Source organism: Podarcis pityusensis (assembly GCF_964106645.2).
Source record: "Podarcis pityusensis genome assembly, chromosome: 5".
Taxonomy (NCBI): domain Eukaryota; kingdom Metazoa; phylum Chordata; class Lepidosauria; order Squamata; family Lacertidae; genus Podarcis; species Podarcis pityusensis.
Genome location: NC_138032.1, coordinates 39584107 through 39656195, shown reverse-complemented (window position 1 = coordinate 39656195; position 72089 = coordinate 39584107). Strand labels below are relative to the sequence as shown.

The following is a 72089-nucleotide window of genomic DNA, read 5'->3' as shown; positions in this document are numbered from 1 at the left end:
GCAAGAAAGCAAAGATAGGGCTATGTCACTCAGCATTCTGAAAAATACTGTTATTTGACGAGGATGTATTTCCATTTTACAGTATGAAAAGAATTATTAAATAGCAACTTGTACTAAACATCTAAATAGGTGATTCAGTTCTTCCCAAATGCATGCTTTAGTTCAAAAACCATTTCTTACATTATTTTTAAAAGTGTGATTAGTTAGTAGAATTAACTTCCCATACACATTTGCATAGTTTAAAGCTAACAGATGAATCCTTAGCAGCTTTACCAAGAAATGAACATCTACATAGTTCAATGAAGTATTTCCATAAGTATGCTTAGGACTGCAGCGAATTACTGATAAGTTTTCAATGAATATCAGAGAATTTTCAAACCCTGCTATGTTTTATTGAAAATAATTTTAAATGAGTTAATAAATAACACTGTTCTATATTACTGAAAGAAAATTTGCTATATAATAAATGAAGCTTATAACAAAATAAACCTACTAAGAGATTACTTAGCAGATGATTAGCCTGAAATGCTATATCATAAAGCAGAGACTGTGGTCTTATTTTGTCAAAAGCATATGTCATTTCAAGTTCACAAAGATGGTGGCAAATATTTTAATGAACACCTGATTTAAAAAATATTTACTATAAAAAGTATTTTTGTGGTTTAGGAAATTAATGTGATGGACCTGAATAATGTGGGAACCATAATTAAAAATGTGATATACTTATGCTAATAATAAATGCTGTGATCCTAATACAGTGCAACTTGCTTTAATTGTGTTTGCTTTCAATATACTATAAAGGGAATCAGGAAACTATAATTATACGCACAATCTATATGTAAATTCTCTTTTTATTTAGGTGCATTTGTAGCAAAAATTGCCCGTCCAAAGAATCGAGCTCTCTCCATCCGGTTCACTTATTCCGCTGTAGTGACACACAAAGAAGGAAAGCCATATCTAATGTTCCAAGTGGCCAATACTCGCCCAAGCCCACTCACCAGTGTTCGGATTTCTGCAGTTCTTTATGAAGAACAAGAAAATGGTCAGTTGCATCAAACCAGTGTGGATTTCCATCTAGACAGCATCACTTCAGAAGAGTGCCCTTTCTTTATCTTTCCTTTAACCTATTATCATCCCATAACTCCATCTAGCCCTCTAGCCATTCTCCTGCAAAGGGAGGCTCATCAACATTTTGAGCTAGTAGTCTTCCTTTCTGCCACACAAGAGGGCACTGGAGAAACATGCCAGAGGAGGACATCCTATCTTCCATCAGAGATCATATTACACCACCATTTTGCCTCCATGTTGGTTCGAGGTGCTAAAGGGGAATATCAGATCAAGATGGAGAACTTTGACAAGACAATCCCAGAACTTCCAGCTGCAGACTCTAAAAGTTCAAAGAGGACTGACATGGAGATCCGCATCAATGGGCAGCACATTGACAGCTTCCAGATCTGTGAGACTCATCTGACTGAATAGACTTTGAATGTGATGCCAGCTTGTTTTCGTTTTCAGCAATTGGATTAGACTACCACGCCAATGTTTTCACTTTCCTCTCTATTTTATTGTGCTCTTTTTATTCTCTCAATATCTTTGACTTCAGAACAGTTCACAGAATAAAGAGCATAGCATCCATGTAACTGGATGAGCCACTGGAGTAACTGCACAAAAACAGAGTCAGGGACAAGAAACACTGCACAAATTATGGGAAAACAGAACTGCTACCTGCTGAATTCACTAGACTATGATTAAAACTGCACTGACCCTGAAACAAGAGACTTCCAGACTCAAGACAGCTTGTCAAAATTCTAATTAAATGACATTAAGGTAAACACTGTGGCATTGTAGTAGAACTAAGAAAAAATTCACCTGAAAAGGCCAAGATCCCTCAGATTTGTTGAATCAGTCCTCTCGTGCTATACAGTTACAACAGAATATGCTGATGTCTAAACATGCTATGAAGAATGTTGCTAGTATTTTCTGTGGCAATGAAGTTGCAATCCTGCTGTGCTTGTTTATTAAGGAAAATCACAAGCATTTGCTGAAGCTTTGTTCCAGCAGCTAAGAACAAGTTCAACACCCGTAGGCACTTTCGTGATGAAAGTGAATGGCAAGAATTTTTACATGTATTAGACTTAAATATTCTATATTGGAACTATTTTCATACGGAGAAACATGCAATAAATTTAGCAGACAACAGGAATTCATCGATCACTATTTGCAATTCTCCTCTCAAGGATAATCAACACCTCATGTCTCTGCCTTGTTGCAAGTCAAAATCTAATTACTCCTGTCATCAGAAAGATCCACTGCTTCCCACATTTATTGCAGTTTCTTTCCAAAATAACCATTCAGTTAATAAAAACAGAGATAAAATGCATGACTGTGTAAAATAATTGTACAAACATGAATATAATTATGAGACATTGAACATAAGGCTCTATGCCAAGTTGAATCATGATTATTACCAGAACCAATTACAAGAACTAATGGTTGTTGTTGTTTTTAAAAAAATTAAAATGAACCAAGTTTTTAAATGGTCCAGAGGACCACGTTTATGGCTTCTTCACATTTGTTTAGCTAAGGGCACTAGCTACTCTGCACTCGAAACCAAGGAAGAGCATCATCAAAATCACTAAATACTTGTATGTTCAAGGATCATTAAAAGGCTCTTCTCAGAAAACATTGCATAGGTATCAATACTTTACTTTAATACTGACTTGTGGTTATGAAGAGCCTGGCGTTTTTTAGCTCTTGAACGTGGATAAACATATTTATATGTATATACTAGTGTGGATGTTAAGATTTGTTACCAAATCATAGAGTATTTTCTAAGAAACTCTCTCTTACTTCTCCCAAATCTAAAAAATGGTTTTGTGCCTGATTATAAAGATTTGGATGTTGTGGTCAACTGAGACATGGTGGGGCTATGGAACAATCAGCTGGTCCCAATGGTGCTAGCTGCCAATTCACAGCTGCTAAAAGGCAACTCAAAGAACCAGCATTTTACTAACATTACTAATGTTGATGTTCTATGTAAGCAATGATAGAGTAGTCAGCCTATACACAGATGGGAATAAGTGTATTTTTGTAACTGAATGTAAGAAAGCAGGGGGTCATGCAATCTCTGTGTTAGAAATAGTTCGTTTTTGGAACATAATCACATCATAGCACTAGACCCTTGTGATCTCTTACACTGTAAGACATACAGGGTTGTTGAAGTATTTCTTCCCTTGTCTGTGCCGAGGCTTTAATCTTTTCATTCACAGTGTACTGTAATATTGGATTAGCCCAATGCAGAGACCGGATAGTAACAGCAATCACTACCTTGGATTAATATCTATTAAATTGTACTTGTACTCACTTTATTCTTTGTCCAGCATAGTCACTTAAAAAAATTATCTCCCTTTTACAGCATTATTAACCTCACATAGTGAAGCTTAGTCCCCCCCCCATTCTCTAATATTTAAATTTTTGTGGGAGGTCCTACAGCTTAACGTATTCCATGTGCACAATAAAACTAATGCAAAACTTCACTCAAAAACTGAACAATCCAGTCAGGTTGTAATGTATTTGCAAACATTTCTACATAAAAAAGGGTATGTGCAGTGCCATTATGTTTTTTTCCTGCCACGTTAGTCCAATTTCTGACTTATATATCAATTTAGAGGGGCAAATTATCCTTGTAAGCCAATAGCTTTGTCTGTAAGGTACTGTAGGACTAATATTATACTACTGCTTCAAAAATTCAGGAAAGACAAGTTGCATATATTTAAGTACAATATACAGCACAAGGTATGCAGTTCAGTTAGACCACTTCAGCACTGAGTACCATGCTAGAAATAAGCTGCCAATAGACAGAACCTGCAGCTAACCATCCATATTAAAAGCAAGCATCTTAACTTCCAACAACCATCTGCATCCTACCTCCACTGCACTCTCTGTTGGGACACTGCAAATTGCAACAGGTATCTTACCCATAACTTACTGAAAAAACATGAGCATAGATTGGCAATGTTCACATGTATCACTCAACCATGGCTAAACCATGGTTTAGCATTACAAACCACAGCAAGCTTCAGACTCACCTCTCATCCTCAGGTGCAGCCATGAGGAAGAGTTCAGAAACTTTCATTTCACATTTAGACTTCAGCTTGTTGTGGTCCAAACCTGGACAAACTGTGGTTAGTCTTAGCCATGGTTAGTGGAAACAAGCCAACTTCAAACCATGAGTTATGAAGTTGGATTGTTGTCACTAGCTTCAATTAAGACTGATCACAGTTTGTGGTTCAGACAAAATGCTAAACTGTGGTTAATAAAAACATATATGGAAGCTTCCTCCTAATGGTCATGGAAGAGGAGAAAACACAAGCCCTAGGCTTTGCCATGACTTGAACTCATACCACTAAACCAAGGTTAGCTTTACAAGCCATCTCTTGACAAGTTAGATGCCTATACAAAACCCCACAAAGTCCTACGGCTTCAGTGGGATGGACTTTGGGTATCATAATTTTGAAGATTAACCTATCTTATAGAAATGTGGAAGAAAAATTAGAAAAGGAATTGTAAATCATCTTTTGCCCTGAAATGCCTTATAAAAACGATATAAATTACTTTTAGGAGCCTAAATATTAACTCATAGCTATAGAGAGAAAAATGTTACTAAGTTCAGACAGTGTCCAAGAAACAAAATGATTTAAATCTATGTATGACTGAAAGCCAGAGGAATTGGAAATATGCCTTCTAATTCTGTGTTACCAACGTCGTAAGAACTAAAATAGAACAGCACAACAACATAACTTAGATGCTTTAAAGGGGATTCAAAGGGCATTAAAACAGATGGCGATTCATACAATTTTCAAGTTTTGATCACCATAGAAATCTGGCACTGTTACAAAATTCAGAGTATATATATTAAAAGAATCTCCTAACAAAGAACAGCAAGCTGCAGTTAAGCACTCAAATCCTATTGACTTTCAGAAAGAGTGCTTGGTGGCTATTAGCACCTTTAAAATTCCTCAGAAAAGCCAAGTTCTTTTCTTCAACTTGAGAAACCAGTTCACCAAAAACGTTAGGAAAACAACAGGCCCCTATTTCACAATACAAATGACCTAGTTCACACATAATGATAAACCATAGTTTAGCATGATGAGGATGAGCTGCAGCAAGTCTTGGGCTTGCACATTTTTATCTTCCCCAGCATGGCCACAAAGAAATGCTATGAGTAATCTATGATTAATGAAAGTAAGCTAGTTTCATAGCCCATGGTTTGAAGTTGTCTTGTATAGTTAACACTAACTTGTAGTGTGTTCAGGTTTGAATGTCACCATAAGCTATAATTAGTTTAAAACAAAAGTAAAAGCCTGAGGCTCACTCTCATAGCACTATGTAGAAAGGGTGAGGTTCCTTTCTCTTTTTTCCAGAGAACTAGGAAACAGGGGGAGGGGCAGAAAGAAGCACAGGCTATCTGCACTGTAGGTTGCCTGTATATAATAAACCAACTCCTATAGACAGCATCATTTTCTGGACTACCTGATCCAAGCCAACAAGTTGTAACTTTTATGCAATTGTGTTGGGGGAATTATGGACTAACTGGGAAGGGGTATTAGAGAATTGGTTTTTTTCAAATGTTATCTTGCGTTACACTGCAAAAATGCTTAGAAAGCAAACTACTTGAGACATAACATGGCATGATCCAAAACTTTACTTTGGTCTTATCACCACTGAATGCATCCAATGGCTTGCCAGAGCAAATTTCAGCACACAATTTAGCAAGTAATTTTTAATCCCATTGACCTCATTACAGCCCAAAAATTGGCTGTGTGGCAGAGCAATCTTGTAGCATGACCAGCTCTAATGGGCATATGATTCACTATGTACCCCAGCCAACTTGAGGTCATGTGAAATGACCCTTAAAATAGCCTGCTGCTTTCAACAAGATGTGTATTACGAAAAAAAACAACAAAAAAAGTTTTTTGGTCACTAAAAAATAAGAAAAGTTCAGTATTGTGCTTTAAAATAATTATAATGTAACTCTAAATGAAGTAGTACACAATTTATAACTCCCCCCCCCCAAAAAAAACCACCTCACTCTCTCCAATTCATACAGGCCAGGCTCTAATCCAATTCCTAAAAATGTTGGCCTATTTTGTAAAAGCACATATCTAATCCCATTTCCTAAAGATGCTGGCCTATGTGTGCATATGATTTTGATAATTTCAGATTTAGACATTGAATCTCAATTTTTTACTAATAAAACAAAATATAGATATCCATACCATTTAAAAAACAACAAAAAACAACCCACATACCTGGTTCTTTTCGGCCTGGTTTTTCAAACCGCCTGTCCCCCCTAAAAAGGCAAAATAGCAAATTACCAAAGCATTTGGAAACACTTAAGACAGGGAATGGATCACAATTATTTCTGTGATGTACGAATAACAAGTTGAAATAATGTTTATTAATAGCATACTCTGGACAGAATATATATACAGATATAGGTATCAGAACAGGTAACAAAAGTCATTCTGAAGACAAACCTGTAAAAACGTGTGTTACTGGTGTATTTCTACTATCCATTTGCCCTAACGATCAATGTTTTGTTATATTATTGAACTTCTTAATAATATTTGTTACTGTCAATGCATGCATCCTATTTTAGTGCATACTAATGTTCCATGAATATCAATCTATATTAGCCTGATGACACTAATTTACTTGTCTCATTTTTAAAAATCTAATCTTGATCTGTCTAGGGTAAGTTTATAAAAATATAACACATATGAGGGGAAATCCCCACTGGTTAACTAATATTTGCTTGTTGGAAAATATAGCTGATGTTTTCTCTCTTGGCATTTCAGGAAGACATCAGGAAGAATTAATTTGACCTTTTTGAGTCACAATTTGTGTTTTTCCTTATGTGGATCAATTTATTTCAACCCATGTTTTAGGTTCGAATCCACTGTGCTGCTTAAGATCATTCAAGTGGTGTTTGCTAGCCCAATACATTTTGACTTGCCCCCACTCTTTGAACAGTTAAATCAAGTGCCATTAACACAAACTGCTTTTGAAATTCTCCCTGGTTTCAAAAGCATTGCCTTGAAGCAGAGGCATTTGCTGTTGAGAGAAATAAGTCTAAAGTCCTCTTCTGATTACAGATCTAATTCCTTAGTTCTTTGGATACTGACCATAATCTCTTCTCTCCTAAGCAGGTTCAATTCTTCCTTGTTCTCTTAGTAATTCCAGATAAGTACTAAGCTATGATGTCATGAAGGCTACCAATTTCAGATCTTTCTTAAATTCTACAAGGGGTAATTATGTTTTGTAACTTGATTTCCTGAATCATCAATATCATCCAATAGTGCCCTGGTTCAGTTAGCTTGTTTAAGCATTTTTATCCAGCTGTTCTTATAGAAGGCTCTGTCACTCATTTTAGATCTTATAACTTCAAAATTTATCGAAATAGCTGGACCTCTATAGCCGTTCCATACATTGCAAGGCAAAACTAGTTTGCTATTAAACATACTCTCAAAGGGGAGTCGCCGCCAACCCTGGCTCCCTGGCAGGTATAGTATACTCATGGTCGTGGCGAAATAGGTCAGTGCATTTGGTTGTTAACCAGAAGGTTGGTGGTTTGAGCCCACCCAGGGACAACTGTAGGCAGCATTCCTGCATTGCCAGGGGTTGGACTTGATGATCCTCAGGATCCCTTCGAACTCTACGATTCTATGAAATCTATGCTCACAAACATGGTGGCCACATCTGTGACAAGACACCTAGAAGGACAAATTTTAGAGCAGCCAGGATTCTACCAACATAACAAGTTATCTGAGCTTCAGATGCAGTCCATGCCAATGTATATGTTTATTGAATTACCTTTCCTCCCAGCTCTGGGATCTGTGCATTTCTCTGCCCCCTCCTCGTCCAAATCCACCTTCTACATCATCAAAACTTCTTTGGTAGAAACCACTTTCTCCTCTACCTCTGCCTGAAAGACAAAATATGGTTGAGATCTTATGAATTTTACCATTTTCCTTTGGAACCAACAAGACCAAAGCTGATTCTTGCACTTTGCCAAAGTGCCAATCTTCCTTCAAAGCGAGCTCTTAGGGAGACCAATTAGAAAATGCACATTGTTTGATTTTTCATAAATCATAGGTTTGTAGCAAAGCAGGTGCTGTCTTACATGACAGGTAACTACTGGGCCATGCGTGGAATCCGAACCACAGAGAACCATCAGTTGGTCCAGAGAAAGTGTTGAGTGCTCCTGGCACTTGTCCTATTATGACTAGCAAGTCTATAAAACAGAATCAATAAATGATGTTTCCTCTTCCTCAGTCACCAGTAAATATTAAGAAAACAAAACTAATAAAGTGAGCAAACACTGAAACAAAACACTGAAACTACCTCTTTTACATCTTACTTGTACACCATTTATTATCACTCCACTTTAGCGGAAGGACTGCAACTTTCCAGTCATATTTGTGAGCTCAGTAAGAATTTAAATTAAAAAAAGGAAAGGAATAATCATGTGTGCATTGCTAGGCAACCACACAAGCATTCCTTCTAATTTCTGAGTTACTCCCATTTTCTGCTCCCCCACCAGCATGAACCCTGCTGGAAAGTTATGCAGTTGTCACTTCTCTTAAAAGTAGTGGCAGAAACAGCACAGGAATTACTAGCACAGGCGTATGGCCCAATGACAACACTAGCAGTACTAGATTGCCAAATACTATTGCTACAGTAAAAGGTTTTAAGTGAGGAGCAATTTAATACAAAATACACTTTTCCCCAGCACACAGTTAGGACACTCTACTTTAGGAACATTAGCAGAAAATACTACAAAACCAAATATGCACTGGGGAACATCATCAAAGTATGCTTGCAAGATTGAAAATTTAAGCATAATCACTGCTAGATTATTTCTTTTTCATATCTAAAGATCTCCTACAAAACGGTCACAGTAAAAATGAGTGAAGAACAGCACAAGCATGGTTCTATAGGAAGCCTACAAAACTGTCATTTGCCATCATCCTTTAAATAAATGCCTGTTGAATTTTTTTTTATGCTACCCAGTTTATGTAGACAATTAAGAAAACATATTTCTGCAACAGCTAGTTGATGGTCTATTATTTAAATGCTTACATGGTTACTTTTTTTATGATATAGCAGATTATATTTTTTTTATAAATAAAGAAATAAAAACAATATTATTTAAAGCAGGGATGGTTAACTTATGGGTGACATACAGCCTAGAAGAGAGATACATAACTAGTAAAATGGCCTTCCAACAAGACCCACCAAAATGTTATTTTAAAAACCTGACTGCTCCTATGCATCCCTCGCTGTGATGCCATGTGGCAAAAGGCTTTTTGTGGCCTCAAGGCACTCCAAAATTTTATTTTAAAAGAAATTCCTAATTTTAACTTAAAAAAAAAACAAAACAAAATTAACCTAATAACCTTTTTTTACAGACTGCTCCCATAGATATCCCACTGTGATACCAAAATATCAACATTTTATTATTATTATGACATTAAAAAAAAAATACTGACCACTCCAACAGGTTCCCTGCTATGATTCTGTGATGCTAAGTTTATAGCCCCCCCACTACACTCAAAATGTGTTCATTTCTATAATAACAAAAAATGATCATGAATGCTTTGAAGCTCTTTACATTCTTTTAAATTATTGCCTTAAGTAGTTTTTGTTCTACACTTCTATGCTACAAATATATCTATGACCAGCTCCATGCAGTCAGTTAAATGAATTTAACTATTATGTCTACATTTCTTGCAGGTTGTTGTAACTATTTTACATCTGTTCATTCTACTACCTCACATCGCAGAGGAGGTCTAAGATGACTTTGTGGGCCATTAAAGGCAGAAATTGTTATCATTTTCCCGTTTTTGTAATATGCAGATGGCTTGATATATTCTACTTATTTATCCAGTGAACTCAAATATTTTATAGTAAGAGTTATTATCTCAGCTCCTACCTTAAAATCCACTAAATATTGTTTTTCCTTCACTAAATCCAGGAGTATTGGTCAAACACTGGGAAAACCAAACACAGGATGTATACGTATACTGAAACTTCCTTAATTACTTTGCAGTACTGCAGCCCTTACCTTCTCTCATGCTAGGGCCCAATTCTATCCTAGGTACTCTCTCTTACTGGCTTACATTTATTTTTTGTAACATTTATCCCATCTTTCCTTCCAAAGAAAGAAAAGCCATGGCAGATTATAAACCCCCAACATCTTCATACGGGGTTAAGCAGTTTAATTCTAAAATGTAACAATGACACTACTTCACATTCACAAAGCCTCTCACCTCGGCCTCTAGAGGAACTTCGACCTCGAGGAGCCCCTACCACCGTTCCTCCGCCTCGTCCCATCAATCGTAGGACAGCAGCACTATTTACAGACATAGAGAAATTTCTCTGCCAAAAAGAAGAAACACGGTGAGAGAAATATTTTGTAACAATACTATCATAAAATCAGACCTATCCCCCCCCCCCCGCAAAATTTTAATGTCTTATTCAGCCATTTTCAAGCTACGTAAGTATTGCTGGTGAACTTCTGAGATCACAATTTCCTTCAATATTCAAATATCAAAATGAGCTTTTTGCATATGAATGCTCTAGCATGTTTGAACAGTGTTTGACTCACTAGTAGAATATATGTGAAAGGAAAGAGCCCATGTTCAATCTTGTTAAAAAGGATCTCAGATATACAGCTGGGCTAAGAAATAATTCTGCTGACACCTTGAAAAGTTGTTGCCAGTAAGAACAGCAAGTACTGGGACAGATGGACCAACAGTCCGACACACTACAAAATGGCTTCACGTGTTCATCATGTTTAGAATATTAATTACGCAGTTACTTTGGATTTGTGTATAGTGGATGTCACTTAAGACACCAAGGAATGATTTTTCTTTTTCAGATTAAAGAAAGTGGCTTATGTTTCAAGTTATAAGAATTACACAACACAGCAAAGCACTTGATTATATGCATATTCAGATACAATATTTGTATTAGGTTCAAGCCTTGGATTAAAATGCTCCTCCCTTCTCTCCAGCCCTGCTCCAATATGCTTAAAATGAGAAGATTGGATTCTGGTTTAAACTATCTATAGTTTGCTAGTACAGTGGTACCTCGGGTTAAATATTTAATTTGTTCCAGAGGTCCGTTCTTAACCTGAAACTGTTCTTAACCTGAAGTACCACTTTAGCTAATGGGGCCTCCTGCTGCCACTGCGCCGCTGCTGCATGATTTCTGTTCTCATCCTGAAGCAAAGTTCTTAACCCGAGGTAATATTTCTGGGTTAGCAGAGTCTGTAACCTGAAGTGTATGTAACCTGAAGCATATGTAACCCGAGGTACCACTGTATGTCGAACTAGGAACTCTCTTAACTGATCTGTGTGTAACACAGTCCCTTATTACCTGTTGTATATGCTATTCATGAAGGGGTTTCATGGCTACAAATGTAGCAACATAAGAAGACACCTAAAAATTATTACTTGTAAATCCCATTGTGTTCAGAAGGATTTACTGTGGATTTTAATATTTATCGTTTAAATTATAATTTTCTAACGGCTTTGGATTTTGTATTTTTAATTGTGAGTCATCTTGAGCAATTATTTGGATAGGCAGGAAATAAATATATCAAATAAAGGAGAAAGAAAACAGCAATACAGAATTCAAGTATAAAACATTATGTTCTCCTGCAGTGTATTCTGCTGAAACTTACTGTATTTGTGGGGGGTAGAAGGCAACCACTTAGCATATAAACAGATTTCAAAATTCCATTTCTAAAGTTTCTGATAATAATTAAATAGTAATTTCACAGCTTAAACAATGGGGAACAATACTTTTTTGCATGTTTCAAATATGTGTTAAAAACTCCCTGGATTAACTTGCATACTTTGAATACCCTGTAAAATTCTCTCAGCCTAAGATTTCCCAAGCCATAGCAGACATACAGTGGTACTTCAGGTTAAGAACTTAATTCATTCCGGAGGTCTGTTCTTAACCTGAAACTGTTCTTAACCTAAAGCACCACTTTAGCTAATGGGGCCTCCCGCTGCCGCCGGAGCACGATTTCTGTTCTCACCCTGAAGCAAAGTTCTTAAGCCGCGGTACTATTTCTGGGTTAGCGGAGTCTGTAACCTGAAGCATATGTAACCTGAAGCGTATGAAACCCGAGGTACCACTGTATTTAGAATGAAGCATACCAATATCAATTCCAGTTGAGTATCACCCCAGGGCAACTGCTTTGTATTTGAGTCCATCTCTCTAAACCTGAAGGATCAATGAGATACAATAGTGGAATATTCCACTTCTCCTACATTAATGAAGTATAAGGCTTACAGTAGTAACTTGGTTCTCAAACGCCGAAAATCCGGAAGTGTTTTCAAACATTTTTCGAAGGCCGAATGTTCAAAGCAGCTGTCGGCTATTGTTTCTGGGGCACCTGCACTAATCAGAAGCTGCACCTTGGTTTTTGAACATTTCGGAAGTCAAACAGACTCCCGGAACAGATTACGTTTGGCACTTTTGTTTTTGCTATTTATTTTGCGTTTTTGAGGCTTTCTTGGTTAATTTGTTTTTGTGACTGTTTAGCTACTGATTGATTGACTGATTGATTGATTGTGTGACTGTGGTAAGGGATAAAAGCCCCCCATTCAAAAATGACTATCATCAGTCCAGGTAACAAAATAATAATAATTTTAATTTTTATCATCTACAATACTGTCTTATTTATTTTATAGTGAAGTACACTGATTATTGCCTGCATTTCATGCATGAATGCTCTCATTAGATAGTAAAATTCATGTTAAATTGCTGTTTGAGCAATTTTTGTTTTTTGTTTTTAAAAGTCTGGAACCGATTAATCCGTTTTGCATTACTTTCTATGGGAAAGTGTGCCTTGGTTTTGGAACACTTTGGTTTTGGAATGGACTTCCGGAACGGATTAAGTTTGAGAACCAAGATACCACTGTATAGAAATTCCCATTTTCTGTTTATTCAGAAACCAACCTGTTCTTCTTCTGTAAAAGGTACAAGTGCCAAGGGTGGTAAGGGCTCCTCCTGTAGAATAGGCAGAAACTCCTTATCAAGAAGGTCTGACGGTATCTGCAAGGGAAGAGAGAATGTAGCAAAATACATTGACCCTCAAAACATAAATGCCATGGACAATACCAATAGCCAAAAGAAAGTACAAAGCAAATAATTTTTTTTCTATTTCTTTTTCCAGGTCTCAGTATCTATTCAGACATATCTGGAAACCAAAAATGTATACTAATAAAATGAATTATGGGCATAATTCTAGCAACTACTAAAAACTCCTTCAGAACCCTAAGCAACTAATGACCTTTCAAAGAAGTTTAGAGTTTTATGAGTTTAGCATTTTCTCCTTGGTTTCATTAGCATACACTTAAAACTATGAATGGATTTGCAAGCAACCAGACAGGAACATTCTTCTCCTAACTTACCTTACTATCTTTCAGGAAAAGTGCTAACATTTCTTCTCTCCCATAACGATAATCTGCTAATTTATACTTTGGCAAAGCTGGAGAAAGGGGAGGAGATGTAACACTCCCACCACTAGACAGAGCTCGCAGCCTATAGGGGAACAAATAGGGAAGGAGAAATTAAGACAACCAATTACCGTATTTTTCGCTCTATAACACGCACCCGACCATAACACGCACATAGTTTTTAGAGGAGGAAAACAAGAAAAAAAATATTCTAAACGAAACAGTGGATGTATGATTTTTGTGGTTCATGCTGTGGCCACAGACATGTGATCTGACGGTGAGTTTGGGGTAGCCCAATGCAAAAATCCTGAGGATCCATGTGGATCCGTGCTTTGTAACCACGTTTTAAGTGGGGAGGGAAGGAAAAGCACTCAAGGGACAAGGAACACGCGTGGGGTGGGTGGAGAAGGATGCTGTTAATAATGCAGAAGAGGGGTATAAGAGGAGAAGGCTCCTCTCCTCTCCCGCTTTGCTCCTTTAAAGCAAGCAGGCTCTCTGTCCCTCTCCTCTCCCCCCCCCCACTCAGCGGCTCTTCTCCCGCTTTGCTGTTTCAAAGTGAGCCACGGAGGAGGGAAGGAAGGGGAACCATGGATCCTCTGCTCACGACTGCAGCAGATCCCCCCGCCATCCGTAGGCATTCGCTCCATAACACACACAGACATTTCTCCTTACTTTCTAGGAGGAAAAAAGTGAGTGTTATGGTGCAAAAAATACGGTATGTACTCTGCTGTCAGGACAACAAACCTTCAGACTACAGTGATGTCAAACAGAAATCGCTTTCTATCCTGCAGAAGTAGCTTTTTATATAGCTTTATTTTTATTTTTATATAGCTTTAGTTGAAAATTATTCACAAAAGACTCTTAAATGCACTTCACATAGTTTTAATGTGAAGTTCATATGGAGCCAACAGTTGGGATTTTTTTTTTTGTTTGTTCCATTATAACTGATGTTCTGAATTGGCTGTTGCTTAGGCCAATACATCTAAATAGGTCACCATGTCATTCACATTACAATTACAGGCGACACATGTGCAAAGGTGGTTATCAACATACTGATATTGAAGACCTGATACCACCATTCAGCACTGTCAGACAAGTGCTGAATCCCATGTGACCCACATGGACCTGCTTTATTTTTCATTTTTTCTATTGCCTGGCACAAAGGAGCACCAAACTGAATGACTAAAGGTGCTACCAGCTACCCTGAATGCATCTGGGTCCTTCCTCTCAATCATCACTCTGCAATGCTTCATCAGGACTCAAAGGAATTCTGGACAAAGTAAGATGGCAGTGGTTCTGATCACAGTATTCCACCTGAGATGGGCAGTGCTAAAGGGCACTACCACCATCTCACCACAGGTCTCTGCTATGGCTTCTCTCGCTAGTGGCATTGCCACTGGTCCTCACCACTCCATCTCTCAGAGCCAGATGAACTGCCACTACTCTTGGTCCCATGGACGGCCTTGGTCCTTGATTCCCAGGAACAAACCTGGCCCTGGCTCTGTAATGCATATTCTGTTAATAGTCTATGACTAAAGATACTGAAAAGAAAAGCCTACAGTTTGAAGGCGTTGTTGCAACATAAGTATAAGAAATACAATGGCCCAGATTAAAGAACTCTATCTGCCCAGAAGGGTTTTATACTTGCTTTCCCACTAACAGCATTCCTACAGCCATGCTGCGTGGCAAATAGCTTCTGGAAGTAAATGGACGTTTAAAAAAGCTTTGTGATACAGCATGAGAATGTCAGCTGCTCAAAGGAGAAAGTTCAACTTGGCTGGCAAAAACTCCTTGCCCATGTCTAATTTGCTTTTTTTCAGGGCCTAGTCACAGAAAGCAGTATGCTACTAAGTACTGAAGGATGTACTATGATGACAAATTTGAAGATTTAAATTTATTTCCCCATTCTCTTTCTCATTCACCATCTATTTTCATCTTCTCAAATTCCCCTCTACCTAGTCTCTTGAAGCTACTTACTTCAGAGACCTGCCCTACACTCAGGGAGGCTACTGTACTCTGAACTAGATGGGACCCTGAAGGCCTATCTACCACATATGAGCCTGTCAGAGAACTCACTGTTTAATAAAGAACTATGTATACTGACCCTTAGGGTGAAAGGTTAGTGTGAAAAGCTTTCAACAACATCTTGTAAAAGTTACAGATACTAGCTGACCATGCAGGAAGCATTCCACAGTGCATAGAAATGCTATCCTCTTCCCTTCCTTTACCAGGCTGTTTACCCTCACAGCCTGCTCTACAGTGGATTGCAGCATTAAAGCAGCAGGCCTCCATCCTGCCTGCTGCTTCTTAGCTCTTGAAGAAGGCAGGGTATAGAAGCCTGAACAAACCCAACGTGTATAAAAATCATTCCATGTATCATGTATCCCTTATTCTGATTCTGCACATGTGCCATCAAACTTATTCTGAATTGGAAACCAGAATTATTGGGGATGCAGGAAAGTGATCTGTTCTGGATCCACAGCAGGCTTTCAAATAACAGTTCCATCTTTTCTTTTTTTAAAGTTTCAGTGTGGTTTTCACTTCAGGTTCAGTTTGATTCTGAGTCACAACATGCATTTTCTAAGGTCTGAACTCTATTTTAGTTACCACAGTTTAATCAAACACAAATAAAACTAATACCTTATTCAGACAACCCCCCAGAACTAGGAATGGGTCACAGGTTTTTACACTCCCTCCTCGTGAATGGATTCCCACCAGCATTTTACAGCTGCTCTAACCAGTTTCCCATAATGTCTCAATTGGGCAACTATTATCAGCACACAACACAACACAACAGCCACATTTTGATGTTATGCTAAACCCGTGAAGTGTGATGTGAACTGGCCTTTGGCAGGAGGAAGAGTTTGGTTTTGAAGCCAAATTGCTTTGCATTTTGAATCCTAAACTGTGATTAATGTTAACTATGGCTTATTTAAACAAGGTGGATTCATAACCAATGGTTAGACGTTGGTCTATTTTAAAGAAACTGTTAAGATAACTGCAGTTTCATCAGACAAGATGACAAATGAGCCATTTTTATGCAAAAAAATGGAAGCAAGCATAAATGCAGCTTTATTTACATTATGTGCTTTATATTTTGACAACTCCAGAATTATGTGTCAGAGATCTCCAAGGACAGAGGTTTTCAGACCAATGGCATCATAGCTGCTGTCTGTAACAGTAACCAGTGACTAAGGATTGTGATTTGTTTCTGTGTATGTTGTATAAAGTGTAAATTGTAGGTAAATGTAAACCTATCTTAAATAATACTGTTGAATTAAAAGGCAGCTAAACTGAAGTCCAACATCTGCACAGATCTGAATCTCTTTACAAGTATTCAATAAAAGCTACTGCTAACTAGTGGAGAGCCAGCAATCAAAAAGTTACTCTGAAATATTACAAAAACTATATAATGTTAAAATCAAAGCTTATCTCATACAACTTTTCAGATCGCTGCTGCTATTTATAATTTAGGAGGATTCAAGGCACTCCAACTAGCAATTTGGGATTAACTCTCATTGGTTTGCTGCCACCATGTGGTAGCACTTTTCATGACATTTAAATAAACATCACTTGTGAATAACCTTCCACTTTTATATGAACCAAGAATCTGAAAAAATAAGTACTATATAATGGATATGAAAGGTATCAAAACAATACTTTCTGAAACTCTAAAGCAGAGGTAAGGAACCTCAGGTCCAGGAGCCAGCTATAGCCCTCCAGGCCACCATGTCTTCCCACGACACAAACGCCTTCACCCTTTACTTGTCCTGCTCCACACTCTCAACTGCCTTAAACTGTGATGACTCTTCTTGCTTACCTAAATGGAGGATGGGGAGATGTGCATGTAGGAACCTCTGGTTTTTGTGTGGCTGGAATGTAGCCTACCGGACAAAGGCCAGACTCATCTTTATAGTTTCTAGCTGAAAGCTGCCCACAAAGTAATGTGGCCCTCAGGTAGACCCCAATCCTGCTCAAAATTAATGTGCCAAAAAGTTACTAAAGATTTTTAATTAAACTACTGGTAATTGCTATTCTCCATTTTGCTACCAAATGGTTTCTAATGCGCGGTTAAAAACAAGAACACACATTAAAAATTATCTATTAGACAGATAGGAAAAAAGAAGAGGATTTTCATAATATAATTTATTGAACAATGCCGTGCATTTGATATATGCCCATTAAAAGCTTATATATTGTTTTATATTGATTTGCTTCATAACTGGAATGCATTTATGGGAATCTAATGCCGAAACTACACATTACACGTAGTTCTTCTAGGGCCTGTTGCTTATAAAATAAAACCAACTGAGGTTGCAGTCTGAAGCAGAGGGGAAATGGAACAAGAGACTTTTAACTCTTTCTACTTGTTCCATTTTCCCACCAATAATTGTCCCTTAGATTACTTTTACGAGGGTGTAAGAAGTTTTTTTTCCAAAGTAGAAAATGAAACAAAGCAAAATGGTTAAGAAACCCCCTCATTAGTCTTCCACTTCACATTGCTACCTTCTCAGCTGTTCTAAATAAAAATAGAAAGGCATAAAATGCATAGAGGCCTCCAAGCACTTGGTGACTTTCTTACTTCCAAGTAAAAGCAAGAGTAGTGTTATAATGGCGAATTCACAGCAGCAGTTTTTGCTTTGTACCTTCTTTCTGACAAAAACTTCTGCTCAGCAGACTCTCCCACTGGTGGGAGGGGAAACAGGTGATTTCTGCCAATAGCCGCTTCTCTCTGCAGCCCCCTATGCTGCCCTCATCTGATTTTCATTGAAAAACATTTAAGACTAGGAAAGGAGGTTGGAAATTGTTTCAGAGGAGGGAGCAAGGAACGTGCATTCCCAAGATTACTTCCTGCTTTTCAAATCATGGTTTTCAAGAAGCAGGCATGATGTCTGCACCAGGCTAATATGCTTATTAGTAGCAGAAGGATGAGAACGAATGAAAATATCCTGTTGAGCTGTGAAGTATTAATCTTTTGAATAATGTACTGTTAAGTATGCACGTTTGCACAAAAAATGCCATTAAAAATATAGCATATTAACTATGTACACTTTTCCTGCATGAAGGTATTTTATCCACAGGTAATTTTAATACCAACAGTATTTTTACTGTAAGGAATGGCAAACTTTACTTGAATAAGCAAAGGTGATCCTTATCCATTCTTTCCTGAACATCCATACTGGATGATGAGAACAAGTCTGAAGATGCTAAGTAACCACTGTGCAGTCAAAGCCATGGGCAATTTCTTTGTAACAACGTCTTACTTGAGTAAGGACATGTTTAGCCACACTTTCAACACAGAATGTACAACACAGTGGGAAGCTCACTCCAATAACGCATATACCCTGCATATCACTGTGACCCCGAAACTGTATATGGTTGCAAGGAAGAGTGACAATAAGCAGCAAAAATATTATAAGTATTTTCTGTCCGTGGTATCTCCTGGTGGGAAAGTAAGTAACTAACATCTATAGCCCTCAGTGCTCCTTTTAAATATTTCTCTCCCTTAGTATCATTCTGATTTATTCTAACTGAAATGTCCTCACAAAAGGGGATTTCTTCAACATTGTGACAACAGGCTCCTGCTTCTTAATTTAAGCCAGGCATATAATTAACCAGCTGTAATTAAAAAAAGCTAGTTCAACAACTCAAATATGCTTTCTCATTCACCATTTGAAGCAATGCATCTACAAGCCAACTTTTGTCAAACTCATTAGTGAAAAGTTCACACAAGTATTATAGGTAACTCACCACTCAGGCCCAAAGTTAAGCGTCTGGGTTTCTGCTGCCATTTTTTAAAAAAAGTTTTAACCTGAAAAAGAAATGCAAGAACATGAATCAGTAATCTTATATCAACATATGATAAGCTAAACTTAGTTGTTCCAGTCCAGACGTTCCCAACTGCATCAACATTTAGAGATGATATTTTCCCTGCTGATCAGGTGGGATAGGGAGCAGGGGGTGCCTGGAGTTGTTTCTCCCCATTCAGAGGGGAAAGAGGGGCTGTGCCCTCATAGAATCAGTGTTGGAAGTGATACCAAGGGTCATCTAGTCCAACCCCCTGCAATGCAGCAACCTCAGCAAAAGCATCTATGACAAAAGGCCATCCAACCTCTGCTTAAAAACCTTCAAAGGAGGACAGTCCACCACCTTCCAAGGGAGTCTGATCTACTCAGATATGAGAAATCCTCCTCCACTTATAGGGCAGCAGAGTTGCTAGATTCTCCCAATAGCCCTATATCCACAGCAAGTTCCTGAAACACAGCTTGAGTAATCCACGTACAGAAACCACTTTTCATACACAGAACACCTCTCACTGGCCAAAGGCCAATCTTTCAACTTCTAATAAGCAATTAAAATTGTTATTTCAAAATAACTCTTAACAACTTCTGTAAAATCCTTTATTATTACCAGGGGTCCACAAATGTTGGCTTGCCTTACAAGTCAGATATAATTTGTGTTCACCACCTATGCACCCACTCCCGTGTGTGCCAGAGTACTTGGAGGAGGGGAGCGTCACATATCATGCTGGGCTCTGGAGAAGGCAGAAGCAGCAAGTCTCTCATCATATTTCTTCTTGTTTCAAAGCTCAGCAGCATGACATAAGAAAATCTTCCCATGATTCAGAAGATGGAAGGCGGAATGAATGATGTTATTATATTGAAGAAGGGCCCTTGGCCTTGGGAAATGGATTTGTGGAGGCTTCAATATTACAAATAATATTCCTAAATAATTATATTTAGACATTATACATGGCTAACAAAAAGCCACTCATGAGGTTGCTCGCAACAAGAAATACCTCCAGGGAACCATAAAGCGAAAGCTATGAGACTGAAATAGAGTTCTTATTTCCTTCAAGCCATTTACATACTACAAATGACTAACATAAGAATAAGTGGGTGGCCAGTAACTTACAAGATAGACAGAATCAGTGTGATTATTTTTGCTTAAAGATAAAAGCTATGTTGTAAAACAAGCAACTAAGCATCTTCAGAGAGCTTTGGTTTTCGTAGGAAGCAACAATTCTCTATTAAACGCTACAATTTATTACACAGTATACAGTCCACTTTCCTGTTTTAAGTACAAAGATTATTAATCTGTTTTGCTCTCCTGACCCCTGCACATCCTGCCTAGTAAAAACCTCTATTTCTCCATAATGTATGTGTCAGAGAAGGCTGCACGTGATCTGGAGCATTGTCTGGGTGCAGTGATGGACTGGATGAGGGCCAATAATCTGAATTTGAACCATGGGAAGACAAAGGCACTTTGGGTTGCTAGCTCCATGACTGAGACTGGCCAGGTGCCTGTTCTGGATGGGGTTGCGTTCCTCTGAAAGAAGAGGCTCGGAGTTTGGGAGTGTGCCACTAGATCCATGTTTGCCACTGGAAGCTCAGGTAGCCTGGGTGGCTAGGAGTGCCTTTTACCAGCTACAGTTGTGCATATAGTGTTGTGCACCAAATTTTATGGATCTCCTTTCCAGCTGAGGTCAGACAGACCTGCTTCCTTCTGAACCTCCAGTGCCTATTGAAGGCTATTTTATTCCAGCAGGCATTTAAACTGAAGTTTGATTTTATAGTTTTAACTAGTGTATCATTGTAAACTAAAGACAATTGTAGTTAATTGGTATAAAATAAAATATATATTTTTTAGAATGTTTCCACATTTTGAACTTTAATTATAGAATCATAGAATTGTAAAGCTGGAAGGGATCCCGAGGGTCATCTAGTCCAACCCCCTGCAATGCAATGACTTAAAGCTTGCCCAATGTGAAGAAACACATATTGGAGTAGGGTCCAGAGGAGTGTGACTGGAAGTCTGCTGATGCAGTGGGGCATTCCCAGCTATCCTCTCCTATAGCAGCCTCTTGAATCTCTTGAGGAATTGCTTCCAGTGGTTGAGAGATGTTCTGGAAGGCATGAAATGTGACATAGGGGCTGCAGCGGGAGGGGGAAATCAGAAGAAATGTGGGGGCAGAGGTATGTTTTTATTTCTGCTAGTGACTCTCCGAACAGTAAATCTTTTCCTCACACAGCATGTCCACCCAATCATGGCAACTTCAAACGATTACTGTACTTACACATATGAAAATAGTCACTACAAATCACTTGATATCTCATACTTTTCCCTTCCCTTCCCCAGTCATTTTTCTTTGCCCGCATCCTTTTCAATTCATGCCTCCACCTGTTTCTTTTACTCCCTGCTTTTCAGGCAACTAACCATTCTGTCCTAGTTTCTTTAACAACCCTAACTCTTGGGCAGTACCCTGCCTGCCCAATAATCCTATCACAGCCACTTTTCTGGGAAGAGCATGCAGCCTATTTGTCCTTAGGCTTGGTGTCAGCTTTTCCCAGAGTTGTTGCCCTATTATTAGACCTTTCCTAAAACATCCTGTTTACTCTCTCCTCTTTTCCTCAAGTCTGTCTCTTCTACCTGTCCTTCCCTAATGTTCCCATTTCTCAGCCACTCTACTCATTCTTTAGACACTCTACCTTGCAAAAACTTAAGAGACCATAAGCTTGATCTCCTAGGATCTCTTTTCATCCAACTTCACCTGGGCCTGTCTTATAATTCTTTTTGCCATTCAGGCTTGTGTGAGGCTTTAATCAAAGCCAAATGGAAAACTCTTTCACAGAAGCTTGACTGCAAACATTCTATCACTGACAGCTTTATAGTGGTACCTCTGGTGGTTCCGAAGGTCCGTTCTTAACCTGAAACCGTTCTTAACTTGAGGCGCACTTTCGCTAATGGGCCTCCTGCTGCCACGCAACTTCCTCTCGCATCCCGGGGCAAAGTTCGCTACCAGGAGCAACTACTTCTGGGTTAGCGGAGATCGTTACCCGAAGTGTTCGTAAGGAGGACGGTACATAACCAGAGGTTCCACTGTATTCCCCGAGTAGAAGTGGCAACATCCATGAATATTTTATGATCTCATTATCTTCTCGAATCAATGACTATCAGGAGTTTTATACCCTGCAACACATTTACAATATAGAAAGATGTTCCACTTCAGACAAAACATGCAATATTCAAAAGAAGAAAAAACAAGGGAAGTTAAAGAGCAGTAGAGAATATATAAAAATATAAAAAAATTGTCCAGTAGCACCCTAGAGACCAACTAAGTTTGTTCTTGGTATAAGCTTTCGTGTGCATGCACACTTCTTCAGATACACTGAAACAGAAGTCACCAGACCCTATATAAGGTGTATCTGAAGAAGTGTGCACGCACACGAAAGCTTATACCAAGAACCAACTTAGTTGGTCTCTAAGGTGCTACTGGACAATTTTTAAATTTATATATATATTTCGACTGCATCAGACCAACACGGCTACCTACCTGAGTAGAGAATATGTTTGCTCAGAAATGGAAGCTACTCTTCCACCAAACACAAAAGGCCACAACCATTCACAAGCAATAGGTTTATTTATGTATTATCAATTCAAGGAGCCTCTCCACAGAGATTCTTGTGCTAAGGGTGGAAGAGCATCTTCCATCTCATAATGGAAAAGAAAAGAAGCCAAATCTCACCAAAAGTGTTGGAAGTGCCTTTTACCCTTCTGTGGTAAGTAAGACCGTGATCATCAGACTGAGAAATCAGTGGCTGGTTGCTGCATAGACCAAAGCCAAAAGCTACCTGAAGGCTGCTAGCTCAGTAAGAAGGCAGGGCACCATAGCTTAGCACCATGGCTGGTGAGGCAGATGCCACCACAGGACGCCTCCTGGATCTCAAGAGGTGCAGAGAAGGAGGCAGGAAGGTGAGCTGGAAAGCAAAGACTCAAACAAGGCTGGATCTATCACAGTGGGGAATGCAGCAGCTGCAGCCTGTTCATCCCCCCTACCATTGGGAGTCAGTTGCTACTTCGATCCCTCTTTTTCAGGAGAAATATCCAGGCAGTGAGAAAGTACTGCAGGATCAAGCAAGAAAGGCTCTATTACAGTAGTAGCCCAGGCCCTAGCCTGATCTCACCCTGGGGGTGTCTCAACCAGGCAGGCAGGCAAAGCACAGTGCTGACTTGTGCTTGGTCAGGCTCATTTTGCGGCAGAGGATGTGCCACTGCTGAAGCCTTCACCAGTTCCTCCTCATCTTGTGCAGGGCCAGTTCGCAGACCCTCTGGGATAACTCCACTAGGAACCACTGCTATAGAAAAAATATATTCAAATCAAATCAAAATTAAAAATGCACCATGGAACAGAAAAAGAGGCAAGAGGCTGCTGTATAATACTGGCTTTGCAAACATTCACACTAAGAAGAAAAATATATCAAAAACAGGAAGCATCCAAGGAGTGTGTTTAAAGAGAAACCAAACTTACAGAAGCAAAAAGAAAAAGAAAAAAGGAATTGGTTCCTCATTTATACACTGTGCCCAACGCATTTGGCCAAAAAAGCTTTGGCCAAGGGCTTTTTTGTTGTTGTTTTTGACCGAAACAATCTAAGTTTCTGTTGCACATAAACATTCACACCAAGCAACTAAAATGACTTCTGTATCAAGAAGGATTAATTGAAACACAGCGATTTAAATCATGATTTTTAAAGGCCAATTTAAATTACATTTCCCATCAACATTTCTTCATATATTGCCTAAACATTGGTATAAACATGATAACTAAAACATGTACATTTACAACTAAATAGGGTATTATTTACAAAATTTCTTCGTTCTTAAAACCAAGCTTTGCATCTTTTTGTCATGCTGCTTCTGTTTGCACATAACAGTAAACCGTGGTCTAAAAAAACCCATAGCCTACCACAGACATGAGGCAACTCCAGCCTGTGGGCCAAATTAGGCCTACCATAGATCTTAATTTGGCCCACTGGGCCATTTCTCCCCAACTATGCCCACCTGCCCCATAAGAATGATCATAGCAAACATACTATTATCCTTGAAATTATGAAAAGTATGTATGATAATTGACCAGTCAAATATTGTCAACTGATCATATACCATTTGATTCTGGACAAATACTGTCAAAATTCCTTGCAAACATGAATGTCACCATGTAAGTAGCAGCACTTTTTTGTTTCACTTCATTATGGTGTTGTTTGTTACTTACTTCCTGCCTAGAAACATAGCAAAGTTTCTCTCACAAGTCACCTGCGAAAACTATAGGCACCTTTAAACAAAATCAGGTCAGGAAGCAGACAGCAGCTGCAAAGGTCACCACTGCCTTGGATCATCTAGGACTCTATCTTGCATGCTTCAGGAACAATCTGCATATGATCTGTCCATTCTGTACAGGTTCTAGGGAGCCACTGGACTCCATTTTTTTGTAAATGTTTTATTGTTCCATGGTAACTTAACAAATTTGTTTTTGCAATTATTGTAAGCTATCTATGACTAAACTTAATTTTTAACAACATTATCTGGCAATATTTGACCAAATCTTCTTTGCCTTCTTAAATACCCAGTCCTAAAGAGTTACAGGGGGTGGAGGGGAGACACACACCTTGATTTTATAATACTAAAATTAAACTAATAAGCCAGAAAAGCACATTACATCATATTCTGCATATTTCCACCCTCATCGTTCAGCCCAGACACTGAGATCCAGCACCAAAGGCCTTCTGGTGGTTCCCTCACTGCGAGAAGTGAGGTTACAGGGAACCAGGCAGAGGGCCTTCTCGGTAGTGGCGCCTGCCCTGTGGAATGCCCTCCCATCAGATGTCAAGGTAATAAGCAACTATCCTACTTTTAGAAGGCAGCCCTGTTTAGGGAAGTTTTAAATGTTTAATGCTGTATTGTGTTTTTAATATTCAACTGGGAGTTGCCCAGAGTGGCTGGGGAAACCCAGTCAGATGGGCAGGGTATAAATAATAAATTATTATTATTATTAATACTACTACAATATTTCTGAGAAGCACAAGAATAGCCTTTAAGCCCCTAAAAAGCAGCCACAAAACATATACACAAATTTATCTAGAACATTATGTGCTAACCAAAGAAAAATAATTTCTTTAGGGCAAGGAGTGATACAAGCAAAAACAAACAAACCATGGCTTCATGTTCACTAGAGATCACGGGTCATTAGGGAGAAGCAAACCACAATTTTGGGCTCGGACAGAAGAACAAGTCAAGACTCCCCATAACTGTTAAGTGACTTCAAAGAATTGTAATAATCCACACAAACACAAAACAGTGGTCCTTATGCATGAAAGTATCTCAAAGTTTCCAAACCAATAGTAAGCTTCTGTACTAGCTTTCATGTTAAACAAACAAAGTAGAACTACATAACAGAATGACATAAGCACGTGGGAGAATAGCAACCACAGTGTTTCCTGGATGAGAAACATTCTTTATCAACCCATTTTCATCTGCCTTTAGACAAAACTTCCCACTCCATAGTGGGAGTTGGTCTTTATTAGTGGGTTGGTCTTTATTAAGACCAACCAAAATGTCACAAAATAGTGAGTAAGCTTTCAATTCTGCAGAACTCTTCATCAGGCTATATGTTACTCAGATTGGCAGGGGCTGGGGGAGAGAGATTGAGGGAAAGTGAAAGCATGGTGGAATTTATTTGCTTGGAGGGTCACAGGGGAAATTTCAACCTGCTAATCCTCCCAAGACATTTACATTGTAGACCACTACATTTTATCACCTTAGTTGCAATAACTTTCAGCCATCAAAGGGGAAGATCTCAAATATTTACGCTCTTACAGTGGTACCTCTGGTTACGTACTTAATTCATTCTGGAGGTCCATTCTTAACCTGAAACTGTTCTTAACCTGAAGCAGCACTTTAGCTAATGGGGCCTCCCGCTGCCGCGTGATTTCTGTTCTCAACCTGAAGCAAAGTTCTTAACCTGAGGTATTATTTCTGGGTTAGTGGAGTCTGTAACCTAAAGCGTATGTAACCCGAGGTACCACTGTATTTAGGCAAATGGAGTTCCAGAACAGCCTTAGGCAATGCCTGCTCAGTGTACTGGATGCCAGAATGCAGCGTTACACAAAGGTTCAGTATTTAGTTATTTAACACTTATACAAAATCACTAAATAAGATTAGTGCGAGTTTTAGAGTGCACTATCCTCACTATACTGGAAACATATACAGCAGAGTGTTAACTAAGAATCCTATCTCTCTATCCAATTAAATGATTTGATGCCATGATCAAGAAGATGAGATTTAGAAGAATTAAGCTAAATCGAGCAGTGGTGGGCAAGCATGATGAGCTTTTAGAGAAGTTCACAACGGGGAACATGGGGTCTCAATCAATCAGATAAACAGTCTAAAAGGAACTCCTGGAAAAACACAATGGCAGCTGTGATCAGTGAGGCCCAGTGTTAGTTACATACGAACTGAAGATTCAGTCTTTGGTAGCAGTTAAGCATGCTTTTGTGGCCCCAAGTCTTGAATGCTAATCTTACTATTTATTTCATAAAATTTATACTCTGCTTGATTTTTAAAAACCTCAAAGTGGCTTACAAAAAGTTAAAACAATAAAACTGAGGAAAAAATCTCAACCATACTTCAAAACATACAAACCTACTAAACCAAATTAAAATTACCTCAACTTTCTAAGCATCTGGATACCATGTCTAAGCAAGAATGCTTTTAGAAGGCGCTGAAAAAACTACTGTGAAGACAACTGCTTGTTCTCAATAGGCACTGAGTTCCAAAGTGCAGGTGCTGCCACACTAAACGATTGAGTTCTTACAAATATGGAACGGGTATTATGTGGCACCTGTAGTAGTGCCAATATGTGATCTATAATATGTCATCCAGGTTGGACTTCTCTTAAACTTTTCAGAAGCTACTAATACCACAGCCCAGTGCCTGATGGGTGTGGGGAGAAAGAACCAGTTTTGCAGCAACTGAAGTTTGCCAGCATGTTTCTGGACCCAATTAAGCAGCTGTCATTGGCTTGCAAAACTCATACAGAATGGGTCTATAAACCTTGAGCACATCTCTTTTTACACATATCCCAGGGTTCACAGAAAGGATCCTATAATTGCAAGAAGAAATAAGTTAGCAGCACAATAGAAAAGTGCTTGTCTGTGTTCATCCCAAGGCCCTGGAATTCCCTATGGATAAAGTATATACAAATACCCATCCATGCCTTTTTTCCAGAAATATCTCATGTTTTGTCAGACATTAAGAGGCAGAAGTTTAACTGCTGCTGATCTTAATTATCTATGACAATGCTAAATTTTCTGTGGATATTATTATTACTACGACTATTGTTGTTGTAGGTTATATTTGTTGGGTCTTTTTAAAATAATTTTTATGCTTTTAACACTATACACTATGCTGATCACTGAAAAATGGAAAATAAATTTAGCAAGTGATCCAACTTCTTTACCTCACGACACCCAATTTTCTTAATATTTTGTACACTTGTTGAATGATCAAAACTAAGTTTAAATTTCAAACTTTCATTTTTTTATCTCATCCTGTTTGTGAGTTATGAGGGTTTGAAATTTCAAAAAATTGACAATTTTGGCCTTGCCAGACTATACAAAAACCTTAAAAGCTCAGCCCAGAATTGAGATATGGCAAAACTAATAACACCAATCTCTTCAAACATCATGGGCTTTAATATATGTCACATGATGGGTTTACTTTATATTATAAATATAAGTTACAAAATTAAAAATTCAATTTTTTTTTATTATTTAATATTTCTAAGACCTACCTGCAAATTTTCATCTTGGAATCTCAATGGGATCATATTCTAAAAAAATATTTTGTACATACATGTCTGCCTTATTCAGTTCTATTTAGGATAAATGGGTCTTCTTGAGAGTAAAATATAACAGAATAAACTAGACTTCAAACTGTAATATCAGTTACTTAGGGCATTTTTAAAGGAAGTTATTCAATTAAAAGTTATCTGAAAAGCTAGTAAGGCTTTTCTTTTAAAAATGTGTTCCAATGCAGAGTGATAGCTTGATCACTCTTAGTTTTGATAGTTCAACAAGTGTACAAAATATTAAGAAAATTGGATGACATGAGGTAAAAAAATTGGCTCACTTGATATGGAATGACCCAGAAGTTCACGAAGTGAAGTAAAACTACAACAACAGCATCCCAGATGTGAAGTCAATAGCACTTACCAGGAGAGTTGGTGTGGTCAGGGCTGCATGAGCACACACAGTGGGGAATGCCACATTGGTTCCACCAGTGCACCCACATAGCCCCAAGCTCACCATCCCATCCCATCTCCCTTGCAGGCTATTGCTATAGATCCACCTTGCTGGGCAAGCCACTCCTGAAATTCAGTAAAGAAGTAAATGTTAATTCTCAGTCCATATTATCTCAAAGTAACCTGACAAGACAAAATCCATGAAATATAATCTTCCACATGGAGTTCCTAAACATTGAAGAACTGGACATTTAAACAAACTGCCCAGCGAGCCAACCAGTCAAGTAACAGTTGCTCTGGCAAGGATAACTTCAAAATGTGGTTATTGATCTAGGCTTTTTAAAGATAAACTACAGTTAAACAAGTGTTTTTTTTCTTAGAAAAAAGGGTGCTGGTACTCACCATGACCCCCCCCTTTTCTCTCTCTCTCTCACACACACTCTCCTGTCACCCCACAGTTAATTAAAGCTTCACTTTGTGCACACCCTTCTTCAACCTCCCCCCCACACCTTGCCCAGTCCACTCGTCACACCCACCCTCCCATTTCTCCTTCTCCTCCCAGCCACCAGCCACACCATCCACACTCACCCCTACAGCTTGTCCCGCATCTAGGGGGAGAGTGTGCAAGGGGGAATGGTGCAACCTGTTGACTGAGAGCAAAAATACAACCCCAAACAAGGGCCTCCTTTCCTTGCCACCACCTCAGCCTCCTGCTTTTCACAACCCCCTTTTAGTCATGGTTGCTTGCTTGGTCTCACTACCCTCCATTTACCTTACTGCAAGGTTGGGGGGGGGGGGGAGGTGCCGGTACTGTGTACTGTTGAGTTCTGCCAGAAAAAAAGCACTGGTTAAAACTAATCATAGCTCCTGACTTGAACAGAATGGCAAATTGCATCTAGTATAAAACAAAGCCAAATGCTTCTAAACTGCTCCTTGCTGCCTTACTGCTACTTAGTACATAGTTTGGATACAAGTAGTTTCTGCTGTGTCCTGTTCTCACTAGCTTTAGGTTCAGAGGAAAAGGTTGCTAGCAGACCTCTCCTTTTGTATGTTCTTATATATGTGATTGTTCTTTCTTGTAAAAGTAAGAGCTCTCCTTGTAAGAGTAGCCTTCTGGTCTTTGAATCTGCTTGCTCAGAGGTGGGAACCTGTGGTCCTCCAGATGGTGATGGAATAGAATTGTCATCATCATTGATAACTGGCTATGCTGGCTGAGGCTGATAGCCAATGTAGTCCAAAAACATATGAAGGGCCACAGGGTCCACATCTCTTCAGGTAACTCATAATACAGTCGTACCTTGGAAGTAGAACAGAATCTGTTCTGGAAGTCTGTTCGACTTCCAAAACTTTTGGAAACTAAAGCACAGCTTCTGATTGGCTGCAGGAAGCTCCAAAAATAGTTTGGAAACTGGAACAGTCACTTCCGGGTTTGCAGCATTTGGGAGCCAAAACGTTCGAGAACTAAGCTATTCGAAAACCAAGGTACAACTGTATCGCCATGCTTGCCTCACTTCTGCTTCCCATACAGACATGTTGATGCTCATCCTTTGCATCTGGCCACAAACTTGTTTGTCTACCTGATTGGTGTTCTTGGTCCTAATTTTATTGTGCCTCTTGACCATTCTCCCTACAGCCAAAGTCTCCTGCAAAGTCTCTGTGCAACAGCTCCTGTAAGCTCATCAGCAAACACAATTATATTAATCATACTGCTATAAATAATGCAAAGGCCATTTATTAGACTAGTATTTTCTTCAGATCAGGTTATAACCACAAAGTGGCTCACTATCCTGAATAAGCTTCAGAAAACAAATCTGTCTTGCCTGTGTCTACTTTTATATTATTTGCTTGGTTTATAATATCCAGAGATGGCCAGCTCCATCTTTAATGGCAATCACTTTGAATGTCCAACAGTTGAACGTGAAGTAAGAAAATCTGTAAGAGCACTGTTTTTGTGCAACTTTGAAACATATTATCAGCTAAATAAAAAAAACCCAAGATTAACAGTGATACAGTGATTCCAGTTTTTTTAAAAAATTCAAACTGATGGGAAGTGTAGTGGAAATGGATCTCTTCTGAGGAGATCTCTTAAGAGTCACTAAAAAAAACCAACTTCAGTGACAATAACAAAAAGTAATTTTGCAAACTAGTATCCCTGGAAATAAGGTTGCAAACATAAGACTTACCCTAGTAACCCATTTGCTAAGGGCTAGTAGTAAAATATTTCTGGTCATTTAAGAAATTGTTCTGCTATACCATGTGTTATTTTCCAACTGTAAGTAAACTAGCAATTATATGAATTGAAGTTATGTATCATTTGTTCATAACTATCTTCCAGGTTGCTTGTGGGCATCTGGTTGGCCACTGTGAGAAAAGAATGACGAATCAGACAGGCCTTTAGTCTGAAGCACTAGAGCTCATATTTTTATGCACAAATCTCAATACAACTTCACAGAGAGAATGAATAGTAAGAGAATATTCAAATTAACAGATTGCTATCATGCTGTCCAGAACAGTTTGTTACTTGAGAAATGACCAATATATGTTTAACCAGAGTTTCTGCATCTTCTACACCCCCCCTGTATTTAGTGGAAGTACGTGTCATTTCTAGTGGTCAGTATATACCTTCACTGTCTTAAATCTCAGGAGTCACCAGATATTATCAGCTTCACTTCAAACACCACTATCACCCCACAGCTTTCCCCCAAAGTACACACAACCCTCCATTTGTAAAGCCCTCGTCATGAGTGCCGGTATAATGTTCAACTAACCGGCTCATTAGGCAACAGCTGCTGGAGCCTTCCTTCCCCCTTGGCGTTGACAAGTCATGGCCATGGAGTAGGAAAGTCTCTTTCTACAGAACGAGTTGAAGAGGAAATGGTCGCAGGGGGAAGCACACAGGGACTGGGAATAACTGCACGTTCCTCTGTAGCTGCCAGCCAAGGAGTAAGTCCGTATCACCCGCCCACCCGGACCCAGCAGTTCCTGCCAATATGCCGCATGGAGAAGGAAAGGCCCACAGCTGTCTTGTGTCAGGTCTGAGCCAAGGCAGCTCCTAAACCCTCAGAACTTCCTCCCACCCGCCCAGGCACGGCAAACCACCCAGCAGCCCACGCCACAGCTAAGGAACCCCGACGCCACGCTCAAGCCCGTTTCCCCTCGCCTGCCATGCGCTTCTCCGGACACGAGACATACGGGAGACCGGTGCTCGGCGAGAGGCCTGGGCGTGTTCGCGCGGAAGAGCCGCGACAGAGGGGCAGCCGCTTGGACCTGAGGGGAAAGCGGGAACTCAGCGAGGGGGTCGCGCCCGAAAGGGAGGGCGCAGGACGGCCAGGGGGTCGGTTTACCTGAGGTCGCGGACGGAGAGCCTCTCGGATCCAAAGCCTATCCTCAGCACCGACAACACAAGATGGCTGCCGCGCCGCCACGCAAGGTCATGTGACCTCGCTGCCGTGACTCCGCCCCCTTCCTTCCCCGCAAGCCGCGGACCGAGGAACCCGGAGAAGTCGCGCTCTCGAACGCGGGCGCCAACGGCGGCTCCGTGAGCGGAAGCCGCGCTCCCTCGTCTCGGTCTTCTCGGAACGGCGGAGGCGCCTGAGAAACGGGCCCGTGGTCTCACTCTGTGGGACCTACACAGGGATAGCTAGTGTCTGTGCGTCTGAGTGTTTTCCCTCACACACGGAAAAGGAGTTGCTCCCTCACGCAGAGTCACTAAAACACTCATTAAAAGAACCTCGACCGTCCACAATCGACTCTGAGGGAAGGAACCGAGCCTTGTTCTTGACAGTCCAGAAGGATCATCGGCGGGCAACGAAGAAGACACTTTGATCTGTTGTCACAGGGACACCACCAGCGCCGTGTTTCACTACACGACCAAACACGGGACGGTGTGCGTGTGTTTGTGTCAGTGCCCAGAATGGGATGCCAACCTGCGAGTTTCTTTAAAATTTCTGTGCCACTAGAGGGCATACAATGACAGGAGGAGGAGGAGGCAGAAAAGGGGCCAAAAGCCCTCCTAAATACTGTAGTCAAAGCACACTCCAGTTCAAGAAGCAGAGCGGAGCTTCCTTTCTGGGGCAAATACAGTCATTTTTGTCTATCTAAATTTCTGTCTTCCCCTTCTCTCAAAGGAGCACAGGGCAGCAAAGACAAAAGTGATAAAATAATACTTTAAAAAATGAAATGAAAACCATTTAAAACACCTAAACATATTTAAGAGTACCTAAATAAATGCAAAGCAACCACATTATCTGACAGCTAATAATTTTTAAGGTTACCAAGAATAGTGTCTTTCAGCCACCCAATGCCTGGCTGAGTAAGAATGCTTTAAAACCCCTCCTGAAAGTTAATAATGAGGGAGAGACACACCCACCCACCACCAGGGAGGCTGTTCCATCAGCTGGAAGCCACTGATAAAGATAAACACAGGTGGAAAGAGTTAACCCCCTACCAACACACCCAGCATGGTGTTGATGGGGGTGAGGACCTTGTGGTTCTTTTTAAAAAATAAAGAAAATAAAAACATCTAATGATCACACATTTAAGATATTGTTTGGGATCAGGATTTTAGATGATCTATACCTATCATAACTTGTAAAAATAAAGGCTTGATAGAACCAGAGAGGACTGCAAGAAGATCAAACGTATCCGTTCTTAAGGAAATCAGCCCTGAGTGCTCACTGGAAGGACAGATCGTGAAGTTGAGGCTCCAATACTTTGGCCACCTCATGAGAAGAGAAGACTCCCTGGAAAAGACCCTGATGTTGGGAAAGATGGAGGGCACAAGGAGAAGGGGACAACAGAGGACGAGATGGTTGGACAGTGTTCTCGAAGCTACAAACATGAGCCTGACCAAACTGCGGGAGGCAGTGGAAGACAGGAGTGCCTGGCGTGCTCTGGTCCATGGGGTCACGAAGAGTCGGACACGACTAAACGACTAAACAACAACAGAATCAGAGATGGGGGTTTTGTACATTACATAAGTGTGAAGATGCAGTATGACAAACTGGATCTCTCATCCCATGCATGGTCTCATGTTGCAGGGGCATAGCATGGTGGGAACAAGGGGGCTGTAGCCCCAGGTGTATGATTTTGAGGAGGCGTGAACCAGGCATGCCAACACAGGGATCCCCATCCTGCCCTGCCTGCCACCAGGGGTCTCTGGGCCCCAAAGCCACCACACCCTTGGCCCCCTTGCTGAATGGCCACCCGGCCAGCATCGGAGAGATTCGCCCACCAAGGGTTGCATAGGCTGACCAGGTTCCCCTATGCATGGGCGGTGCAGGGCAGCCTTGTGAACCCTCTGTGCCCATACCCAACCAGCGGCAAGGGCTGGGCACTGGCACAGCAGATTTTGTTCACCCTCTGTGCCCTGCACCTACTCCTGCCTGGTGCGCTCATCCCAAAGGACACACATCAATATGAGGAACTGTTGGAATGATAGTGCTTCAGGCACCAGTAGTGTTTGAGGTAAAATTAACCCCTACTAGAAATGGCAGCTTTCTGTGTGTTGGCACTTAATACAGTAAGCCCATGACTTATGTATGGGGTTACATTCCAGGAATAGCACCTACAGCCAAAATAGTGTATAGTCAAAGCACATTGGGTGCAATGGCAGGTGGAATTGCCATTCCCCCCCCCTCCCGGACACCCACCCTCTTAAAAAAATTTTTTTTGCCAAACACATAAAGCTGTTTGCGCACAAGTTACCAGTAAATATGTGCAAGTCGTGAGTGTACTGTACTGTGAAATTTCCTCTTCATTGAACTAGGTAGCACTGCTTCACTGCACGCTTTACGACATCTGTGAAGGTATTTTTTAATTACACCAGGCTTTCCCAGAGTGAAGATTGCTGTTAACATACATGAGGTAGATTGTTGCTGTGCATTTGGTTTTCTTAAGTTTCTTATGTTGTATTATTTCATTTAATTATAAGCAGTTTTGCGGGCCTCATGGCTAAAAGGTGCCCTATATTACTTAGGTAATAAAAGGATTCTCCCTGATTATATGGTGAGAATTTCTCAGTACTAGGAAAAGATCCCTATGTTTCAAGCACATTGGCAATGAGCCAGGGTCTGAAGAATCCCTGCACCTAATCTGCTCATTACACCATACTTTACTCCTTCAGTCAACACCAGTGCAACTGCCAAGTTGCCACCTCTTTAAAAGCCCATTAAAAAACTTGCCTGGTAGCATTATAGGTGTTTTCCCTTCACTACCTGGAGACCACAATTGCCTTGAAACCTTCTCATTGGTATGCCATGAGTGCAGCTCTTGGTTAAACCCATCTGCCCAACCTAGTTTTGTATCCTCTGTCAGCACACTGCTTAACTTGTGGTACCACCATAGTTTTTTATTGCTCACTGCTAAAGTCAGGAACTTGTTGAAGGAACTGTGCAGAAGTTTCAAACATAGGTAACACTTCTTAGGAGACACTCAAGGTGTCTAGTCTGAATTTACAATATACATATATATTTATGTGAATTGCCCCGAGACCTCTGGGTATAGAGCGGTATATAATTTCAATAAATAATAATATTTACAGATTTCAGCACTGTGCATTATAGAATACACACACAGTCTAAGGGAAAGCAGTGGGGCAGACAGAAAACTGCTTGGACCTGTACCTAGAAAGCACAGGACAAGCAGAAAACCATTCAAACCCGTGCTTTCTAGGTACAGGAAAAGCAGAAATGTGGATGGCCCTAATTTCCATATGTCATAGTACTATATACTGCATAATCCTAGCAAGATGGATACTGCCGACATCAGAAGAATACTGTTCCCATGTATGCCACTTGAGCAGGAGGGGGATTGGAGGCACCGTGTTGAAGGAGCTGTGCTCAGACAGCTGGAGCAAGACCTACCTCTCTGGAGCATTTCTTAAAATTTGTGACAGTTCTGAAACCCTCCAGTAGGTGGTGCTTAAACAACAGGAATTTTAATTAATAGTGCAAAGCTGAAAACCCAAGAATCATTCAATTAAAATGTCCTATGATTTACCCTTTATCCTGTCACTGATAGCCTTGTAGTTTCTTTTTTCCAGTTCAAGCCCCCGTAAAGGCAATTGCAATAGGCAAGGATAGGTTGTTCAGTGCTTCCTTAACTGAAATTTCATTTTTTCCCTTCAAAATACAGAAACAAGTAAAAAGTCTCTTTACAGACTGACTGCATTTGAATGATCATCTCTTAGCTTAAAAAGTCAGCGTGCAAAGAATAATATTGGCCATGCACACAGTCCCTTCACGTGAGCCACCAAGCAAACCAGGAAGGAAGTATTCCATTAGCTATGGATCTGATCATTGTACAGTATGATGTTTTCAGCTACTTCATTATACACTACCATTATTTGTTTTTCAGTTGACAGTTTATAAATATTCTTAAAAACAAATAAACATTTCCCTATTTCATCCAAACTAGGAAACAGGTAGTTAAAGGGCTTTGGAACAAGTCAGCCTATTAGCCCGAATCCCAAAGACAAGCAGCCACTCTCTCTCATCAAATAGAAAGCTCAAAATAGCTCCAAAAGTGGCATATTGATCTAGGTCATTTCGCAGGAATTTTACAGAAGATGGCGGGGAGGGAAGTTAAATAGTTGGATCTAGGACATTGCCTATTCATAGACTCCCTAGAATAAGGAGAGGGAACTGTTGGCCCTCTATATGTCCTTGGACTCCTATCAGCCGTGTGGACAGTGGTCAGTGAGAATTGATTTACTACACCAGTAATCACTTTACACTTTAAAAAAGGTCTCAAATGGATTTACAATACAGTGGTACTTCGGGTTAAATATGCTTCAGGTTACAGACTCCGCTAACCCAGAAATATTACCTTGGGTTAAGAACTTTGCTTCAGGATGAGAACAGAAATCGTGCTCCAGCGGTGCGGCGGCAGCAGGAGGCCCCATTAGCTAAAGTGGTGCTTCAGGTTAAGAACAGTTTCAGGTTAAGAACGGACCTCCGGAATGAATTAAGTACTTAACCCGAGGTACCACTGTATATACAATACAATAAAACATATTAAACAAAGCATAATATATATAAAGTAGCAATTATATTAAAAAATACTAAATCCCGGATCGAGGTTTGTATCTAAAGTAGTACTAAATCACTCATTGCATTAGTGCAATGATTTTAGCTTGCACCACAGAACTCCGCCCCCTCCTTCTCCCATGAAGGATGAGACAGAATAAAAGGATTTCAAGTTAGCCTCCAGCAAGTTAGAAAAGTTTTATTTGCATAACTAAGCAACAGGGGAAGAAAAATCAAACTTTTGCATGTATAAAAACATTTATTATAAATATTTTAGCTAAAACATGTGATTTTTATCAAATATAATCTGTGGTCTTGCAAATACAGTTTTAAAAAATTGTTTAGCAATTTCCCCACCCATTATTAAATATCAGATGGGCTCCCTTTGTTATTCCACTCTCACAGTTTAGTATCACAGTGTAAAAAGCTAAAAGACAGTGAAAATAAAGTTGAGGATGAGAGATCCAGTTTATGATCAGATGACAAGCTTGGCAAGGAAGAGGATGTTTTCCTTTTCTATACATGAAGATATATACGTATATACACACACAAGTATAAGTTCTGAATATAGTACAAGCTTTCTGAGCAGAGTAACATGCTGCTTTCTGCTTTTGGAATCTATTTTCTCTTGCAAGCAGAACTGGCTGTTTTATGTAAGTGTTAACTCTACAGAAGCTCTTTCATTTGCACCAATGTTTGCAAGAAGATTAAAAATTCCATGGGGTAGGAAGCCACTGTGTCCCCAAAACTGTACTAATCCACTTCACTGAACATCTTATTGATTGATGTTTCCTTGCTTCTTAAAATCCAATGGCTTTAAAAAATAAAAAGGAGAAAGTGGAAAACAGCTATGGACCTACACAGAGAATGCAATGGAATGTGGCCAGAACTTAGCAGTTCTATTTGTTGCTCAAAAAGTACAGTCGTTTGTATACATGGAAAGGGTAAAATTGAATGGTGAACTGCTGTATCCCTGAACAGAATCTTTATGAGTTAAAAAATGGCTTGGACCCAGAAAAGCATGAGTAGAGTTCTGCCCACACAACAAGGTTTTCCTGCCACCTCTTTCAAGTCATGGTACCTTGTGTCCCCTTGAAAACCTGCTTGCAGGGGTCAAGGGATGATGGAGGATATGCAATGTGGGGGCTGCATTGGAGGAGTGGGGTGGCATTGGCTTGCACAAGAATTTGAGGATTGAGTGGAAGACGTGCCTGCTATTCACCCAAGAAGCTCTTTGGATCTCAGCCAATATTTACTAACTGGGTTTCCCTTCATTACTGGGGAGCTGTTGTACCAGAAAGCTGTCGTCTTTTCCCTCCACCCCCAATAGTGAGCACAAAGACGGAAAATAATGATACATCAGGAATTGGGGCATTTATTTGCACATGAAAGGATTGTGATCTGCACCTAGAAGAAGGGTCAGCTTGTTTAGAAGCAAGAAATGGTTTTGTAAAATTCAGGAGGAGTCAAAAGGTATACAGAAAGGAAGCCCGAGGGAAATTACAGAGCTATGACACAGAGACATTCAGAAGGACACAAGGAGTGTTTTCTGACCAAGATGCAAATGGTAAGCACTATTATCAGGTGCTTCAATCATCTGCCTCAGGCTAAAGCATTAGGACATTTTGATTCTTCTAAGCAATGCCTATTACAGAAATAAAGGGGGTTGCTTGAACCACTCCTGGTTTTGCATCCTTCTGAATGCCACTGTGTGTATGGCACCCCCCCCCCACCATCTAGGTAGGAGGCTCAGAAAAAGAAAAGAAAAGGCTTCAAATCAGTTTTGTTTCCTCTCCTGGTCCTTCGCCTTGTCAAAGGCAAAACTTGTAAGATTGTACAAAGTCCCTCAGGTGGCCGATAGGTTGCCTCAGTTATTGACTGAATGCAGACTTGAGTTCTCGGAAGGCTGCTCTGCGGTGACGTCTCTCCTCTTCCTCACGTTTTCGCTCATCTTGCTCTGCTTTTATCTCCGCTTCAAACTTACTGGCTGAGGACAAAGCTTGAACCTAGAAATAGAGGAATAAAATTGTAACACAAAGGAAAGATTGAGAGATGGGTTTGTATTACATCTGGGGTAGGGGACCTCTGGCTTGTGGGACAATTTAGGCCTAACAGTGGGTCCAATTTGGCCCATGAGGCCATTTCCCCAAACCACACCCACCTGTCAACCAGTGGGTGCCATGGGGTGACAGCTGATGGGGCAGAAATTTAATTCTGTTGGCTAACTTGCCAAAGTTAGTCTGCAAGGGGCAGGGGAGATATATAAACAACTGGCTTGCAGGGTCAAAAGGATTCCTACCCCTATATTTCCATCACTGGCAACTTATTTCACTTATCTAAGACAGCTAGCTCTTAGCTGCCCTACAGGTGCTGTGAGATCACCAGTTCTAGCCAGAGTTGTACACAGTCAGCTTCCAGTACTGACAGACACTTAATTTCCCCTGAACTTGATCTGGGAGAAAGGATGGTGTTTTAACCAAAACCCACAATGGACTCATCCACACATCCTATTAATGCTTGCATCTCCCAGACTAGTAACAAGTTCAGAAGAGACACGTATGAAAAACTATATGCTGCAAACCATCTGAGTCCTCAGGCTGTTAAGCACAGCTATTTCTCTAGCCTGTACGATGTAACTACAGTGGTACCTCGGGTTAAGTACTTAATTCGTTCCAGAGGTCCATTCTTAACCTGAAACTGTTCTTAACCTGAAGCACCACTTTAGCTAATGGGGCCTCCTGCTGCCGCTGCGCTGCGATTTCTGTTCCCATCCTGAAGCAAAGTTCTTAACCCGAGGTACTATTTCTGGGTTAGCGGAGTCTGTAACCTGAAGCGTATGTAACCTGAAGCGTATGTAACCCGAGGTACCACTGTAATACCACAGGTTGCACACCCAATGGTTCTTTACAACCAGGTGACCAGAGTCAGCTATCTTGGTGTCAACCAAACACTATTTTAGTTCAGAATATGGTTAAATGCCCTGACTGGTTGTGCTCACCTTGATTTATTGTAAAATGAGAGGGTAATTTAATTTAGGGAGAAAAATATATTTTGACCAAGCACCAGGGGTACTACTATAGAAGAGTTATTAGTACTGAACTTAATAGATGACAGTTATCATCTTCCCTTGGTCTTGGCCTTTGAAACTTTACCATGCAATTGGAATTATCTGCAGAGAGGGGCAGATCATGTTGTATATTCACAGCACAGCCTTCACCAACCTGATTGCACCTGCTTTCCACGTGCTTTGGAAAGCTGCCATCAGCCCCAGCCAGCACTGGGCTTATGAGAACTGTAGTCCAAAACACATAGGAAGTACTGGGGTGCTTTTTCCACCATACGAAGATTTGGGGGAGGTGTTACAATACCTCAAAAGTAGCCAACAAGATTGACTTGGTGGTGGTTTTGTTTTTAAAAAAAGAAAACTATGTGGCTTTTGTTTTCATAGTGAAACACAGGAAACGGAACAAGCATTCATTAGATCTGATTCATCCAGTCTCGGTTCCACTTGCACTTTCACCCAATCTGAAACAATTGTACTTTCAGCTTTTAATACAGCACTCTGGTTTACATTAAAGCAGGGAAATTTCCAGGTGCACCACTTTCCCAGTGTGAATCGTTAACTTGTGCTCTAGGTGGTATCATTGAGTTGACATACAGCAGAATCCGACACATGGTTACTCAGAAGTAAAACTCCCTGTGTTCAATGGAGCATACTTCCTAGGGTGATTAAGATTACAGCCTAAGACTTATGAACCCCTCCATCACCTGATTCTAATATATGTTTTTCCTACCTTTGCTTCAAAGAAGTTCTTGGCGCCTTTCACTCCCTCAAGAGCGACATCTATTTCGGAAAGTTTTGCCAAAGCCAGCAGGCCACTGTCTTCTTCAAGCTCCCCAGCTGCAGCTTTGTGGAAAATGAGTAGAAACTATACAAGATAAAAAATGGTAATTTAGAAAAAAGTAACAGGATGAGCACTTAAGCCTAAGCTTTCATGACTGGGAGCTGTAATAGCTTAGGCAGGAAAATCAGTAATAAAGTGGTGAACTTATTTAAGACAAAAATATGTGAGACTCATGAATGTGCCAACATTTAATTGTAACGTAAAAAGAGCTATAGGGGATGAATTTGATCAGAGCAACTGAACTGGGGGAAGATAAATCCATTTCCCTGATCTGAAGTCTCTTCCTCACCCGTGCCAGTGCAAAGTCGGTGGGGCAGGAGACCAAAACTGGAGAAATGGCATGTCATCTCCACCCTGCCACACACTCCATTTTTCTAATAAAACCTGGAGCCTTTCATGGTTTAGGTAAACACTTAAATATTAGGAGATCTAATAATGGATTTCCCAAATCTCTTCTGTTTTGTCCTCAGTATAACTTATTTTATATCAATGACCATTTTACTACTTATGTAGATCATCTATATATGAATAATTTGAGTCCAAAGAAGAAACCAAAAGGAAGATAGCTCCACTGCCACTGCTCTGTGCCCACTTACTTGTTTGGTCCTGGAAAATGTAACAACAGCCCTGCTAGATCAGACCAAAGGTCCACAAAGTCCAGCATTCTGTCCTCCCCGTGGCCAAAGCAATGCCTATGTGAAGTCCATGAGCACATGATGACGACAGCAATGCTCCCCACTCAGTACAGTCAGTGTGTGTGTGTGTGCGCGCGTGTGTGCTTTGACTCAGGCCCTTTCACTTGTCAAACAGCCCTATGACACTTGAAGAAACTAGACTGAGCTGGGAAAGCTGGGAGTATATGGAGGCACAAGCTTGTGTGTGACTGGTCTGAGAGGGAGAGATGACTCATGCTGCCTCTCTTCCTAATACCTTGCACCTTCTTCATTCTCCATGTCTCCCCCTGCTCCCCATCCACCCCAAGTTACATTTAAAATGGTGAATTTGTGACATAGCACTCAATAGCACCTTATCTATCTGGCCTGCTCATTTCTTCAGGCTGATGCTAAACCCAGTTACTTCACCAGATCACTGACTTCTTGAGATGCTAGTGCACCGTGCCCTAGCACTTCTAATCACTCCAGCTTCATTCCTCCTCTGGCACAAGCAACAAGTCATGAAGCCTTGGCTTATTATATCCAAACATGGGATGGTGGTTGGTTTCCATCTAAAAAAGGGTGATCACTTTATCAGCATGAAAGGGAGGAGCAATCCCAATTTGAACCTAATAGCAAGCCAAGATTTCATGGCTTCTTGCCCCTACTCAGACCTAGGGGAAGGACCAGAGCCAGAGTGAGCAGGCAAGGTGGCCTAGCATACTGCTCAGTCCCAACACACCACAGCTTACTGCTGTGTGCAAACTGGCCTAGTGGCTCCAAACTAAATAGCACCCAATACTGCAATACTCCAACTCTTCTTCTGTAGTCAAAGGACTCATCTAAGGTCCTAAATAGCATAAAAATCCAAACAGGGAATGCCAGTACTACAGTAATTCAGCTTTCAAATTTTGTATGTGTGTGATCAGAGTGGATTTCCATCCTCTGAAAAGCTCACATTCTCTCACTACAGGGCAGCATGCAAGATACCAGAAACTGCATCCAGCTTCTTTCATCAGGAAATTAGGCATCTGGCAGAACCCTTTGTTCCCAAGCTTCCCCCGCATGCCCCCCCTGAAAGCTCCCAGCTGCTTACTAATTCAGCGTTTAAAAAAAACAAAGTTGAAAAATTCCCAAAGTCCCTCAGGGATGGGAGGGGGAGCATTACGAAACTGCTGGGCTCTTTTCTAGCAGCAAATATAGGATGGGTGTGTCCAGCCAAATGTTTGGTAAGTTTTGCTGCCGCAGTGTGCTTGACAGGTCCTTATACTGAATCACATTCCCAGCCTCAACACATCCCTCAAGAGTGACACCGCCATGACACTGCCATGACTCACTCCAGAGGCTGAAAACTGGGAAAGGATAGAGGGAAGGTCTCTACGACTGGGCTAACACCCCTCCCACTAGATTCCCCTCTGAGAGTAGCATAATTTTGCTTCCGATACTTGGCAAGTGGCTAAAAGCTTTTCTGCAGCTGGAAAAAATATATGTACGCAGTTACAAAGCTGCCTTTTATAGTGATACATTAGTCCATCTACAATACCATCTACTTTGCCTGGCAGCAGCTCACCAGTCTCTAGCAGAGATCCATTCAACAGAGACCAAGGAAGGTGCCAACCCTGAATCTCTGAGTCCTGGGTGTATAAACTGGAAGAAGCTGGTTTTTAACCAGCTGTGCCCACCTGAGATCTTGGTGCAGGACCAACAGAAAAGGGTTAGAATCATAGAATCATAGAGTTGGAAGAGACCACAAGGGCCATCGAGTCCAACCCCCTGCCAAGCAGGAAACACCATCAGAGCACTCCTGACATATGGTTGTCAAGCCTCTGCTTAAAGACCTCCAAAGAAGGAGACTCCACCACACTCCTTGGCAGCAAATTCCACTGTCAAACAGCTCTTACTGTCAGGAAGTTCTTCCTAATGTTTAGGTGGAATCTTCTTTCTTGTAGTTTGGATCCATTGCTCCGTGTCCGCTTCTCTGGAGCAGCAGAAAACAACCTTTCTCCCTCCTCTATGTGACATCCTTTTATATATTTGAACATGGCTATCATATCACCCCTTAACCTCCTCTTCTCCAGGCTAAACATGCCCAGCTCCCTTAGCCGTTCCTCATAAGGCATTGTTTCCAGGCCTTTGACCATTTTGGTTGCCCTCCTCTGGACACGTTCCAGTTTGTCAATGTCCTTCTTGAACTGTGGTGCCCAGAACTGGACACAGTACTCCAGGTGAGGTCTGACCAGAGCAGAATACAGTGGCACTATTACTTCCCTTGATCTAGATGCTATACTCCTATTGATGCAGCCTAGAATTGCATTGGCTTTTTTAGCTGCCGCGTCACACTGTTGGCTCATGTCAAGTTTGTGGTCAACCAAGACTCCAAGATCCTTTTCACATGTACTGCTCTCAAGCCAGGTGTCCCCCATCTTGTATTTGTGCCTCTCATTTTTTTTGCCCAAGTGCAATACTTTACATTTCTCCCTGTTAAAATTCATCTTGTTTGTTTTGGCCCAGTTCTCTAATCTGTCAAGGTCGTTGTGGTGATCTGTAATAATTCTATACCACTTGGCTAGACTTTTTGTCCAGTCCATTGCCAGGTTGGAGGGCTTGTACCTGGTAGTGGGCAAATAGGTCTAAATAAGGATTTGATTACAGTGCCACCCTGCCTGAGATGACAGCGGTAATTATTATGGATTTTCTGGACTTTACCCTACAGAATCACTACTTCCTGTTGAGGGTGGGCTCAGGAATATATAAACTTCCCCACTTGACCTGTGAAACCATGCCCACCTGCCCCACACCTTATTGTCATATGTGATGTCAGGTGCTGGGCAAGTCCCAATGTGGCTGCAGAGAAACAGGTGAGAGCTGGAAGCGAGCTCTCAAAGGTTCCTTTGTTAGAGCAAGGTGCACTCCAACTTCTGTTGTCTATGCTTTGATAACCTCTTAGGTTAGATGACTGAAGCGTGTTACATGAAGAGGCTCTGGAAACTGCAGCTGGTGCAGAATTCGGCAGCAAGGTTGCTCAATGAGGCAAGACGGTTTGAACATATTACACTGTTCCTGGCTGGACAGCACTGGTTGCAGATTAGTCTGCGGGCCCAATTCAATTCTTTTTGACCTATTAAAGCCTTAAATGGCTCAGGACCTCAGTACCTCAAGGACCGCCTCTCTTCATATGAACCTACCCTGACCCTGAAACCATTCCTCTTTAGCCATGCTTTGGGTTGATTAACATCCTATATTCTTTTAAATGTGCGGTTGGGGGAGGGGTGTTACTGGTCTGTTCTTGTTCTTGTTTTTATTATGTATTTTGTTTGTTTTTTAATCTTGTATTTTTATGCTGTGAGCTGCCCTGAGATCTACGGATGAAGGGTGGCATACAAATTTAATAAATAACATTGATTAAAAAATAATAATAATAATAATAATAATAATAATAATAATAATACTCAGACATGTCAATTACGTTCACCACCACTGAGTCATGGATCCTCTCAGTTTCAGTGGTGACCTATCAAAGTGATAAAGAAACAGCTACCATATTCAAAGAAGCCTGGTATAAGCAGCTGGTTTTCCGGCCTGTCCATTTTAGTGACCTTTGTGAGCTAGAAGCTATACACAAACAGATTTAAGATTTATTTAAATAACAGGTCCAGCTAACTGGGAGAGCATCGCATTCACCCTTTCCTCAAACACAAGTAAGCACATCACATGCAGAACAGTCTGTTCCAAACAAACTGAAGCTGCAGTTGCAATGTGGCCAATGGAGATCCCCCTGGCTTTCAGATTTTCTGACGCTTGCTTGGATCACTATTATACTAGATATTACTTCCCCTTGTTCCAACAACACCCCTTCACAGAAGAAGCACCCAAAGGTCTATTACCAGCAAATGTTCTGAGATCCAAGACCCACTCTAGTCCAAGGAATGTCAGGTTGGTCCCTGTAAACACGTTGGCATGACCAGCTGTAGCAGAGTGAGCAAATACTCCAGAGTCTTCTGCATTGGGCAGGTTCCTCCATTTGGCTGAGAAAGGAGGGAAATATGCTGTTGTACCAGCTGACACAGCCAGAAAAGGCATGTGGGAATGACTCACTAAACAGCTGGGAACAAGTCATAGGTGCAAGTTGCCAAGTCCAGATCATCTATGCGCAGGGGTAGAAGGGACTATTCTGTGTAAATGGCAAATGATTTGAGCACGTTCACATTGTCCGAATGCCTTCTGGAGAGATTCTTCACATTGCTACACAAACTTTTGGGGACATCATCCACAAGGCGTGGGTGTGTTCAGGTTTTGCAAAGTCGTATGCCTACTGCGTGCTCTTCAGAAAGTAAGTAAAGAAACCCATACATCCAGCATAGTAGCTAAGCCCCAGAGTAGTGATTTAAAGGATGCTTTAGACCACTGTGTGGATGATGGGGCTGAGTCTATTTCCACACAACACAAATTTTTATAAGTAGGAAAAGGGCGGGTCCACATGTATCATATATAAATATTGGCCCTATGTTACTAACAGCAGACACTGATACAGAAAAGTTGCAGGCATATTGCTTAAATGCAGCAACTTTCTTCACCTTGGGATCTGGGCTAGAATGGTGTGGAAGCAATTGGTGATATATTGATGGGTTGATAAGTACAAAATTAACTTTATTAAAACACCCCTTGGGAAAGGTACGGTGGAATAACTAACCATTACAAAAGCAAACAGCTGCACAAGTTTCAGAGGTATGAAATGAACCTCCCTGGGGAATTCCTTTTCCTGTAGCAGAGGGCACAAGGTGCAGCCAGAATCAATATGGAAATAAATGCGATGCTCAACTGCTGCTGGTGGCCAACAGTAAGAGCCGCACAGGCAAAGTAATAGGAAGTAAACAGGGATAAGTTGCTTATTTCTAGGTTGAAACTTCTAGTTGGCTTCAGCCTAAACAGAATAACATATTCCCCCAGAGAGCAATTTTGCAGCCTTTTATAGGCTTGTTCCTCAGTTGCAATAGATCTGCACAAATCACTCTTTTCATCTACTTCCTTAATCTTATTTTTAAAATGCAGAGAAAGCAGTTCTAATTTCCTTGAATGTTGCATGTGTAATGAATCATCTTTTTTGTGCTGATCTGCAAGACCATGGTGGGCAAGCGAAATGCTCTCTTGCAAAGCAAGTAACTTTGCACTATCCCCTCCTCCTGCTCTTTTAGCTCTCGTGGTGCCATCATGATGAGAAATAAAAAGTTTCAAACTTATTTCGTGTCAAAAAAAAGTTTTTGCTCTTCCATTTCTTTCCCACTGTAAAAAGCATCACATCTATGTTATACACTCCATAGTCCCCAGCAATCTACCTTCATACTGCCTTGCCATATCTCCTACTGCTCAGCTCCCAGCTCTTCTCTCAACACACAACCATTTTGCACCCCAGCAGGGACTGGTTTTGTCAACCCCTACGCATGCCTTTAGCTCAATCTATGGTTTAGGCTCCCAGCTTTCTGCCCTACCAGTCACCACGGGCCCCAGCTACCACTGTGTGTATGCATATTCATGCATACAGGCGCGCGCGCACACACACACTTGAAGAATGACACATCCTTAGACTGCAGTTCCCTCGCCAATCCTGAACCCAAACAAAATCAGACAGCCATCCCAATCATAAAACTAGCTGTTGAGTGAAAGTGGCCTTCATGAAGACAAAACAGGCCCCTTGATCACTTTTGTAATCTGCATAGTTTGTAATCTGACAAAAAGAAATAAAAGGAGAATGGTTATGACACCTTTCTCAACTTATTTCCGATCATTTACTCATTGTCACAGGTAGGTAACAGGAGAGGCAGAGTTGGAGAAAGCTGTTCTGCCCTACTTGTCCTTCAGTAAGTCAAGATAATACTTCAAGGACAAAGAATGAATCCTCACACATTAAATTAGAGCAGCAGCAGCAAAGCAGGTGTCTGGGTTCCATTAAGAGAGAATTAATTTAGCATAATGACCTAATCAGGGGGTGGTTTGCTGGACGCTTTGGGCATATTTTGAGGGATGTGGGGGGGGGAGGGCCAATGTCCCACAGCCCAAGTGACCTGCTTGAAAAATCTGTCACCACTGCCACACCTGCTAGAGGAGCAACTGGGGCATCAGGTAGCACTTCTCTAAATGGTGCCTTTTGGGCCATACTTGGCAAACAATATAACATATAATAAAATATAAGCATAATAAAAACATTAGAACAGTAAAAAGGTAAAGGTACCCCTGACTGTTAGGTCCAGTCTGGAAACCCTGGAGTTGCGTGCTCATCTTGCTCTATAAGCCGAGGGAGCTGGCATTTGTCCGCAGACAGCTTCTGGGTCATGGGGCCTGCATGTCTAAACCGCTTCTGGCAAACCAGAGCAGCGCATGGAAACGCCATTTACCTTTCCGCCGGCGCGGTACCTATTTATCTACTTGAACTTTGACGTGCTTTCGAACTGCTAGGTGGGCAGGAGCTGGGACCAAGCAACAGGAGCTCACCCCATCACAGGGATTTTAACCGCCGACCTTCTGATCAGCAAGCCCAAGAGGCTCAGTGGTTTAGACCACATCACCACCCGCGTCCCATTAGAGCAGTAGTCAAGATTAAAATGTCATTACAGAATGACATCATATATAAACAACAATAATAAGCAGGAATTATAGTCAACAGTATTCCCTCCCTCTCTCTCTCTCTCTCTCTCTCTCTCACACACACACACACACACATCCACATACAACCAATTTATCCACCAAAAGCAAAAGTAGACAGACTTTGCCTTGCACCCGAAAAGTAACAAAGGCACCAAGCGGATCTTTCTTGGAAGACAGCTTCACAATTGACATGCAACCATAGAACAGGCCTTCTCTCCAGTAGCCGTCTACCTAACTTATGAAGGTAAGGGAACCTAGAGAGTTGTGCTCAGAAACAAAATGGAAGCCAATGAACCTTTCTTGGGTACTATGTACCAGCTTGGGTGCCATATTCTACACCAGATGAAGTTTCTGAACCCTTTTCAATGGTGTACCCACATATATTACAGCCTGAAAGTTACTAAAGCATGGCTAACAGTGGCTAGGTCATCCCTTTCCAAGAGAAAAAGGTACTCCAATGAAACATTTTGAAAACCTATCCTGCCAAATCATACACTAATGAGAAACAATGTCCTTGCTGATTAAGTGAATGACATGTCCAAAGATGGTACCATTGGAACTCTACTCCCTACAGCAGGGACGTCCAACTCCCAATAGACTGTGATCTACTCACAGTATTAAAAAAATGGCAGTGGTCTACCCATTGTCATTGGATGGACCAAAGTTGGAGGCACTCACACTCAGAAAGGATTACATCAGGCAACCCCAACCTTGGCCCTCCAGCTGTTTTGGGACTACAACTCCCATCATCCTTAGCTAACAGGACTAGTAGTCAGGGATGATGGGAACTGTAGTCCCAAAACAGCTGGAGGGCAAGTTTGGGGATGCCTGAATTACATTTTCTGGCTGTTCTGCCTCTTCAAGCAAGTGGAGCTAGACAATACCCATGTGGTAGTGTCTTAGTGCACACTTGAGAATGCCCCCTTCTATACCTACTGCTACGAGGGGAATAATTTATTACAATGTGGCCCTGAACCCCTGAAGTTGCTACAAGCAGGTGACGTTTGCAAACCCTGACATGAACAGCTGAGTGTAGTGTCACAAGAAAATAAAATTGTTCAGAATTAGTTCAGCTTTCTCTTGATGAGGAAAAATAAAGGCAGAAGTTTTCATGTAAGAAAAATGAGATGATTATTTCTTAACTCTTCTACCTGCAACATGGAAAGTCTAGGTTAAAAGTTCTGTGGCCTTCAAGCCTCAGACTTTCAATCCACATAGCTTGTGCCTTACAGGATGCAGAGGATGTCTCCATATCTAGTATCATGCCACAACACCCGAGCCTGGGAAATTGCTATCTAGTGTTCAACAAGCTGGAGTTTTCCACGGAAGTTAAAGCACAGCTGCTCCAAACAGCATAGGCTTGAAGGAGGAAGTGAGTTGGTGAAGGGACACATTCGTTGTGATAGCAGAAGTTCCACATTTTTATTCCCCATTTGGTTTTGCATTACATTTTATTTTCTGCTGACATTTACCTCACGGAAGCTGAGTTTGCCATCAAAGTCTTCATCCACTTCCTTGATCATGTTCTTCAGGCCCAGATGAGTCTGAGGTGCCCCAAGCTTCTCCATCATCAGCTTCAGTTCCATAAGGTCAATGTAACCATCCTTTCCAGAGTCATACCTTAAAAAGGAAGGGGAAAATGAGAGACATGAGAGATGTCAGAGAGACATAGCTTTGTAGGCTCAAAGGCCTTCAGTTTAAGGAGTGCTCAATGCTCCCTTGTACATAATGTAGTTCCAGCTAGTCAGTGCTGTCTCAAGACGTTTTGGTGCCTGGTACAGATCCCCAAGAATGCTTTTAAAAGTCTCACTGGCACCATTCAGGCACAAATTCCTGCCTTCATCTGTTTACCCACTCCATGGTGCAGCCGGAAGTTGATCACTTCGCACTGCCACATGGCAGGGCCAGACTTGAAATAAGCTACTTCCAGAGCTCTCAAGTCTGTCACAACAGAGCATTCTACAGAGAAATGTAGGTTTAGGATGTCCAGAAAATTATCTGGCACAGAAATTTATACCATTGCCCATTTAAAAATACAGTCAAACCTTGGTTCTCAAACGGCTCTGTTTTGGAATGCTTTGGCTCCCGGACATCAACGCCTCGGTTGTTGAACGTTTCAGAAGCCGAACAGGCTTCCGAAACGGATTACGTTTGACAACCAAGGTTTGACTGTACCGTCTTTCCCCAACCTGCTTCGCACCCCCAGATGTTTTAGATTAAAACACCAGAGATCAGAGATGTAGTCCAAAACATCTGGAAGGGGCAAGTTGTGGAACGATGTTTCAAATGGATGAGACACCTATTCAGTACTATCCAAATGTGCTCATACTTGATGTTTACTAATTTCTAGTGTAACTTCTATGTAGGCAGTCAAGTGTGCAATCATGGACCACAGACGACTTGAGACAAAAGTAAGTCAGATATCCACATAGTAAATATGTCTTGGCTTTAGAACCTATTCTTTTGAAAAGATACCTAAGAAGTGGGCACTCATTTCTGAAAGGAGTGGCTGAGATCCCTTCAACTAAAATAATAACAACATTGATGTTGAAATGCATTTTCCTTTTATCAGCCTATTACATTATTCCAAAGATATGAAGCGCCTTTTAACGGCAAGTGTCTGGCTTCTGATTGCAAAACATGTGCTCAATAGCATGTTCAAACACACACACACAAACAGCTGAACTCAATGGCAGTGAAAATAGATGAACTGGAATCTAAAATTGGATAGCACAGTTCCAAGGACAACAAAGGAGCAGTTCATATATATAAATATATATATGGATGGTTCCTTATCATGGGGGATGGGGGCGTGATGGGGAGCTGAATAATTACTGAAGCTTCTCTGTTCTGTGTTATCCTCCTAACTCTTTGCCACTCTCGCCAATATCCGGTTGCTGCCTTTTTTTAAAAAAGAAAAAGAAATGAATCCACAAGGGCAGAAACCCAGTTTTGCAGATAGGAAAGACTAATATAGAAGGAATAAAAAAGGGAGCAAGGAGCAATTAAGAGGGCCAAAGTGTGTGGGGGGGGGGAGAGAGAGAGAGTAGGGGCTGGGAACAGACACTCCCCCCTGCCCAGTATAGAAACCAAAGGGGCTGCTACAGGACTCCGACGACTCCTCTGCCCTGGGCTCCTTCAGAAGGGACAGAACTTATGGGCTCTCCTCTGCCAGTCCTCAGCAGACTAGTAAAAACAGGTTGATAAATTCTGACAGCTTATTTACAAGGCTGCTGTAAACCGAGGTCATTATAACCAGAAACCCAACAAACAGTGATAGGTACTTGGAGCAGAAAGAAAACTTTAAGTCCCTTTTCCTTAGCATGACACTCCACCTATGGGGATAGGGGAATTGAAGCAAGGCAGTGCTCACAGAATCATAGAGTTGGAAGGGTCTCCAAGGGCCATCTAGTCCAATCCCCTACAATGCAGGAATCTCAGCTAGATCATACATGACAGGTGGCCATCCAACATCTGCTTAAAAACCTCCAAGGAAAGAAAGTCCACCACCTTCCAAGGAAGAACGTTCTACTGCCCATGTTCAAGGCAAGGCTATAGCAGTCAAGTGGATTATTATAATCTAAGGAGGACTCAAGCACTTCCACCTACTTTGTTTGTTTCTTTTTTTTTTTTTTTTTTTAATAATATTTATTAAGATTTTCAAAAAAAAAGAAAATACAGAAAGCAAGAATTAAAATACGTTCATAGCCTTATTTTCATATATCCACTTTCTGGGACTCCCCCCTTCCCCCACCCCTACCATATTCCTTTTTCATATTGTTGGCTCCACAAGCTCTCAGTTCTAATTAAAAACTTAATTTGTTTAAACCATTATTCGAATTTAAAATTTCTACACTCCACATCAATACCCTTAATAAAACACAAAAAATTTCTTTCCCAGGGCCCACCCCATTTTCATTCCACAATTTCCCTTTCTTTAATAATAAAAACACCCCACATAATAAAAGTATCAGAAATAAGCAATAAAGAGTATAATAGATGAGACAAAGCCAGTTCAAAAAAAAAAGTTAACAAGCCTTTGGATTTTAGTTCTCCCCCCCTGTCCCCGGTTTAATTTCCCCCTGACCACCAAACCATGTTATCCGCCTGGGATTCTTACAATCCATAAATCACCTATTTCCCCCAACTCCTTGCTGGTTTTTTCTTTTTTTTTTCCCTTTCATAATCATTTTAAGAACACTTAACTTCAGATCTTTAATAAAGCTCCCCCCATTGTTCTTTCCAAATTGTAGTCCAGTTTCCTCTTGTTCCGCTGCTGAAACGTTCTAGTTCAGAAGCTTAGTAAGTCTGCAGGGATTATTATTATTCAGGAACAAAAACTTGCGTTCAGTCCCTTCCTTTCTTCAATAGAAAATTCTATTGTCTCCTTTAGCTGAACACCCTGTAGACAAAATATTATTTCCGTTTCGCAGCTTTCCCAGAAGATAACCAGTCCTGTAAAATTCCAATGGTGTTTTTTTCACTTACGACCATCTTTGTAATGTCCCGAAACTCCTCTAGGGGGATTGTTATAACTTTGTCTTCTCTAGTCCAAAAGTCCGATTGTTATCCATGTTTTCGCCATTTTGTATCCAAGTTTTAACAAGTTGTAGCAAATTGTAACAAATTTAGCCAGCAAAGTTCTCATAATAAAATCCTCTCTGCTTTCCGACTTTGACAGCTACTTTGACAGCTGTCAAAATCTCCGACTCTTTTCACCAGGCTCTCTCTTCAATCACCCCGGTTCCCAGGGGGGGGGGTTACGTTTCTTCTCCCTCAGTTCATCCTCCAGCACAGTTCTTATAATTCCCCATCGTGGAATTCTTAGTTTTTATCAGCAATACAAATCTTTTTGGACCTTGGTTGCCCCGTCCTTGTCTTGAAAGGTTTACAATAGGGGGGGGGACTGACTTCCTTTTTGGATCCCCCCCCGCTCGTATCCAATTCAAAAAGAAATTCTTTTTTTCCTCCTTTTAAACCCAGTTTCCAAATTACTCACGGGTTGTTGTCTAAAAGTCCGAATTTTCAATAGAAGAAGTCAGCGCTCTCCGCCGGATGGCATGCGGCTGCGCTCGGCAGGGATAGCAGAGGACTCAAAGCACCACGCTTCTCCCCGGCACCCGATCCTTAGCCTTTAAAAAGGCTCCTTCACGAGTCGGGAGGGCGCTAGCGGTGCCAGCCGAGTCTCCATGTCCACGACCCTCGTGGCCGTGGTTTTTAAGGGTCCCCGCATCGCCGGTGCGGTAGGACCCAGCCCCTGCCGAGCAGGCTCCCTCCGGAGCTCGGAGGGAGTCCGCCATTCGGCGATGGCGCCAACCCGGAAGTGCTTTGTTTGTTTCTTACCTGCACTTTGCCATGAGGTCTCAGGGAGGTTTACAATGATTTAAAAATACAGTACTGAAATCAGTTAAAACAAATTACAGCCACTATTCCAGCAAAGATGGTGGGCACTGCTACGCTCCGACGTCAAGAGAGAACAGATAGCGTACTAAAAAGAAATACATCACGGGGAGTCACAGCCCAGGATAAAAAGGTATTTCCACAAACATAGGCTTACTAAAGGTATTCTGGAACCTTGGAAGCTGCCTTATACGAAACCAGAACACTGGGTCCATCTGGCTCATTATTGTCTCTATGCCAGAAGTGAGGAACCTTTGGCCCTCCAGATGTTGCTGAACTAGAACTCCCATCAGCCCCAGCAAAAGGATAGCCTAGCAGTGGTGGCCCTCTAGCTGTTTTTGGGACTACAATTCCCATCATCCCTGACCATTGGTCCTGTTAGCTAGGGATGATGGGAGTTGTGGTCCAAAAACATCTGGAGGGCCAAGGGCTCCCCATACCTGCTCTACACCGACTGGCTGTCACTTTCCAGGATTTCAGATGGGAGTCTCTCCCAGCACTACCCAGAGATGCCTGGGGACTGAACCTTGGACCTTCTGCATGCAAACAGAGTAAATACTCTGCCACTGAGCTACAGCCATTCCTCTAGCTCAAAGCAATGTTCTGAGAGCTGCCCCTTTTGAAAAAGAGGGGCTCGGACGCTGCTGCACAAGGAGGAAGGCAACTTTGCAGGAGCAGCAATAGCTCCACAGGGGTTAACCGAGTGTACTCAGGATTCACAGCCACCGGAGCAAGTCTCACGTATCTGTCATTCCAGCACACAGGCAGTACAAAGCAGGGATTGTGAGAAACTGGGTCTTGCCAGCAATGGCAAAGCAATGCACTATCCCGGCCGTACAATAGGAGTTTAGTGCGCCGTGCCAGAGACAGCCTTCAAAGCACAGCTTCCCAAAGTTGTGCCGCCTCAAAAAGCAGAGTGGCTATGGAATACTCAATCTGTTCTCAATTCAGCAGGACCTAGGAAGCAGATGAAACAGCTCAGCACAATACAAAAGGAATTAGAGGGAGATAATGTTTCTCCTCCTCCTCCTCCTCCTCCACTGAGTCCTGAGAGGCAGCACTGAGACATTTAAATGGGGGGGTGGGGGGTGGGAGAGAGAATCTCGTTCTGTGGGTGTGGAGCAAGAAAGACAAACTTGTTTTTCCAGAGCAGAAAGAGCTCAGCACAAATTCCTGCAGGGAGTGAAGGTTGCATCACATTGCTGGCCTGCAGCATTCCCCACAAAGGGAGAAGTTGTTTTAAGGCCCCACGCTCAGCCATTCCAGAGTGACACGGTACCAGGCATTATGATGATCCTACCACACCAGTGCTGCATCAACTGTCCATTTCAGGCCTCAATTCAAAATGCTGGTTTGGGGGCTAGCATGCCCATCTTCAAATATGCCTGCCTAGATACTAAGACTTTGATATCTGAGGCCCTTATCTGGGTATCCCTGCCACCCCACCCAACATGCAACAGCTGGCTAATGGGAAAGGACCATTTCTGTGGTGCTGCCTGTTAAAAGAAGGTTCTCCCCAGCAAGGCTTGCCTGCCACCTACATTGTCATTTCAGCATCGAGCAACATCTTACTAAAATTCTTCCAGGCCTTTTAATCTAATGCAATGCATTCAATCTCTGCTGGCAATACTATGCTTCTTTTTTATAATATGCTTTTAGTATGTGCATGTTTGTTTAAATTATAGATTCTGGGTTTTTTTATATATTTTTTTATTTTGTAAGCTGCCTGTGAAATTGTTTGAAGGGCAAGGGGGGTAGAAGTTATAATAAACTAATTTGCAACACCCTTTTACAGGAAGCTGCATGTATAATTTCAGTCATATAAAGAGGGCAGAGCTTCCCCTAGAGTTTCAGTTAAGCCTCCTATGTTTCAATCAGTACCATGGATGAAATCTACATGTTTTGGAAAGTTGTTTTGTCTGTCTCCTATGTATTGAACACCTCTTAAGATATCATAACCAAAATTTGCAAGATGGTTCCCAAGATCAAGGAGCAGAGTTTCCACATAAGTTTGGATACAACTGAACATCATTTTGAATCAAGATGGCAGACTGGACTTTTCGAAAATGGACTTTTCTTAGAATTCCTGAACAACATTGGGTACAAGGCCTCTAGTAAGTCATAACGCCCTGAGCACCTTTCCTTTGCTAATGCCATCTTTGCCCACAAAGCATCAAGCCAATTCTAATCTCAATTTACGTGAAATTACGGTAGTTGTTAAGAAATATTTAGGATTCTAAGTGCCAGTATTTCCAAAGCCAGCCTCTCTTGAGGGATGTGACTGACAGTGCAATCCTAAATATCTCTCCTTAAAAGCACATTCTGAGTTAAATGGGACTTACTCCCAGATTAAGTGGGCACAGGATTGCAGCCTAAATTTCTTCTCGTAGGAAAAAAAGAGCCAGAATTAGGGGAGCAAAAACTGCTGGCATCAGTATAACACTGTAAGGAATGCATGATGCTTATCTGTATAATTTGATGGATGAAATGAAATTTGAAAAGCAAAATGTAATTTCTTCAGTGCTAATAATGTAAGGTGCCACACCAAAAGATTCATGCAGACCAAGCTACAACATTGTTGCAGAGATAGCAATCAATGTGTTAACATTATGTGAAAAAAGAGGGCTTGACCCAGTTCAACAAGCTCCCAGTGATAGAGAAAACGCAGTTAGAAGCCACATGTCCTTTTTGAATATGTTTGTAAGGAGTGTGTGAGAAGCCCTCCAGCCGGGACTGATGAACCCAACGGCTCAAACTGTATGTCCCACTCTAAAGATGGAGGCCAAGGCTCCATCCAAGAGAGTTGCTTGTTTCAGATGTAACAAAAAAGGACATATAACCAAATTTTGTGAAGCCCTAAAACTAACGAATTCCCCTTCATTTAAGCAACCAAATCCCAAGACACAAGGAAATCAAGATAAGAGGAACAGGACAAAGAAATAATTTTATTTTTATCCCCCCTCAAAAAAAGAAGAATCTAGTTGTAAACAGCTGTGATACAGTATCAAAGGACTTAGTTTCATCAAGTGTTTTCTTCCCTCCCTTATAAAGAGATAAAGCAATACTCAAAGGAAGTTGCTATTATCTTGGATTTTCAGTGATAGCCCAACAGTTGTACTTTTTTTTTTAAAAAAAAAATGACATTAACACAGCAACTATAAAAGACAAGTCATTTTTTTTTTAAAAAAAATGTGATTATGATTGTAATGGAAAGGACAAAAAAGTTGAGACTATGGGGATGGATGGATGTCCATGTATTTGCAACTGCTATCAGATGGCACTAGGACTACGCAGGCACTGAACAGGTGGAGGAAGAAATGGAACATTTGCTGTCTCTGCCTCCATTGATGCACCTGTTGTCTCGGTCCTCCATGTGGACTCAACAGAAGTGTGAAAGGGGCTGTATGTATATAGAACTGTACACACATAGGATCCGCTTCCATTTGATCAGGATCCCCAATGGCACCAGAGTTCCTTAGCATGTGAAGACGCAAATGCACTTAAGTTGTGTGTGCAACAGCCCATTTCAAGCTACACTGAAGCCTGGAACATGATCCCACTCTAGGAGTTCAGAGAACCAGAGGGAACGTCTGCACAGTCCTAAAATGACAGTGAAAAATATAGGCTGCCACCTATACAAGGATATTATTGGCTTTGGAGTATTTGACTGCAGTACTTACCACATATTACTTTGAGAGTCGAATGGCCTAACCCTAGCATGACAGGAGCAATTAGAGGCATTCCTGCCTCTTGCCACACTGACCACCTCATAAACGAAACTGAGCTAATGAAGCGTTGTTGCAGGTATCAGCAATGCAAGACCTGAAGGCAGACTCACAAGCTCAATCTTCAGAACTTACTGTAACTAGCAGCTTGCCCTGAGCAGAAAACGGTTTGAAGGTGAGCTGCAATACTCTGAAGAGCTTCTCCAAAACTGTGAGGAACAGGACCATAATAGTTTTGGAAGACTTCTCATCCTGAAACAGCCAGCTAATTACAACACAGACTGGAAACACCAGAATCTCAAAGAGTAACCTGCTCCACATAAGAGAGCTGCGAAGCAGAGACCACTTGAGATTGTACCTGGGTAGTAACTGCTCTGGGACGCGGGTGGCACTGTGGGTTAAACCACAGAGCCTAGGGCTTGCCGATCAGAAGGTCGGCGGTTCGAATCCCGGCGACGGGGTGAGCTCCTGTTGCTCGGTCCCTGCTCCTGCCAACCTAGCAGTTCGAAAGCACGTCAAAGTGCAAGTAGATAAACAGGTACCGCTCCTGCGGTAAGGTAAACGGCGTTTCCATGTGCTGCTCTGGTTCGTCAGAAGTGGCTTAGTCATGCTGGCCACATGACCCGGAAGCTGTACGCTGGCGCCCTCGGCCAATAAAGCGAGATGAGCGCCGCAACCCCAGAGTCAGCCACGACTGGACCTAATGGTCAGGGGTCCCTTTACCTTTACTAGTAACTGCTCTACACAGTTAGTGTGCAGCCAACTGCTTCGCAATTCAAGCCAGTATGCAAAAACAGATTGCCAGGCAAAGTAGATGCTACGTGGATGCAGTTCTTAACAGCTTTTTTTTTAAAAGTGAGCTTTATGTGATAAAAGCCAAATACAGCCTGCATGAAATAGTGAATATAGAATCAGGCATATTCATTAATTTCATTTCACATTTGTACAACGTTTGATTGTAATAGAACCTCAAAGCATAGACCATAGAGGTGGGAGATTGTATCCCACTTGATCAGGGATAGCTCAGTTGGTAAAGCATGAGACTCTTAATCTCAGACTCGTGGATTTGAGCCCCACATTGGGCAAAATATTCTTGTATTGCAGCGGGTTGGACCACATGGCCCTTTTGGTCATGTCAATTCTATGACTGTGTATGCTTACTGGGTGAGCTTGGGCAAACCAGCCCAGCCTTGTGACAGTAAAATGAGGGGGTTGGGGAGGTCTGCTACCTTGAGCTTCTCAGAAAGGTGGTGCAAAAATGTGGAAAGAAGGAGAAATTACTACAGCACTTGTCAAGAACAAAGTGAAATACACCAGGCTTCCCAGCCTCACTCCTCCTACCCACCCTCCAAAAGAATTCCCCAGCATATGCCTCCTACATATCTGCAGACATTTGTTCTAGAAATAGACATATGGTTTAGAAATTCCTGTTGGTTCTTACTGTTGATATAAGAAATGAGAAGGCTGCTGGTCTAAGCAACAGCTACTAATTTTAACCAACAATTAAGGTTGGCTAAAGTGTGCTCTCTTGTAATGTTCCAACATCAGCAACTCGGATTTCATTTCATACGCTCAATGTTGTCAATCTAGAAAATTTAGAAATACCTTTCTCTACTCTCTGTTTTCGAGGCTAGACATTTTTTGTTTCCAAACATGAAAAAAAAATCAGTGGCATTTTTATTTTATAAATTATCTTATTTACTGTCTTAACTATTCATTAAGGACCAAATCTTATTATGATTTTATTGCAGTTCCATCAGCATGGAATGTGCTTTACAGAATAGAAGAGCCCAAGTCCAAAGAGTTTTTAATCTAGAATGCAACATGGGAAAACAACACAGGAAGGGAAGGGGAACTGCTCTAAATTGAAGACTCAAGGGCTTAGCAAATCTCATTTAAATAATCACCCTTAATACACGGAACAGATACCTGTAAATAATACATGAACTTAAACTATGTCAAGCTTCAAGAGCAGCAATATAGTATTCACCAGAAGTATACAAATTTTACACTAGAGAGTCCATTAACAACCAGAGGCATACCTAGGGGATGGCAAAACCAACTATCAGATGTATTCCAAATTAAGGGTGTCTAATTAGAATAACAAGAAAGAAAGAGTAACACTTAAAAAATTACAAAGGATTTGGATACCTGGGCTGGTCCATTTATATACATACATTTGTGTTTGTTTCAGGTGGGTCTGGGTGTATAAATAGTCAGGCAGTATCTTCATTAGGACCAACCAAAACATCAAAAAAAGGGAGCAAGTTTTCAGGCTCTCCAGAAAGCTTCATCAAGGTAGGTATTTTGAAGAATATCTAGCTTTGTCTTGCCAACCTAGTGCCCTCCAGTTGTTTTTCCAAGTACAACCTATCTAGAGGGCAGCAGGATGAGGAAGGCTGTTCAAGCCTGAGGTGGAGTTCTGGAGAGCTTGAAAGTTTTCTCACTATTTTACGATGTTTTGGTTGGTCCTAATGAAGTTGTTGCCCTGCTGTGGATCTAAAGAAACACTGTCTGCAGTGGAAAAAGTAGATTAAGATACCATTCCCAATCCCAGCCGAGCCGGCGTTCTAAACTAGCAAAAATTGCCCATGAATTCTAGCATCTAGACTGTAACTCATTTCACAGTGAGGACTTTTGACTATTTTTCAGTGCTTGCAAAACATCTGGAAGTGCTTGGAGGATCAACTACAACTTCCCTTTCTCCAACAGGCTGACACAGGAGGATGACTGATTGCAATGTCATACCACTGCTCCCTTCCTGGCATGTACTAGTGCTGAAAAGAGTCAGGCTTTGGGTGTGCAGATCTGGCACATTCCCTATATAATTAAAGAGGAGTGTTTAATCAAAACAGAAAAGTTAGTAGTAGTGGTGGTAGCAGAAACAGCAACAGAAAGCCCTGCTCCACTCTTTCATACAGTGTGTTCCCTCTCTCTCTCCCCCACACACTATCCTGCAATAATTTGACTGAAGGAATGTGCAAATCACACCAACAGTGTACAGAGATTATTTTCAGAGGCTCTCATAATTAAAATATCTCTGCAGCGGAACCATCACTGTACAAACCTATCCCTTCTGACTATTGCACATGGCAGTCCATTGGTATCTCTGGCAGAGAAGAATGATGGATGAGGTTTTAAAAAGAGGCACTTCCCTTTTCGGTTGGGGACTCACCCCCCCCCCCGCAATCTTTCTTGCCAGATTAACACAGCAGTAAAGAACTTTATACTACCCAGAGCAGCTGGCTGAAAAGGCACAAAGGCAGTGGTCTGGCAGACAGGGAAGCAAGCCACAGCACAGCTGGATCACAGCCAAAGATAAAATCAAAAGACTAGGTATCCCTTCAAGTATATGCACTAACAAAATTGTGGGGGGGGACACTCCCATTTCACAGTCTACACATCACCACCCGCACCCCAAGAGGGTATATTTGTACATGCTAGACAGCAGGGAACAGGTCTGCTTACTGAGTGCAGTAAAATCGTGTAAACACAACACAGATCAGTCAAGTTTTGCTGCAATATTTACACATCATGCCAGAGCCAGAAAGGCAGGGTGGCTGTTTTTTTTAAATATGGTCTTGGACAGGATACACCCGCATTGCTCTGATAGGGGCAGTGATTTCTCCTTACTCCTTTAATTTCTTGCCAGTCAAAGAGGATGAACATTTTAAATCATCAGAAGAGAGTAATTTTCTTTGGCGAGAAGCTTGAAACAAATCAGATCATTCAGGCTGAATGATTTCCATTAACAATTATAGATTAGTGATGCCCACATATACAAGCCAATAGATTTGAACTTCTCTGGGATTCTGGAGGTTCAGGTTCCCAGATTCTGATATTTGGAAGTTGTTTTGCATGCTGATGCTTCTGTCGAGAAAACACGCAAAATGTAACATACATCTTCCCCATGCAAGCACCTGGAGAAGAATAATTACAAAGCCATTGCATTATTTTCCTAGTAGTATTAAGATTCAACATTGATTCACTCCTGTATATCCATCACTTGTTACTTTTTCAGATCATTATTACTTTAAACAAAAACAAGAAACAGATTCAGAAAAGTATCGTAGCCATTCTTTACAGATGAATGTGTTTTTTCTTCTAGCAATGAATATTAAGTTGTCAATGCTTCAAGATGTCATCCTTCCTTTGTAGAGGCAGGGAGATGGCACCCCCTGGCCTAATTCCAAATGGATGGCAGGTGGGGGGGGGGGGGAATAACAGTAGAGATAGAGAAAGCAGGGTGCACAACTGACACTTGGTTCTGGCCCCACCCAACATGAATAGTAACCATTGTTTAGTATAATACGTGAATAAAGACTTCCTCCTCAGCTATGGTTAAGCAGCCGTCACCCTCTAAAAGCTGCAGAGTAGCCTATAATGAGGAAAACAACAATAACAACAACAAACAACAACAGCCCACCCTGAAACTTGGATGCTTTTTCTTGAGCTTTTAACTATTCTGTGGTGTAGCAAACCATAGCTGAAGTGGTTGTCTGTCAGACACCTGAACTTTAATTATGGCTTATCAACCATGGTCAACAATGTCTGTGGTTTAGCATCAAATGTAAGCCAACTTGCCATCATGATAGCCACCAGCCTGGACAGCTTTAAAGGGGGTTTAAACAAATTCATGGACAAGCCAGATGTGTCTTTTGCTGCTGTGCTACCCTGCAGACCCCCTCAATCACCTGGCCAGGCAGGTGAAGATGCTAGGCACCAAAGGTGGTACCTGGACATCTCCATCCAGTCGCAAAAGGCCAGTTGCCAGTCACAAAATGTGACTGCTGCCCAGCTAATTTCTGACTATCCGTTGCTAAGAATCCTGAGTAGCAGAAGGCTATGGACTTCCCATAGGTATCTGGCTGGCCACTGTGAGAGAACAGAAAGCTAGATTAAATGGAGTTTTCGTCTAATCTAGCGAAGTTCTTCTTTATGTTCTTATGATCTGAAATCGCTCTTCTGGATGACTAGCAATGTTAGAACTAGAATGTGCTTTATTATGTTGACGTGCAGGGAGCAAAAGGAAATATTCTTCACAGCACACAATTGGCCTTTGGAGCTTATTTAGTTTGTGGCAAACAGCCAGCACTAGAGCTGGGTTCAAAAAAGGTCAAAAAGAATGAATGAGAACATTGAATGCTATTAACCAAGATGTTCAGGGCAAAGTATCCCACATTTATTCACTGATTGTTGAAGACAAGTCTGGGGAGTGGGGAACAGCATTTCCAGATACGACCACCTGAGACTAAACTATTTTGTTTGTTACTTCTGCTGTCAATCGCTTTTCCTACACTAAAGCATAAAGAGTTGGTCACTGGCTTCAGTAGACCACCATGGAGGTTCTGTAAAACTGTTATTAAGTGTTTAAATACAAGTTGGTATAATAATAATAATAATAATAATTTTATTATTTATACCCTGCCCATCTGGCTAGGCTTTCCCAGCTACTCTGGGCAGCTTCCAGCAGAATATAAAAACAAGATAACATAGATGTCATTAAACAAAAAACAAATGGATGTTGGACTCTGAAGCCAGCCAAGTTTTCTAAAGCTAAAATTCTGCTGTGTGTATTTGTCAGGTTTTCTGGCAAAACTGAGGAAAACCCTTTTCCGTAGAATCCCCACGCTGAATAATAATTGCTTTGTTTTCCTAGGTGTTATTTGATCTGGAAGGCACTCATAACTATTCTTTTCCCTCCTGGAATTATCCGCCGTTTCCCCACCCCAAGATGATTTTGTTTAATTAGCCGCTGTGCCTTCTACAATTTGAAAAATGGTTTTATTCGAAGGTAAAGGCGACTGTGAACAAAGCTTATCAATACCTAATTAGGGCTGAACAAAGAAAGTTGCATCAGCAGTTGTCTGCACTGGCAGATCTCCCCTGTGTGCGTCAAAGAAGCCTCCTCCCCACATGCTATAGTCCTTGAGGTCTCCAAAACCCAACTCAACCAGCTCCTGAGCTTTCTGACAGACCCAAGGTGGGAAGCCACGCTTGTAGTTGCTGTGTTTGTCCTGTTGACATATGAAGTGGGGGAGAAGTTTCTTCATATTTATATCAAAAACACCCCCCTCACCTGCCTTCCTCCCCATTCTCAGTTGCTTCCATTGCTTCTCTCTCTCTCAGCTCTGGCATCAGAGCCAGGCTGGGGAAAAGGCATATAATAAGGAGGTAAGCTGGAGGAAGGGGAAAGGTTTAAGCCTCCCTCACCTTCACCACACATACCCTTTGAACCTACAAATGAAGATGCCATTCCCAATGTTATACACAACTAGAGCAGACACATCAACAAACAAATGTGATAGACCCCTTCAGCTCTAGTTCTACAGAGTAAAATCTCCAAGGATCTGTTGACACGAAACACATTATATGTTCCTACGTTTTTACTAGGGGCTGCTGCCTCTGCTTTGCCGGGCCCCCATTCTCCACACCTGGCCAACCCCTCCCCTCTTTACTTACATCTGACCAAGCCCCCCCACTTTTAAAGGCGGTTGGGGGTGCTTCAGAGAGTGGTTTGCCAAACTTCAATGCAGCCATGTTTAAGAGAGAGTGGGAGGCACTTCAGAGAGCAGTTTGGCCTTCCCCATCTCTGTTGAACAGCTCACCTGGGCCATCCACACGGCTTGCTTGCTCGCTCACCTGTTGTTCTGTCATCCCCCTGGAGTTGGCATAGCCACCTACTGACAGCCTCAAATTGCAGCAAGACATGTTTATGCATACTGGAAGAAAAGCATAGCCCACTTGTAATATAGTTCCTTGGCACTGAGGGTTGGAGATGTCCTGACTCTACACGGGAGCTGGACTGGAACTCACCTCTAGGCAGGAAAGTCATGTTGGGAAGACAGTTGTTACCAGCAAGTTGTTACCTGGAAGGTGGAGGCCAAAACGAAGGAGGCATAGACTGCAAGGTCTATAGCCCATGGGGCTCATGTGCATTCAATATTGCAAAGGAAAGCTAGATACTACTGTACTTTCCTGGTTGCTGCAATGTTCTTATGGGGAGGCGACGTCTCTCTTCTGTACAAGTATTACTGTTACAGAGGTCCTTAAAAATCCTAATGAGGCTCACAGTGTTGACATGTAACAGAAGTGGAAAACCAGGCCTTGGACTGATGAGTGGTCTTAGCTAACACCCAGCTTATTTATATCCCTCCCATTAAGGTACTAGCAGCTTTCCTTAGACTGCTACTGTGGTTTAAAGCAGGTGTGGGGAACCATTGGCCTGCCAGAGGTTGCTGAACTACAGCTCCCATCATTCCTGGCCATTAGCCACGCTGGCTGGGGCTGATGGGAGTTGTAATTTAGTTACACCTGGCGGCCCAAAAGTTCCATACACCTGTTTTAAAGTGAAGTAAAATACAGTCATACCTCTTGTTATGTTCGGTTCAGGTTATGTTCTTTCAGGATACATCCCGCGGCGACCTGGAAGTAACGGAACGGGTTACTTCCGGGTTTCGCTGCTCGCGCATGCACAGACGCTCAAAATGACGTCACGCGCATGCGCACTAGCGGCAAATCGCAACCCGCGCAGACGCAGGTTGCGTTCTGCTCATGTTGCAAATGGGGCTCTGGGATGGATCCCGTTCGCAACCAGAGGTACCACTGTACACAGCATTTGCCTCTGTCTTTCATAACTAGCCCACAGACAGTGCTTGTCTTTTTGCTTCTAGTAATAAAGAATTCTGTTAATTCTGCCCTTGGGCTTTGCATTATGAGCAATGCAGTTGCCCTTCAGTGTACTGGTAAAAATGCAGTTATTTCTTTCTACCTACCACAAGAAGAGGCACATGGATGTTATTTAAGAGCAGCGTGGTCTCAGAAGCACTTTCAGTGCTGGGATAGAATCATGGACTTGCAGAGTTGGAAGGCACCCCGAGGGTCATCTAGTCCAACCCCCTGCAATTGCTCTGTGCTGTAAGGCTCAGGTGGGTGGGTTAGTAGCAATTACAGCAAATTATGAAGGGTGGGCTACAATTTTTGTTATTAAATAATAATGAAGTATCAAGCAGCTTCTCCTTAATTCTGAGGTTTTATGCAACCGTCTGATGGGGACAATCTATTTCAGTTCTTTGTCTCAAGGGGAGTGGAACAGAAAGTGTGCCTCTTTTTCAGTTTCACTGATTACACAATCTCCACTCTTTTGGCTTGGGATGTGCTTTATGTCTTCAGATTTCTATCTCAAGGATGTGATCAACTTTGTACTTGGTCCCTAGCTCCACCAACAGCCTCTCCTTAAACAAAACAAATACCAATTAGGGAAAAACCATAGTCAAAGTCAAGGGATCTTTGTTGCAACACTAAACGCTGATGGAGTTGTTATAGCTATACACCTCATAATGCGCTGTCCTGCCTCATTACAATGGCTATTTCAGCACCATCATAAATAGCTGTTTGGGGTCACATTTTCTTCCAGGACTACAGGTTTATGGATAAAACAAACCTTTATCAACTAGATAAAAGTAGTGCTAACATACTTAGCATAGTAATAAACAAAAACACCACTACCACCCCAGACGGTTTAAACTACTAGCCAATTACACTGCCTGAATAGTGTTTTTCTAGGAGACAATATTAAACTACAACCTACAATTTTCAGAACACGTCACCCAGTACACTTCCACATCCTACGCATGTTAGGAAGTAAGTCCCACTAAGTTCAGTGGGACACGTAATTGCAACACTGACTTAAGGAAGCTATGCTAGCATAGACTTACTAAGAAAAGGCAGCCCCAAAAGTCCCTTTTCAAAGGGTGCTTAAGCAAGACTGGAACAAGTGACAAATAGTCATATTTCACGACTTAAAAGGAACATGCTAAATATAACTGCAGTTGGCTTTGCAGAGTTGGGGAAGGTCAAACTTTTGTTGTTGTTGCAGTGTGGCTTTTGAGCATGGCCACCAAGTATAAATTGCTCCAAAGCTTAGACCACAGAAGAAAAACAAACCTTGAGATGACTGATACAAGAGGTGCAGTTCGCACACAGTGGTCCCAGTTCTGTAAGCTGAAAACTGCAACCTGTTTTAGAACTTGGTGAGTGTAAACTTTAAAAATAAAATAAAAAGAATAGAGATCCTTTTTCACCTTTTCTCATTCATAAGACTATACAGTACTGCAGGAAGAGTAGCAAAGGAAAGAAGTGCAGACACCTGAATGCTACTAACCTGGGGGGTACTTAAAAGCTCAACTTTCCATAATGACCAGGGTAGATGTAGTTCTGCAAGGCTACTTCTCAACCTACTTTGCACAAAATAAGCTAAAACCCAGACTCAGGCTTCTCCAGAAAAGAGCTGCAATTAAAGAACTCCCAGTTAAGAAACCAAGCTTGACATCCATTCTACAGAAGCAGTTCTTGGTTTTAGGCTGCAATCCTATGCACGGTTACCTGGGAGTAAACTCCGCTGAACAGAATGGGTCTTACTTCGGAGTAAACATACAGAAGATCATAGTTCTCTTTTCATTTCATACAACCACTAAGAACGGGGGGTTTGGGGGGCCGGACAAAATTGCTGCTTCTCACTAGCCAACCACTCACACCTACCCCCAGATCACAAGAGCTTCAAAGCACTTTTCCCGTGGCTACCAAACCAGCATTCGTGTGAAATAGTACTTAACCGGATTCTTCCAGTGAAGGCTCGGTTGCAGAACGTTTTGCTAGTTAAAGGCCGCAACATTAAGGCTGCCATCACACATACATACACACACATTTACTAGAGAGTAAATCCTAGTGAACTAAGCAGGTTGGGTTTTTCCCCCTGCCAATGCATTGCTTGCATGCAATCCCGATCTCCATCAGCAGAGGAGCTGCTTACTCCGAGGAGCTCAACGGGATTTTCTATTTTTTTACACCTCTGAACTAAAGGCGCTGAGAACCGCGCCGCATCCGTGCAACTCCAAGCGCACGTGCAGCCGCCCGGTTCTACTCCGAAGCAGGCGCCTTCCACTCCGTACAGGGACCCGGGCTAAGGAGGAAAGGAGGGCCGGGGACGGGGAGGTGCTTACAGTCGGAAGAGCCGCTCCATGTCCTTGATCTGCCGGCGGCTGAACTCCTTGAACTCCGTGTAAGGATTGAAGATCTGGGCGAAGCGGGGCCGCGCCGCGCCCGCGTTGATGTCCTGCCTGCGACTCAGCTTGGCGCTCAGCTCCGGGTCCGCGGAGGCGTTCACGGGGTTCTGGTCGTCGTCGTCGTCCGGCTCCGCCAGGCTCGCCTCGGACCCCGCGGGCTCGTCGCCGTCCTCGGGAGGAGCCTCCGAAGTGCTGCCGTCCCGCAGCAGCCGGCGCTGCAGCTTCTGGGCCAGCTCGGCCGAGGCCATGTTGCGGGGCGAAGAACGAGCGGCGGCGGCGGCGAGAAGAAAAACCTCCGCGGGGCCACTTCGCTCCTGCGCTGAGGAAAGAAGTCTGCCGGCCCCGAACTTTATTCTAAGACTTGGGCGAATTGGCGGGGAAGGCGAGTCAGGGCCAGGGGGCGGGGAGGCGGAGGCGGAGGGAGGCCGGGCCGGGACTTAAGGAGGCGCCGGGGAATTGGCGCGCTCCAGGCTCGGCCTCGGGAGACTCTGCCTGGCGGGGGAGCCGGAGGTTGTTCTCCATTAGTTTCTCTTCCCCCGCACCTGTTCGCTCTGACTCAACGTTTCGCCTTTATTTCTTCATGGCTGGAAGCCGACTTTCATTATTCCAGAGCGCATACATGCACTCACGCGCATATATATATATATATATACATATGCAACCAGCAATGAGGTTATCCTCTTCAGTGGGGTTGTCCCAAGACAGATCACCACACCTTTACAACATCTGTGCTACTGACTGACAAACTTTGTTGAAATATAAACACACACACAAAAATCAAGTTGAGTCGTGTAAAAATAAAGAAATTAAGCAATGTACACTAAGTTCGCTTCTGGGGCCCCTCTGGGATTAGGGGCCCCGAACTTTAAACTGCATCAGTTTTATAGTGGATGGGCCTCTGATACACATACACAAGCTAAGGAAGCAGCTGCACCTCCTCTAGCTGAAAGCATAAACTTAAACTTCCCTGGGTCAATGCGCTCTGTATTTCACACAAAGTGGTCCTGTTTACCTCATGCTTTGGATCTTTCTCTCTTCCCATCCCCCTCCACCCCATTTTAAATCAAGTGAGCTGAGTACTATTTAGTTGAGGGTTCAGGAGTGTCATTTCAGATTATGGTGAGAGAGAAGGGAGATTTATAGTAAAAGGTTCCCCTGTCTGGTGTTCTTCAAATGTAAGGTTGTAGAACAGTATGCTGTGGCTATTAGGACATGCACTGTGTCTCAGAAGCGAAGGGACCTGCACTTTGGGTATTCAAGTAAAGTGCAAATAGACCCGCATGCAACAGGAACTTGACTGTGTCTACTTGGAAGTAAATCTGGCAGTATTCAATGGCGTTTACTTAAGTGTGCATAAAGGTAAAAGGACCCCTGACCACAGGTCCAGTCACAGACAACTCTGGGGTTGCGGCGCTCATCTTGCTTTACTGGCCGAGGGAGCCGGTGTACAGCTTCCTGGTCATATGGCCAGCATGACTAAGCCGAGCCAGAACAGCACACAGAAACACCGTTTACCTTCCCGCCGGAGCGGTACCTATTTATCTACTTGCACTTTGCCATGCTTTAGAACTGCTAGGTGGGCAGGAGCAGGGACCGAGCAACGGGAGCTCACCCCATTGTGGGGATTCGAACCGCCAACCTTCTGATCAGCAAGCCCTAGGCTCTGTGGTTTAGACCACAGCGCCACCCGTGTCCCTTTAAGTGTGCATAGGTGTGCAGTTTCCACATTTGCCACCCAGCACCCACAGAACTGTGAACTGGCCACAAGTAGAAGCTCCATCAATACATGGATCACATGTTGATCCAAACAGTGGAGGAGCTGCTCCCTGGTGGCCCTACCTTTTCTAAATGAAACCGCTGGCTGTGATTTCACCTTAGAACTGAACTAAATTTTCTCTTTCCAATTCTTGGTGCATCAAAACACATTGAAGAATTTTTGTTTATTTGCTGTGATTTCAGCTGTTGAAGCAATAGCACCTTACATTTGAAACACATTGTTTCCCCCGAAGGATTCTGTTAAGGGTTCTGGAATTGTAGCTCTGTGAGGCTTCCTGCTAATCAACCCTCTACAATTTTATCTACCAATTTATGATATATTATTTGTTCCGCAGCTTTTTTTTAACATTTCAAATATAAGCCATCCTAAATGAATAAAAGCTAGGGTGGAAATGATGATTATGATAATGTTTATACAATTTCTAACAGGGCTGGGAAATAACAAGGAAGGAAAATAGATCTGTACATTTCCCACATGTTTAAATTATGAGCGCTTAAAGCAGTTATGAGGTAAATGAATAGTAAATGATCTACTTCAAAATATGGCATGTATAACAAGCTTTATTAGTTACGTTCTTGATAACATGTTTGGCTACCTTCTAAGGCAGAAGATGGAAATACAAGATTTAATTTGATTAAATGATTAAAGAAAGCCCACACTTTCAAAGTATATTGATGTATGGCGTTAGGGCTGTGATTATTGAAGCTTTGGGACCAGTTATTCCATGTTAATTCAGAATAAAATGATGTGATCCAACTTTACATCTTTCCACAAACTACTGTCCAGCTCTGACCCTCCTGTATGGCCTCCTTTTTGCTGGGAAAATCTGCTTCTAATACTTAAGAGAAGGTGTCTTGTTTCCTCGCCCTCATCAAGGCATGAGGTCTTTGAATTTGCCCATCCCAGCATAGAGAAGCCTCTTTAAATTTGCAGTGGCACGCCTCCTCCCGCATATCTCCTGGGGTCTAAAATAAACTAGAATCAAGTCCCAAGTACAATACTATGCTTTGGCTCTGTTTTCCAAAAGGGAACCAGCAGAGGTTTTCTTTTCTGTGTGGGTGTGGTCATGTCTCTTTTTAAGTTCTTATTCGACTATTTCCCCAGAGATCTGTCTGATAAGAAGTGATTTATGTGTTCATTTTCTTAAGTGCATTTTTGTCAGAACAGGAGCTAGTTAATTTGCATGATCAAAAGGGCTTTGTTTAAAATCCTAAATACTTGTTTGTGTCTGTCATGGGGAAGCTTGGCCAGGGGACTTCCAGGCTTTTCCTGCAGTTAAAAGAATATTCAGAAATCCTAAACCTAAGGGCTACATATAACAAACGTGCTTAGGGCTAAGAGCCACATTTTTTTCTGACTTGAGTCATCCTGAATGCTTTCTCCCATCTCCAACCACTGCTCACATCTCTATTGACTTTATTTTACTCTGCCTTAGTGCCAAACCACTTGTTGGCATCAGTCTGTCTGAGAGACAATGGAGTGCACCTGTAGGGAGGGGTTGAAGTCAAACTGCTGCATTAGCAGCACTGAAGTGACCTCCTTGGAGGTCCTGGGCTGCCCAGAGGACAATGTCTATCCTCTCCACCTTGCTGATGTGGTCCAAAGGAAATCAGAGCAATACGTTTGACACCATCTGACACTACAGGAGTTGTCAGAAGGTGTACAAGGCACTATCCAACTATTTTAGGGACTACACTCCAGATTTTTGTATGGTTTATTCCTTAGCCTTTCCTTCTCCCAAATATATCCTGCAAGGCAGCAGAGATTTAGGATCAAAGGGTTCTGTCTTCTAGATAGGTTATCTTCCCAGGTTGATGAGCCCCATCTTTTCATACTCATCAGCTACCCTCACCTGGTTTAGCCGGCCAGTCGAAGCCGTTCTTGGGATGTGGCTGCTGTCGCATGCTGACAGTTTCTAGGATCCACAGGTGAGGGCAGGGTGGGGACCAAGATGGACAAACTACCCCAGAAGGAGAACAATGTGTCCCCAACCAGAGGTACTACGAGCACCCCTAACACCCTCCCACACTGCTTTTCATCATATGTGATAATCCCAGATAAAGTAAAAGTAGAACTTTAGGCTGTTGAAGGAAAGACATGAAAGTCTTGTAAGACTACTGACACATTCCTGTAGCAGAAACAAGTGTAGAAGCATACAAAAAGGACCAGGCTAGGCCATAGGCTGAGCAATCCTTCACCAGGGCTTAACAATAAACTTGGGGTTTTTTTGTGTTTGGCTTATCTCTGGAATATGTAAAGCAACCTGATACTGTCCCTGGCAACAACCAGGCTTATCCATTCCCATCAGTGATTAAGGTACAAGGCCTTTACCTCAGACAGAGGATGTGGTGTCTAGGCAGCCTGGGGGCTTTCACCTGGTTGGTTGGTTGGTTGGTTGGTTTGCTTGTTTTATTTTTGCTAGTTAATAACTGAACCAGTCTATTTTATTCCTAAGGTTCATTTGAACAAGTCATCTCAAACTAACTGCTGTGTAAAATCTTTCTGCAGGACACCTAGCTGTACTTTGTATCAGTCAGGCAAAATGGCTAGGATTGTGTAGGCTGATTTGTACGGATCATTCTGCTTCATGACAGAGATCTTGGTTAGATAGTCATTCTAAGATTCCATTTGTATCAAAGCCCTTCTTTAAATACTATTTAAAGATGCAGTTAAATTAAAAAACCTTTTGATTGAAGGTGTTCCAATTAGCTGAGCAGCAGTTGTTTGTTTGTTTTTTAAGCGTTAATCATTTTTAATTTTATGTATTTATTTATACCCTGCCCTTCATACCACCTCCTGAGGTGTGTCACAACAAACAACATAAACAGAGAAAACAAATACAAATTAATAGCTAGAAAAGCCTGCAGTCCTCCAGGCTGGACCTATAATTATTTAAAGGTATTAAAAAAAAATTAAAACACCCTTCAGTTGGTGCTGAAGTTTGGAAGAGAGGATATTCCATAGCCATGATGCTAATGATGAGAAGGTCCTTTGGCAGGACATTGTTTTTTGACCTCTGCCAGTGATGGCATCCTCAAGAGGGTCAAGCAGGATTGTATGGGGAAATGTGTTACTTCAGATACTTGGGTCCCAAGCTTAATTGAAGTTTGTCTGTCTGTACCAGAATCCTGAATTAAGCTTGGTGACTAATAGGCAGCCAGTGTAGATAATTTAACAACAAGTGTAATGTTGTCTCTTGCAGACATGCTTGTCAATTCATTCTTGCTGCAGTTGCCTGATTGTCTTCAAGGGTAGCCCCATGTAAAGTTAGTTGCAATAATT

The 72089-nt window shown here is 41.8% G+C and overlaps 3 protein-coding genes across 13 annotated transcripts in view; 1 reads left to right on the top strand and 2 right to left on the bottom strand.

Moving 5' to 3' along the window:
* The window catches only part of KCNJ13 (potassium inwardly rectifying channel subfamily J member 13), a 21136-nt gene extending 17098 nt beyond the window's left edge, over positions 1–4038 (top strand). For all 9 annotated transcript variants that reach the window (XM_081005853.1, XM_081005855.1, XM_081005848.1 and 6 more), the window contains one exon: positions 860–4038. In XM_081005853.1, coding sequence (XP_080861979.1) covers positions 860–1479 — 620 coding nt within the window. In that variant the 3' untranslated portion in view covers positions 1480–4038. The remainder of the gene's footprint in view (positions 1–859) is intronic.
* Positions 1–32077, bottom strand: part of GIGYF2 (GRB10 interacting GYF protein 2) — a 72919-nt gene extending 40842 nt beyond the window's left edge. For 2 of the 3 annotated variants that reach the window (XM_081005828.1, XM_081005829.1), the window contains exons 1-7: positions 31962–32076; positions 19293–19353; positions 13497–13626; positions 13042–13137; positions 10335–10443; positions 7876–7987; positions 6312–6352 (exon numbers count right to left, since the gene is read on the bottom strand). In XM_081005828.1, coding sequence (XP_080861954.1) covers positions 6312–6352; positions 7876–7987; positions 10335–10443; positions 13042–13137; positions 13497–13626; positions 19293–19333 — 529 coding nt within the window. In that variant the 5' untranslated portion in view covers positions 19334–19353; positions 31962–32076. Of the gene's footprint in view, positions 1–6311; positions 6353–7875; positions 7988–10334; positions 10444–13041; positions 13138–13496; positions 13627–19292; positions 19354–31961 lie in introns of all 3 variants that reach the window. The other variant, XM_081005827.1, reaches the window with a different exon arrangement.
* A 4740-nt stretch (positions 32078–36817) lies between these two features.
* Positions 36818–67394, bottom strand: EFHD1 (EF-hand domain family member D1). Its single transcript, XM_081005857.1, has 4 exons — positions 66968–67394; positions 49314–49461; positions 40439–40573; positions 36818–38650 (listed from the first exon to the last, which is right to left on the bottom strand). Exons 1-4 carry the CDS (start codon positions 67276–67278, stop codon positions 38516–38518), a joined length of 729 nt encoding a protein of 242 aa, XP_080861983.1. The 5' UTR covers positions 67279–67394; the 3' UTR covers positions 36818–38515.
* Between the last annotated feature and the right edge of the window lie 4695 nt (positions 67395–72089).

Bases quoted from the DNA above. Each gene is read 5' to 3' on its own strand.
- EFHD1 (XM_081005857.1), bottom strand. From the start codon at position 67,278: ATGGCCTCGGCCGAGCTGGCCCAGAAGCTGCAGCGCCGGCTGCTGCGG. The intron at 40,574-49,313 runs GTAAATGTCAGC...TATCTTGTATAG, and splicing joins GCAAACTCAGCTTCCGTGAG to TTTCTACTCATTTTCCACAA. The intron at 38,651-40,438 runs GTAGGAAAAACA...CTCTATTTCTAG, and splicing joins AGAACTTCTTTGAAGCAAAG to GTTCAAGCTTTGTCCTCAGC.